Source organism: Sorghum bicolor, chromosome 5 (assembly GCF_000003195.3).
Source record: "Sorghum bicolor cultivar BTx623 chromosome 5, Sorghum_bicolor_NCBIv3, whole genome shotgun sequence".
Taxonomy (NCBI): domain Eukaryota; kingdom Viridiplantae; phylum Streptophyta; class Magnoliopsida; order Poales; family Poaceae; genus Sorghum; species Sorghum bicolor.
Window position 1 is genome coordinate 20,639,760 of NC_012874.2, and position 72,089 is coordinate 20,711,848.

At 45.3% G+C, this 72,089-nt stretch overlaps 2 protein-coding genes across 2 annotated transcripts; both read left to right on the forward strand.

The window, feature by feature from the left end:
• On the forward strand, nucleotides 41,698-42,642 carry LOC110435901 (actin cytoskeleton-regulatory complex protein PAN1-like). Its single transcript, XM_021462002.1, has 3 exons — nucleotides 41,698-41,903; nucleotides 41,992-42,068; nucleotides 42,164-42,642. Exons 1-3 carry the CDS (start codon nucleotides 41,698-41,700, stop codon nucleotides 42,640-42,642), a joined length of 762 nt encoding a protein of 253 aa, XP_021317677.1.
• On the forward strand, nucleotides 45,803-46,368 carry LOC110435902. Its single transcript, XM_021462003.1, has 2 exons — nucleotides 45,803-45,832; nucleotides 45,910-46,368. The coding sequence occupies exons 1-2, from the start codon at nucleotides 45,803-45,805 to the stop codon at nucleotides 46,366-46,368; spliced, it is 489 nt and encodes a 162-aa protein (XP_021317678.1).

Sequence of the window (72,089 nt, forward strand, 5' to 3'; positions counted from 1 at the left end):
ACGAGTACACAAGCTTAGCTTGTTGACTAGGCCAAACTCCTGAAAAATAAATATAGAGAATACGTAGTACATGATGTATAAATAAGCTCTAGATAAAAAAATCAGCACTGAGATATGTTTTTAGATTTTTATTATATCAAAATTAGCACGAGTAGTTAATTCATTCTAGAGCCTATACCAGCTTTGGTCTAGCCAACAATCAGCATGAGGTGCGGAACCTAGGTACGGGTAGGATTGTCAGCCTCACCAGAGAGCTACTGCCGACCACCCAGAACACAGAGGGCGGATCTCGTGCACGTGTAGGGAGGAGTCAGAGACAGTACCGGCTCTGGAAAACTCGTGTAGGAGAAAAAACTAGTCGACTAACCAAAGAGTTATTTTGAGGGATAATAATATTAAAATTATTATGCAAAAAATAAATAAAATATGACAAGTGCACTTATCTTTGGACAGAAGTCTGGTCGGTGGCGACAAAATTGTCTAGCCCTCGAGGATTGTGATATGTTGTCATGACGGTGGTCGCGATTGTCGTAGTGCCGTTCTTCACTGTCATTATTATTGCGATTGGTGGTCAGAGCAAGTGGGCCAAACAACTTGGTCGACAGCCTGGATAGGTCGGTGTCGTCGATCTGCCTCCCTTTGTAGCATGCGAGCAGGTGACGCGTTGTCGGCGTGGTCGTGGACGTTGCTGGAGTAGTCGGAGTCGTAGCCAGCGTGGTTGGAGCCACGGCCGACATGGATGAAGAAGTGATCAGCGTAGATCGGATCTACGCCTCCTCCGTGGTCGTGGCGATGAAGCTGTTGAAGCCGACGGTGAACGTGAAGTCGCCCGCCATGGCCGCGAAGTTCGAGATGATGGCCATCTAGTTCGTCTGGAGAGTTGTACGCACACCCTCTACCTGGTGTGCCACTGTTGATAAAAGCTAGTCGATAGTCTACCTTGGGGTATGCCCACAGAAGTAGTTTATCGGTAGACAGGTGTGCAAGCTACGGACTCGATGGTGACGCAAGACACAGACAAGGTTTTTATCCAGGTTAAGCCGCCGTGTCGGCGTAATACCTATGTCCTACATCTGATTGTATTGATCTGGGACAAGTTGAGTTGACTAAGGGGGGTCCCTTGGCTCTCCTTATATAGTCCAGAGGGCAGAGTTACAAATCTGAAAACTAATCCAAATCAGTTACAATTGCCATATATAGTATGATATCCATTCCTATTCTAACCGACTAGAATCCTGCTTGATCTCCATGTACTGTTTCCTAGCGTGAAACTCAAGGTAGTCAGATCAAGCCTCGAGCTGTCTCTTAGTGGACTAAATCTCCTGTCCCAAATCTAGCTGCAAGGGTATAGGGGCTTATACCAGGCGCGTCTTGCTACTACACAGCCTGGTTATCTCCACGGCGCCAACCCCTATGGCTCATATGGTCCCGGAGACGACCCAACAGCCTCTTGGAACCAGGCCGCCCTGGCAAATGTTCTCAACACGATGACCCTGCAGCAGCTCGATGCCAATTGGTATATGGACTCGGGTGCGTCCTCGCATCTTTCTTCGTCCTCTGGTAATATCTCCACCATCAACTCCTCTCTTCACTCCAATTCCAATATACACATTGGTAATGGCACCCGTCTACCTATTACTTGTTATGGACATACCTTACTATCCAATTCGCAGCGTCCTTTTTTCTTTCTAATGTTCTTGTGTCTCCACAACTCATTGCTAATCTTATCTCCATTCACAAATTTACAACAGATAATTCATGTTTAGTTGAATTTGATCCCTTTGGTTTATCTGTGAAGGATCTCCAAACCAAGACGGTGCTCCACCACTGTGATAGCTCCGGAGACCTTTACCCACTCCTTCCGACGTCCACTTCACATCCTCCTGTCCTGCTTGCTGCCTTGGAGTCCATTTGGCACCAGCAATAGGGACATCCCGGTGGCCAAGTCCTCTCCCACTTGCACTCCAATAAATTTATTTCTGTTATTCCTAATAAGCATGACCCCTCTTTATGTCATGCCTATCAGTTGGGTCATCACAATCGTTTGCCGTTTTATAATTCCTTGTTAATGGCTTCTAAACCCTTTGAATTAATCCATTGTGACTTGTGGACGTCTCCTATAATGAGCATATCTGGTTCAAAATATTACCTTGTGTGTTTGGATGATTTCACTCACTATCTGTGGACTTTTCCACTTAGACTCAAATGTGAAACATTCAACACTTTTTGTAATTTTCATAGCTATGTGCTCACTCATTTCAATTGCCGCATACAGTTTATTCAAAGCGACAATGGTCGTGAATTCGACAACAATGCTGCTCGCTCTTTTTTCCTTCAACAAGGTATTCACCTTCGTCTTACTTGCCCTCACGCGTCTCAACAAAATGGCAAAGCCGAACGTGTCATTCGGTCCATCAATAACATCATCCGCACCTTGTTATTTCAAGCCTCTATGCCACCAGCCTATTGGGCTGAATCTCTTCACACTGCCACTCCTTTATTCAATCTTCACCACACCAAAACCCTTCAAAACCGCACTCCTCATCAAGCGCTTTTTGGCACACCACCCACATATGATCACCTCTGTGTCTTTGGGTGTCGTTGTTACCCCAATCTTTCCGCCACCATGCCCAATAAACTAGCGCCGCATTCTACGGAGTGTGTCCTCCTTGGCTTCCCTGATAACCACAAAGGCTATCGTTGTCTTGACCTCTCCCGTCAAGTGGTCTTTGACGAGCAAGAATTTCCTTTTTCGCGTGACTCACCAGCACCTTTGAGTGTCTATGATTTTTTGGATGATACAGATGTTGATCAGGTGATACATGCAGCCTCTGGCTCTGCTGGTCCTCCTGTGGTGGTCTCGCCGGACACTGGGGCGGCTGCATCCACAGCCACGTACGGTGGCATGCCTCCCCAACTTGTTGATCCGATGGTTGTGGAGCCTGAGGAGCACTCCCCTGCCCCTGGCTACAACCACCAGTCGGGGCACGGCACCACGTCCAGTCAAGCGCAGCAAGGGCAGGGGTCAGTTGCAGCACCCCCTGTGGCCGATCTGGGCCAAGTGATGGCTCCTGTTGTGGGTCTGGGACAGCAGTCTCTTGCTGGTGGACTGCCCCAATGTCAGCCTCCCATTATGCAAGTCTACACACGGCATCAGCAACCTCCTACAGCCCCACCAGCCACCAGCCCTGGGGCACCGCCGCCGGCCTCCAAGTTACCACCAGTGCCTACAGCCTCACGAGCATCAGCTGCGCCACCACCAGCGCCTGTGGCTCCACCAAAACCATCAAGCATGCCTCAAGCTCCACCACTACTATCATCCCCGCTGCTCTGCGCTTATCAAACGCACCTATTGTGCATGTGTCCCTCCCATCACCAACCAGCACACCATGCAAACCAAGGGCAAGTCAGGCATCAGCCAACCACAACAACACTTCAACCTATCTGCTGTTTCCACTGATATCAGCCCACTTCCCGAGACATATCGCAGTGCTCTTTCCGATCCCAATTGGAAGAATGCTATGGAGGAGGAATATGGTGCACTCATTGCTAATCACACTTGGGATCTTGTGTCATCACTGCCACATGCTAACATTGTTTCAGGGAAATGGCTATATCGTCACAAGCTCAATGTTGATGGATATTTGGCCTGATATAAGGCTCGTTGGGTTGTGTGTGGTTTCTCTCAACAACATAGGCTTGATTATGATGAAACCTTAAGTCCTGTGGTCAAGCCTACCACCATTCACACGGTATTATCACTTGCTATCTCTAGTGATTGGAATATTCATCAATTGGATGTCAAAAATGCCTTCTTGCATGGTACTCTTAATGACACTGTATATTGCCAACAACCTCCTGGGTTTGTTGATCCGGCTTGCCCAAACAATGTGTGCAAGCTCAACAAGGCTCTATATGGTCTGAAACAGGCCCCGCGTGCTTGGAATAGCCATTTCCAGTTGTTCATTACCTCCATTGGATTTTGGGCTTCCCGATGTGATACTTCGCTTTTCATATATACTCATGGGACAGATGTAGCCTACCTCCTGTTATATGTGGATGACATCATATTGACGGCTTCATCTCAACAACTTCTAGAACATATTACTGGCTCCTTGCAGCAGGAATTTGGCCTGACTGATTTTGGCAATCTTTACTATTTCTTGGGAGTGTCGGCTCAATGGTCATCTACCGGCCTTTTTCTTTCTCAAGCTCAATATGCTGCTGAAATTTTGGCCAAGGCAAACATGTCATCATGCAACCCTTGCCAAACTCCACCGGAGGTTCATTCCAAACTGTCCTCTCAAGATGGACCACCTGTCGCTGATCCTACTCTATATAGTAGTCTTGCTAGTGCCTTACATTACTTAACTCTCACACGGCCGGATATTACTCATGCCGTTCAACAAGTGTCGGTGTTTTGCCCCTTGGGGGTGACACCAACGAGTGAATTTGTGTGTGTGCTTCCACTTTCCGGATGGTGATGCAAGAATAACACAGTGATTTATCCTGGTTCGGGCAAGAGAAGGCCCTATGTCTAGTGGGGGAGGAGACTTTGTATTATTTTGCACCTAAGTGCTTGTACAGGGGTGAATACAAGCGGATGTATCCGAGGATTCTAAGTCCTAGCTGATGGTGGTGTATGATCGTATTTCACGGGTTGTGTGTTGGATGTCCTCCCCCCGTATGCCACCCATAGTGTCCCCTTTTATAGTTCCAAAGGAGACCTAAGTTATAGGGTATAGGCATTAGAATAAGCCTCGATAGGGGTATGGCGCGCTGACCTACTCGAGGCCTCCGTACCGGCGTGGCCTCGAGCCGTCTTGTTATGGAGTACTTTGGTGATGATGGCACGTGCGTTCGTGAACCTAGCTCCTGTACATCGTCTTGGATTGGTCTAGGCGTGAGCACGCCTATACATCGTGGCAGTGGTCACATCCGGGGCGGTTGAAGTGCTGAATTATATCGTCTGACCCTTTCCGGGGAAGGAACGTATCTGCTCGAGGGTCGGGTAGCATGAGCGGCTTTGCTGAGTGGAGCGCTGACATTGGGCATCTCGAGGGGTGGCACGATGGGATATTACGCCTGCAGCACTATACCGAGTCATAACTTTAACAATCCTGGGGGATAAAGCTAAAAAAGGTGAGATTTGACGGGTGCTTGTTCCCCCATCACATTTCCCATGACTGTTGGGTTAGGTGGGAGCATGGCAGACGCATTAAATGCCCTGGCTTTCATACCCGCGATAGGCGGCAGGGGGCGCTTTTGTGCTCGAGGTCCATCGATTCGCTCGAGCCACTCCCATATTCGACAGTCATTAGTTATCGAGCCCCTATCGATTCGCAGGAACCTGTTTCCGTGTTCGAGGCCACGGTCGACATCGAGCCCTGGCGATTATGTATTTATGTCAGAGCGTCGAGTTAGTGTCTTGATTTGCTTATGAATCCTCTTGTTATGAATGTTGGTTGGGATACCCCTATGGGTATCCTCGACAGTAGCCCCCAAGCCTCTATTCGAGCATTTGGGCTCGAGGAGGGGCTCTTCCGATGGTTGAGTCTCTGTGGGGGTCGCGCGAGCGACCCCCGCGGGGGTAGCCTAAGAGCCTTTAGAGGAGTTTTGGACTCCTTTGAGGGCTGTTTTTTTTTCTGGTGCGACTGCTCCTGATCTTCTTTTTTACCGAAGGGTGTTTGTCCTGGAAGGGAGCCTTCGACCCTCGTTGGCTGGCCTTACCTTTTCGAGGCTAGGAGTGTGACGTACCCCCAGTGGAGCGAGCGTCATCGTCCTGGGTGAGCTCCTATCGGGTAATCCAAGCGAGAACCCATGCCCCATTTGAGGGGGTTGGCTGCAGCTCGGAGGTGTTCTCATTAAAGCTGGGCTAGCATGGTCGGGATACCAGTCTCGTTCGATAGAGTCCAGCGGCTCGACGCCTCCCTTCGTGGGGATTCTTCTCGACCTTCTTACCCCTGCCTTGGATACCCCCAGCGAGTTCTCGAGGCAGGCCTCGTTTTCAACCCCCCGCTGGGCGTCCCTGACTCTGGTACTCGAGGGCGACCGTCGAACCCGTCCGGTGGGCCGGTCCGCGCTCCCTCAAGATTGTTGTGGCGGCGCGCGCCTGCCTTACCTTGCAACGGAAGGAAGAGTCTTGGCAGTTTGTTTTCTTGCCCATTGGACGTGCCTTTTTCAGAGGGAGTCATTGTGGCATAGTGCCGTTTGCAGAATTCGTAACGTCCTATCAGGGGGAGGAAGAAGACCGTTAGGCGGCACATTTATTCAGGGAGTTACCGCGTTTGTCGGATCCGCCCGTCGGGGGGGCGTCTATAAATATCAAGGGATCGCCCGGCTGCTGTCTCTTCCATATTCCGCCATTCCTCTCGCCCTTGCTCCTCTGCATCCTCTTGCCTTCTTGAAGTGCAACGCACCCTTGAGGGAAAAGATCTGTAGAGCCGCCTTCCACCTTCCACCAAGATGCCTGCGAGACTCGTCGCCCCCGACGATTGGCACCCGTCGTCCATGATGGAGCACCGATTGAGGGACCTGGAGAATGTGGGGCTTTTGTGCCCTCGTGTTTCCTCGACGCGGCCTGAATGCATCGCGCCGTCAGGGGATCACCGGTAACCGAACCCGCCGAGGGGCTACATCGTCTCCTTCGCCAAGTTCCACCGCCATGGCCTATATCGGGTGGCTGATCTCGAAGTGTCCGGATAACTGGAACTATGGCGTCATCAAGACTCTCCAGTCCTGGCTCTGCCCCCTCCTTGACGCTCTAAAGACGCTATGCGAGGAAGGTCTGACTACCGCGCTCGTCCTCTCGGCGGTCCACCATCGATAGGTGCTCCCGTTGATGTCTCGACCGCTGAGGATGGACGAGATGGGCCCCAGTGTTTCATCGCGGGACCTTGAGGCTTGCCGGATGTCCAACGAGACGCCCTCGGATGAAGAGGTGGCTGCCAGGGTTAGGGCGGCCGTCGCTGGTGACTTCCAGCCAGAGCAAGTTAATGGCTTCCCCATGAAGCCTGAGGAGGGATACTTCGATCTGGTAAATCCCTCGAGCTATCATGACTCGATCTTTGTTGTTAGTTGCATCGTTCTCTTTCCGATTTCTTCAAGACTTATGCCTGTTGTGACAGGGGGCCATCGACGCTCGGTCCTCGAAGCCTCCGGTGAAGGAGGACGACGCCGATCGCGAGAAAAGGCATGCCTCCGTAGAGAAGCAAAAGTCCGTAAAGGACACGGAGAGGAAGAAAGAAAAGAAGAAGAACCTCGAGCGGCAAGCGCTCGAGAAGTGCCGAGCCAAGTCGAGGCGCGAGGGGGACTCTAAGGAGGACTCCCCTAACGAGGACGACGAGAATGATGATGAAGACGATGACGATGATTCCAAGGGGATGGCAGCTCGCCTTGACCGGATCCTGTAGGACCTACCGCAAACCGATGTTTCCACGTCGCGTGCAGGGGTGATAGGTTATCGATATGAATCGATACTACGGTGGCCCGATCTTCACGACAGTAGATCAAAAGAACAAGAATAACTTGCTGCGAATAGCGGGTAACTAGCTTTATACCTGACAAAGGTTGGATGCGACCAAGCGACGGGGAGAGAGGCACCGAAACCACAAAGACTTCGACTCGATCTCCGAACGACCGCAGAACCACAATCCGGAACTAATCAACACAATACGGCGCAGCCGAACGGAAGCCGTAGAGCACGAAGTAGGGGAACCCAGAGGATTCACTTCATAAGTCCAAGAAGAACAAGGAAGAACAAAGGTTGAGTAAGGCACTCAGCAGCACGGCTGCAATATCATGTAGTTTATCAAATGATCCAAGGTTGCTGATAGCTTAGAGGTAGGGGATATTTATACTAGGAACAACCCTCCAAGATAGGTATGCAAATGAAATAGAATTTCTGGGAAAGGTAATGTGAAAGGACCCCTCGGAATAGATTCCCGAACTAGCTTCGCGTGACTGTTGGAGCAGTTTCCAATAAACTGACCATAACTTCTTATTGGGAAGTCAAAATGACGAACCGTTTCTTGGATGTGAAACTAGACTCCAAGAGCTTCACAGCAATGGATGCCATGCACCATGAAACGTTATAGATTGGTACAGTTTTGCATGGCAAATTGTACCAACATTCTGTCATGATAGACTGTTGACCTTCTGAGCAGTCTGTATTAATTCTGGTCTGCAGGCAATATGGAGTATCCAAACAGGTCGCCACTAGATTCATTGGAAAATAGACTCGACAAGCTTTCCAAAAACTCCTCATGGGCTGTCATAGCTTTTGTGATTAAAAATTTATAAAGATTTCTTTGCACTGGTCCATTTTTGACTTCCACTGGTCCACTTTTGACTCTCTGGTCCGTTTTGTAGTGTCTTCTGGAACTTGCACTGGTTCATTCTTCAGGGTCCGATTCATACTTCTCTTCTTCTATATACCTGAGTACAATCAAGGTAGAACACTTAGGTAGTATATAATTCTCATTAATGTTAAAATGAATCTCACAAAGTAGCGTGTTAACCTCTTGTTGTAGCTTCTTTGCACGACTACGTGTAACCAGTCCATCGATGACTTGGGCTGGTGTCGGTGTAGGTAAAAGTTGAGTGGTTGTAGCTTGACTTGAAGCTTGTGACATCTTGCTTGCTGGCATGGTCACATCATCCTCCCCCCTTCAAAAAGAGTCGTCCTTGACTCGTCCAATCCCAGGAAATGAGATAAATCGGCGACATTGAAGCTTGTACTCACACCATATGTACTTGGGAGATCAATTTCATATGCATTGTCATTGATCATGCGAATCACTTTGAATGGACCATCAGCTCTGGTCTGCAACTTGCTCTTGTGTTGTTCAGGGAATCTATCCTTGCGTAGATGTACCCAAACGAGATCTCCAGCCTCAAATAACATTTTTTTTTCGACCCTTGTTTGCACGTTTCTCATAAATCTTGGTCATCTTCTCAATGTTGATTCGAGCTCGGTCATGAAGGCTCTTGACAAAATCAGGTCGCTTGCTTGCATCGAAGTTCAATCGTTCCTGTATAGGTAAAGGCAAAAGATCTGTGGGAGCAGTGGGTTTGAACCCATATACAAATTAAAATGGGAAAAATTTAGTAGTCGAATGCACTGCCCTATTGTATGCAAACTCAACATGTGGCAAACATTCTTTTTGAGAACAGATCGCAGTAACATTGATAGTGTTCGATTGACAACTTCAATTTGTCCATCCGTTTGCGGATGACATGTTGTGGAAAACAACAACCGTGTCCCAAGTTTTCCCCATAAAGTTTTCCAGAAATAGCTCAATAATTTTGTATCTCGATCAGAAACAATAGTATGCGGTACTCCATGCAAGCGCACAACTTCTTTGAAAATTGAATCAGCAATATGTGAAGCATGGTCACTTTTGTGGCATGGAACAAAATGCGCCATTTTGCTAAATCGATCAACCACAACAAAAATCGAATCGTTTCCCCGCTTAGTGCGTGGTAATCCAAGAACAAAATCCATAGATATGTCTTCCCATGGAGCACTAGGAATAGGAAGAGGAGTGTAAAGTCCATGAGGGTTCAAACGAGACTTAGCTTTGTGGCATGACTCGCAGCGAAGAACATGTCTCTCCACGTCTCTTCCCATTTTTGGCCAAAAGAAGTGGTCAGCCAACACCTGCTCTGTCTTCTTGGCTCCAAAATGGCCCATAAGCCATCCTGCATGAGCTTCCTGCACAAGTAAAATACGAACAGAACAATCTTGAATGCATAGTTTGTTAGCTCGAAATAAGAATCCATCAAGCATATGATATTTTTCCCATCCTTTGCCATCACAACACTTTGTATATGGTTCAACAAAGTATGAATCAGTAGTGTATATTTCCTTTATACTTTCTAATCCCAGAATTTTAGCATCAAGTTGTCTAAGCAAAGCATGACGTCGGGACAAAGCATGAGCTACCACATTTTCCTTTCCTTTCTTGTATTTAACCACATCAGGTTCCTTAAAGACCACTGCCGATTCTCAGCACGAGAGCGATTCACGCGCCTAGGAAGTCTCGGCAATGCGACGCGTGGCTTTGGCCATTTTACAAAAACACTCTGTTTGTTTAGATAATTCAACTCGCAGTCCCATGCTTGCAAACATTTCACGCATAACCCCTTAATAAAAAATTTATTTCAACGTGAAGAAGACAATTCAACATTCTTGTTGCCCCCAAATTGTATTCTAGGCCTTGGCCTTGTTTAGTTCACAAAAAAATTGGCTTTAGCTAATATAGCACTTTCGTTTGTATTTAACAATTATTATCCAATCACGAAAAAACAAGGCTCAAAAGATTCGTCTCACAAATTACAGGAAAACTGTATAATTAGTTTTTATTTTTATCTATATTTAATACTCCATACATATGTCCAAAGATACGAGGTAACGGATAATCTTAAAAAATTTTGAGAACTAACCCTTGTTTAGTTACACCCAGAACCCAAAAACTTTTCAAGATTTCCCGTCATATCAAATCTTGCGGCACATGCATGAAAATATATATATATATATAAGAATAACTAATTGCAAAGTTTACCTCTAATTTGCAAGACAGATCTTTTGAGCCTAATTAGTCCATGATTGGTTAATAATTGCCAAATAGAAATAAAAATGCTACGGTACCCAAAATCTCTTCACCTCCTTAACTAAGGCCTTGTTTAGATTCAAAAGGTTTTTAGATTTTGACATTGTAGAACTTTTATTTTTATTTGATAAACATTGTCCAATCATAGAGTAACTAGGTTTAAAAGATTCATCTCACGATTTACAGGTAAACTATGTAATTAGTAATTCTTTTTATCTATATACATTTAATGTTTCATGCATGTGCTATAAGATTCGATGTGATGGAGAATCTTGTAAAATTTTAAGTTTTTGAGTGCATCTAAACATGGCCTAAACAAGGCCTTATATTATTGCTTCACAATTTGAATGGTAGGGCGCCCGGAAGGGCGCTTCCTTTTCTAGTAAGGAAAATATTCAATGAATTCACACCATTTTGCATGTCTTCGATTCAGTTTTAGTTGACCTTTAAGATATTTCAAAGATTCATGGTCTGAGTGTATTACAAATTCTTTAGGAAAATGATAGTGTTGCCAAGTTTCCAAACTCCGAACAAGAGCATATAGTTCTTTATCATAAACTGAATAATTAAGAGTTGGACCACTTAGCTTTTCACTGAAGTATGCAATTGGCCTTCGTTCTTGCATGAGCACACCTCCAATACCAATTCCGCTTGCATCACATTCAATCTCAAAAGTCTTACCGAAATCGGGAAGTGCAAGGACTGGAGCTGTTGTTAGCTTCTTCTTCAACTCATCAAATGCCCTTTAATGTGCTTCTTCCCATTTGAAAGGCACTTCTTTCTTAGTAAGCTCGTTCATAGGGGCAGCAATGGTGCTGAAATCTCTCACAAACCGCCGGTAGAAACCAGCAAGCCCAAGGAACCTCCTCACTTGACTCACATTCTGTGGAGGCGTCCATTCTTGTACAGCCTTGATCTTCTCTTCATCGACCTCCACACCTTGCCCTGAGACAACAAATCCAAAAAAAAACTACCTTGTCGGTGCAAAAGGTGCACTTCTCAAGGTTAGCAAACAATTGTTGCTCACGTAGGACTGCAAGCACGCATTGGATATGTTTTACATGATCGTCAAGGGACTTGCTGTAAATTAAGATGTCATTAAAATGAACAACAACAAACTTTCCAATAAAAGCTCGAAGCACATGGTTCATCAATCTCATAAATGTACTAGGTGCATTTGTCAAACCGAAGGGCATCACCAACCATTCATACAGCCCAAATTTTGTTTTAAAGGCTGTTTTCCATTCATCTCCTTCTTTCATACGAATTTGGTGATAACCACACCTTAAATCAATTTTAGTGAAAATTATGGCACCACTAAGTTCACCAAGCATATCATCTAATGTTGGGATGGGATGCCTATACCTCACAGTGATGTTGTTAATTGCACGGCAGTCCACACACATTCGCCAAGATCCATCTTTCTTAGGAACTAAAAGGACTGGAACAACACAAGGTGAAAGACTTTCTTGCACATACCCTTTCTTGATCAAGTCATCCACTTGTCACTAGATTTCCTTGATTTCCTCTGGATTGGTGCGGTAGGTAGAGCGATTTGGGAGGGAAGCACCAGGAACCAAATCAATTTGATGTTCGATCCCTCTCTTGGGTGGCAGCCCTGGTGGCACTTCGTCTGGAAACACATCCTCAAAATCCTGTAAGACATCAAAAACAACACTTGGCAGGGTAGAGGGTAAGGTGTTAGAAGCAAAAAGAGTGTCCTTGTACAAGAGTACAAAGAACTTGGCATTAGGTTCACTCAACTCCTTTAGATCCCCTTTCCTAGCCATCATAACTAACCCCTGTTTTCCTAGTTTTTGGGTTCTTTGTAGCCGTGGGGTTTTATTTGGCTGTGGAAACTCTTCCTCACTATTTCTGTGGGTCACCCTTAAGTGGTTCTCGCTCTCTCTCTGTTTCTTCTTGAGATCATCTTTTAAGATTTCCTCCAGTGTCAAAGGAAGCAAAGAAATTCGCTCTCCTTTGTATACAAAAGACAGCCTGTTGGTTCTTCCAAAAATCTGAACATCACGATCATATAACCATGGTCTACCTAGCAGCAGCTGACACGCTTGCATAGGCACCACGTCACACTCCACATGATCATTATACCTCCCAATAGAGAAAGGAACTGTCACAACATGGCTCACACGCAGCGTGCCACAATCATTCAGCCACTGCATCTTGTATGTATTAGGATGACGCCTTTGTTTTAGCTCCATTCTATCAACCAATTCTTGGCTAGCAATATTGTTGCAGCTGCCATTGTCAACAATAATTCTACATAACTTCTCTTTGATGATGCCTCGAGTGTGGAAAAGATTGTGTCGCTGCCCATTCTCTTCCTTTGCAGCAGTAACACTAAGCACACGAAGAGAAATAAAGCAGTTGTTATCACCTTCATCGGGTTGGATCTCATTATCATTGTTTTCATTATCCTCATCATATCTTGGACCTTCTTCTTCTTGATCACTTTCAGATTCCCATTCACCATTCTCATTCACAATCATGGTCCTCCTACTAGGACATTGTGCAGCAATATGTCCACGACCATGGCACTTGTGGCACACAATTTCTCTACTATGTGCAGAGGATTTAGTAGCTGAGGAAGCAACAGTTGGGGCTGTTGCACTTGTAGCAGGTCGCTGCTGATATGCAGGGGATGATGTTGTAGAAACCACCATCTTTGAAGGAGCATTAGATGAAGAGGGCCTAGCTGCAGCACCTTGGGACCGTCCCCCACCGAAAGAAGTGTTGGACTGCTGCTTGCACCATGGGGCTGCAATAGAATGACTTGTATAAGATTTTCCACGTGTCTCTTGCTGATTTTTTCTTTCAGTACGCATAGCTTCATCAACAAGGTCTTGCAAAGTATTGTATGGAAACATCTCAACAAAACCAGCTATTTCCTCATTAAGACCACCCAAAAATCTTGCCATTTTTAACTCTGGATCCTCTCTAATTCCAGTCCGCACTAACAACGGTTCCATCTCCTTATAATACTCATCAACCGATCTTTTTCCTTGCTTCAACATTTGTAACCTATTGCGAAGGTCACGCTGATAGCTTGACGGTATAAATCGCCTTCTCATCACTTGCTTCATCCCTTCCCATGTGTTGATATGTTCATGGCCCAACACAAGTTGATTCTCCTGTAACTGATTCCACCAAGTCAGAGCATAACCAGAGAACTCCACTGAAGCAAGATTGACACACCTCTGATCAGAGAGATTATGCACTCTAAAAATTTGATCACACTGCTCAGCCCACTCAAGATATGCATCTACATCATCTCTTCCAGTGAATTTTGGGATACTCAACTTGACACGAGCAATGCTGTCCGGATCTTCCCTATTACGACGACCATGATGATGCTCTCTATCTCCATGATCAGCATGCCGCCGGTGATCATTACGCTGCCTATGCAGCCCATCATTTGCAAAGGGATTCTCATCAGACCCCTCTTTTTATCAAAGTTATCAAATTCTTCATCATCAAAATGAACACGATGGCCACGACCACATCCATGAGCTCGTCCTCCATCTTGGCCATGATGACCAGCTCGCCTACCACCACCACGACCATCGCTAAAACTGTCATGTCCTCCATTAGAATTTTCAGCACCAGATTCATCAGATTGATGCCGAGGAGCCCTCCACCCATCTACAGGTATGCGTGCATCAAGCATCATCTCCATAGCCTACAAGAGTGAGTCTGCCATTTGGCGCAACTCAGCCCATGCAACAGGGGGTTCTCCTTCTCCATGACGATTACCATGAATACTTGAGTTGGATCCTGCCATGTTAGCACTAAAGCAAAATACAGTGGAATGGGTAAATTTGTGGAATAAAACAACCTCACCTCTTACTTACCAATGCTCTTTCCTGTTCTCAAGGACAGTGAATTGTGCTAGTGTAGCAGCTCAACAGAAGTGATTCCGAGGTCGCAAGGATTACGAGTCGAATGTCCTGGTTTCAGTTTTAGGTGGAGCTATAGGTGGCTAAACAAGGGAGGCTACGGTACTAAAAATCAAGTGATTTAATGTGCTGAAATGATATAATGTTGCTGGTAAATAAATCACTAAGAATCTGAATTCGTAAACTGAATTCTTTCAGTAAGCAGACTGCAATACAACCCCTCTCCTCTTCTTCTACATTTTCTGTTCTTTCTCTTTTCTTTTGTCTGAATTTTTTTCACTGACTTTTTTGTGAACTCTTTTTTTTATACTAACAGGGGTGCGGATAACAAATGAAACACAACACAATATATGTAAACAGAGTGATTAGCAACTTGATGAACACATAAACACAAGATAACAATACCGTCAAAGGGCTTTAGGATTTTTTTGTGGCTTTCTAGCGGACTATAGGTGATGAACAAAACAGTAACAAACGATAGATAAACTAAAGGTAGGTATGTGGATGATTGTGAGATCTACCATGACAACAAAAGCTTTGATACCAGTTGATAGGTTATCCATATGAATCAATACTAGGGTGGCCCGATCTTCACGACAATAGATCAAAAGAACAAGAATAACTTGTTGCGAACAGCGGGTAACTAGCTTTATACCTGACAAAGGTTGGATGCGACCAAGCGACGGGGAGAGAGGCACCGAAACCACGAAGACTTCGACTCGATCTCCGAACGACCGCAGAACCACAATCCGGAACTAATCCACACAATACGGCAGAGCCGAACACAAGCCGTAGAGCACGAAGTAGGGGAACCTAGAGGATTCACTTCACAAGTCTAAGAAGAACAAGGAAGAACAAAGGTTGAGTAAGCCACTCAGCAGCACGGCTGCAATATCATGTAGTTTATCAAATGATCTAAGGTTGTTGATAGCTTAGAGGTAGGGGATATTTATACTAGGAACAACCCTCCTAGATAGAGTTTCTGGGGAAGGCAATGTGAAAGGACCCCTCGGAATAGATTCCCGAACTGGCTTCGCGTGACTGTTGGCCTCCAGAGCAGTTTCCAATAAACTGACTGTTGATATTTGGGAACGCAATAAGGAATTGATCTGCAAGCGCATAGATATCGGTGAGCACTTCACCCGGGATGTTATCCAGAGTATCGTATTTATATTTTTACCACTAGGAGAAAGAGTGCATCTGACTAACCCGGTCTATTACTAGTAGCCTTTAGGCTACAAAGAATGTTTCTTGATGTGAGCGATGTATAGAGAAGACTACAACCATAATCTCATTCTAACCTTGGTAAGGATGATCTACTGTTCCATTGGGGAGGCTCATGGAATCTAGACACCACAGAGGATGTTCAACCCGCACCTATAAACCCTAACCATCCTGCTAATGGGGTATGGGCTGCAAAGGAAACTCGGAAATGTCACGTTCCTCGCTACTACCACGGTCCAGCTAGTCAGGGGATATCTATGAGTATCCTTGCCCAAACACCACGTTTACGCTAGAGATGATTACTCTAAACTCTACGCGAAGAGATCAAAGTAAACTCATAAACGAAAGAACAATAAAACAAGAACTTACTAGTATTTAGAAGTCAAAATACTGAAGAATCCTAGGAGCAAGCTTTGGGTTAGGAGAACTTGATCCCACAGGTACAACCTCGGAGTAGATACCGACAGACCGGGCTTCCTCCGATCTACACCTCCAATCTATCTCTCTCAATCAAGTAGAACTAGTCTACTCTCACATTGGATGCTAAGCCCTAAGTCTATGTAGAGGAAAGGTTATCCTTCGAGGGCACCTCTCAACTCTATGATGAACTTGTTCTCCTCTAGGGGCCAGGGGGTCTACTTATATAGTCCTCTCAGGTGAACGTGGGCCGGTGGATCAAACCGACATTGATTGAATGGTTATCCTTGATCCTTTAGGTCGGTGGAGCATGATCTGCGAAGTTGGCTCTGATTGGTGGAGACACCAGGGTGGGCGCCCTAGGGGGGAGGGCGGGTGCCCTGGCCCCGGGCCTGATCACCTTCCCGTTCGTTCCCGTGGCTTCTGGAGTCTTCTAGATGGTAGAAAATTGCGCGGTGCGTTAATATCTCTATGTAATCCCGACATGTGAGCATTTCTTCCTTATTTCCTGATAACCCCCTACAGAAACAGATAAACAGCAAAACTCATGGAATTCTGTTAGATCAAACCTTAATTCTGGGTGTTGTTTGCATATTGGTCCTTTCTCTTGTTTATTTGATAATTAAAATTGATACTTAAGAACCGTCAACAAGTACCAGCATACTTAGGCTTTTACTCGTCCTCGAGAAAAGGATGGTTAAGAAAAATATCTAGGGTTAAAACATTATAAAACATTTTCTTCATACCTACAGGGTGTTGTAAAAATTCACTGTGTACCGTAGTCAGGGAAATATATGGTTAAGAGTAGAGGTCCTTTCTTCTTAATCCTGTCACTTGGAGTTTTTGTATATTTTGAAAAGAAATTTAGCATACCTTTATCCTCATAGGTTCTCAGATCACTCATTATCTTTTATATATCTCACTGAGGCTATTTTAATTTGCAAAAAGTTCTCAAGCATACTTACCTTGCATTAATTGCCTAATCAAAACAGGATCCGAGGAGAGGAATGCCATACTCTTAGATCAGAGACTTTAAAAACTTGTCAACTGTTACTTGCATATTGCTTATTAGAGGGACCATGGGCTATCATTTTCTTTCTTTTCTCCTTTTTTCAGGTGGATACCGAGGTACCCCTAATTCTACTGCCGGACACTTGTCCATTTTTTCTGCGAGGTTGTCGAGCACTTGCTCCTTTTTATTTCCTCGAAATATCCTTATTTTCATAGCCCATGCCTCTAACGCAATAATACTTTGGAAGAGTGAATCTTAATGAATAATTGTCTTGATCTTAGGAGTATGATAACTCTCTCAACAAGGGTCTAACTCATTTTGAACAAACTCAATACAGAATAAATAGCTTTTATAATTATCATATTAATATTTTCAGGTTTATCAGGAATAAAACACTGAGGATGGTAGCTAGAATTTTTGAATAAATTCTCCAAGCAACAATAATATCAAGAATAAGGTACTCATACTCTATCATCTCACATTCCACAATGACATTAAGTAACACAAGGTTTTAAAATGTTTTTTCAATAATTGCAGGTTTTCAGGAAATATCACAGAGTGAGATTAATCATGATTAGAAACATTTTAATCTTTTTAATTTATCATGTCGGAGACAATATTCTGCATAATCCAAGATGTATGTGTATATGTAAAGTGTGCAGAGTATGTACCTGAATCGTGGAGTGGTGTAGTCGAAGTATGTTTGGCATGTCGAGGGATCTCCCCCATACTTGTTTTCTGCTTTCTTGCATAAAAGTAAAGTAGAGACACACAAGACATAATAATAATAATAATAATAATACTCTTTATTAATCTTGAGGCATTTATTACAAATGAGTAGTAATGAACTGAAGCTAAATAGATCTAAACCGAATTTGAAGACAAATAACTAAGATGCATTGCCTCAAGATCTAATCTAGATAACTTAGCGGCGCTCTAACTCCCTATTCTTCTTATTGGCATTAGCAAGATCATGCCTGAGACCTAGTATAATGGTGTTCTGGTTAGAGAGCTGCCTAGTGATAGAGTTAACCGAGGACTGGAGCTCTATGATGACCCTGTCTAGCCTACGAACGTCCTCATCAATATCTATTATACTCTTGCGACGCTTAGGAGGTGTCTCGAGAGCGTTGAGAGCGTGCTTCGGGGCTGCCTTTGGAGGGATGAAACAGACTTTGGCTGCTCTAATCCCCTCAAAGTAAGGCCTCTCTTCCTCAGTAGTGTAGTGGATGCTGCTGATCTCGCCGCTCCGGTTGGTCTTGACTCCAACGACCCTCTCATTGGGTCTGGGTGGCAGGATCCTTGTGCCGGCTGGCACCTTGACGGTGGTCTCCTTCTTGGCTGATGGTCCCTTGAGAAGTAGGGGCTGCGATGGTGCGGTGAGAACTGGTTGAGCATGGTAGGATTGGGCGGAGCTGCATTGGCGTAATGGCATGGCTTCTAGCTGTCGCTCTGTGTTGGCCAGGACGAGAGCGCAGGCGTCGGGGTCTTCCTTGGGCTTCTTGTTGAGGTCGTAAGGGACGACTTCCCAATCGTCGTGGAACTCTTCGACCATTGGAGCAGCAAGGGACTAAGAAAGCTCCAATTGAAGAAGGAAAGAAGGCTTGTATGAATTGATGTTTGAAAACTGACGTCAGGGGTCTGTTTATATAGGGGTCAAAAAGTGTCTCTAGGGTTTGCTCGGGCTACTCCCGCCGCCGTGCGTGCGAAACTTTCTATCTGTATGATTATTTAGTTTACCATAAATGTGTTTATTGCGACGGAGGAAATCGGGACTGAGAGGGGACAGGGGCTGGGCGCCCACCCTCTTCATCAGGGTGCCCGCCCTGTGTCTGGCCCCTCTGTGGGCCCGCTTCCTCGAGCGTGTTTCTAGATGCTGACTTTATTCAGAAAATATATGTGTGGCCCAAAAACGTCAGATTAAAAAGGTTGGGCTCTAATTCTCCATGGGAAGGTAGAAATGGATTACGTCTATTTCTTCTAATTCTGTGGCAGAACCTCCTAATTGTTTGGGCCCACCGACACCTGTCATTGTCCCAAGGACCTCTGACGGTGATGCCGGGGATCCTCCCACTCTACAAGTCCGATGAGCATCTCAGGACGCTCATTCCACCGCTATCTGGGGCGTATGAAACAAGCTCATCTTGACCACCACCAGTGGTCAATCAACGAAAATTTCTTCTTCTCACCCTTACAGGATAGCAAGTGGCCACCTTAACTCCAGGATCACTCGTTGCGAAGACATTGCCGTATCACAAACGACATAAGACCAAAATAATATTTCAGAGTAAAACAGCGGAAGTATTACATAACTTATTTTACAAAAGGAGTTCTTCCAAATAGTAGAGTGTTATTACAAGTCAGGTCCAGCGGAGGAACTTAAACTTTAGTACATAGAGTACAAATTTACAGACCCTGCCCATGGGTCACTCTCACTCTTCTTCGTCGTCAACCTTGACGACGGTCACACAACAGGGTCCGAAACATGCCGGCTCCTAAGCTTCACCTGCAACAGGGGTTATAAAACCCTGAGTACGGAAGTACTCAACAAGACTTACCCGGTTGAAAAAGAGGAGAAGTTAGGGATGTAGGCTTAGGGTAAACAAGGAGTGGTTGAGCAAGGAGCCAAATTGTTTTGCCGAAAAGCTTACTAATAGTGCATCCTTACTTTCAAGTTTTACCCGCGAATTCCTCTCCTCAAGAGGCCGAGGAGTTCGAGGACAGTCTATCTAGTTGCTTCTCGCAGACAAGTCTGTAAGTTCCTAGTCCTTAATCCAAGTATTATCTATCCAACGGCCATAGGTTCATGTCACTCTGAGTTTGGGAATTGGGATCCGAACCTCATGAGACATTTCCCCCTTTCTCATTTTACCACTTAGTTGCATATTTATCTACGATGAGGGTCAGTGGATTGAGTCTCCCAATCGGGGAGCAATGACAATTCGAACCGCTTAGCAATCCAGCTGGAGTTGCTAACCACCCGACATATGTAGAACTAAATCTTGCATATGTCAACCCAAATCAAGCTCTCCCCAAATTTGACTAGGTTCGCGGCACCCGAGAGCACAGTACTCCACCATCCTACAGCCGATCTAGATGTTTTCCGGTCATCTCAGATCCGTAAGGTGTGTACACACTACTCTCGCCATCGCTCCACGCCCAGTGCATGAGTAGCTGTTCGCATCGAGGGATCACAAGACCGGGCTTACCGAGGGCAAGTGGCTAGTACTATAAATTCTCAACCCATCAGGCCACCAACGGATCGGTCCTTAACCGACACAGTTGGAGACACTACTTTAATACTCCATTCTTAAAGCAAGTCCACCGACCGATCTCAAGATGAAACATCATTGAACATAAGTGTATTCCACAACAACCCTTCAAACTTTCTTGTTTGAAAACCTATCTAGTAGCAGGGCTAAGCATCACTACGCAGTTTTAAAATAAAATAGGTGTCAAGGACAGGATAACAAATATCAAGGTAGTAAATGCAGCAAGTAGGTTAACCCAATTCTCAACTACCTAATGCAGCATTTTCAATTCATAAGTGATAAAAGATTTAAAACATTCAAGGAGGGGTTAATGCATCCATGGCTTGCCTTGGTTGCAGCTGAGAGGGACCCTCGGAGACTTCCCAAGTCTCGGATCCTACTTCCTCGAACGGAGCACCGACCTCGGGGTTCGGTTCAACGGTCGCTCCTTCGGTCACGGGCACTATACGTAAAATGATGTATGCTCATGATATGCGTATGACGAATATTTGAGAAGGACCAAGTTGAATACTACTGGCCCTCCTCGGTGTAACACAGATTAAATAAATAATAATTAAAGCTGTTTAACATCTTAGTGTTTTTACCCAAGAGGTTGCTTTTGTAAATTAAGATTTGTCTCAATTCATAATTACCCTTAATTACCTAATTATTAAGCCTTTTTACCTTAATTAATTCTTAATTAAGTATTAATGACAGTAATTAAGCATTAAGGCCAAACAATAATTAAATGCCAAAGGTCATTAAGGTTAATGACCTCAGGTCATCACACAATCCCAAAATCACTCAAATCCTAATTTTAAGAATTTAACTAATTATTATTTAATTATTCTAGAATGATTATTTAATTATTAATTAAGGGTTTAATAATATTTTATTCAAATATTACCTAAATGCCACCAAATTTTGTGTGAAGCCAGGGAATAATATTTAGAGGCATCCCACAAATTTTGCTGATTTTCGGACATAAAAATAAATTATTAAAATTCATAGAAGTTTTATTTACTAATTAAAAGAGGCAATTTTTACACACATGCCAACTACCAGAGAAGAAAATCTACTATTTTTCTTGTCTTCTACTTATTTCATGGGATGTATACAAAAATTTTCATGATTTTTGAATCAATACACAATTTAATATGCAAAATCAAATATAAAGCAAAATTTGCTCAAAAAGAAAAAGGAAAAGCCACTGCAGCGAGCGGCTTGGAAATCGGCCCACAGGCCGGCCCGCTCTCGCTCGGCCCACGCGCGTTGCGCGCTCTCGCCTCCACTCACGGCGTCGCTGACAGCGGGCCCCCGCTGTTAGCTTCGTCTTCAAGCTTCGGCCGGCCAAATCAACGGCGCGATCGAGCCATCCACGCCACCTCCGCCCCTCGCGACTCGCTGGTCGCGTTCTCCACTCCATGGCGCACCTCTGGACACTTTTTTCACCCCCTCTCTACTATCCTAGCCCCCGTGGCCACGGGCACGGCGGACGGCCGCCTCGGCCGGGCAAACGCCGGCCGCTACGAGCGAGTAGAGCGCGAATTGGATGGCGTATAAGCATCAGTGGCTCACCGCGACTTCAATGGAGCAAGAAGCCGCAGCGGAGAGGCTCAGAGCGAAGCTGGCCACGGTGGAGTGTCCACGGCGGCGTTTCGGCCGGGGTTGGAGAAGAATGGCTCGGGTTGGAGCTACGGTAGAGTAGAGCTCGCGCTCAGGGGCGCAAACGGTTGCGGGGTTCTTGGCGGAGCTGCTGGGGGTTCTCTAGTGGCTTGGAAGGGAGCAAGGAGGACGAATTCGGGGAGCACAGGGAGCTCGTCGGCTTCGGGGTTTAGGGGGAAAAGGGATTTTCCACGGCGGCTTGGGGTTTTATCCTCGCAGTGTCCTGCTTGCAGCGGATGAGGACGCCAGGGCGACGCTCCGCAGGCAAGCAGCTGCGTGGCCAGGCGCGTGGCAGCGCTGGACGCAGCGGCTCTGCTCCGGCGGCAGAGCATCCCCCCTCTGCTCGAGCACTACAGCAAGCTCTTATCCAAACAGTTTTGGGGTTTTTGCAAAATTCACCCAAATTTTTAACGGAAGAAAAAAATCCACCAAAATGAAAGTTGTGCAAAATTTTATAAGCTACAAATCATATTTTGGTGCCCAAAACTGATTCTAAGTGGAAGAGTGTGAATTTGGCAAAATAGTTTGAACTTCAGATCTCAAATTGGGGAAATTCAAATTTTTGAATTGGGGCAGATCAGAATTTCCAAAATTACTTTTGATTTTCCATAACAACTTGAAAAACTCCCAACATGAAAATTGTTCAACTTTTTGAGCTCTAAAACTTTCATGTTGGTCACTTTTCAAGATTCCAAATATATTTTGAATTGGAGATTCAAATTGGAAAAGGGGACACTTTCTTGAAATCTGTATTTTCAAAATTACTTTGAATTTTGTATTGAAACTTCAAAAACTCAAAACACCAAAGTTGTATATCTTGACAAGATCTACAACTTTGCTTTTGAACTAAACCTTAAATTTTTCTTGGTTTTTAAATTGTGCAAAAGGGGGCAATTCTAGGGTTCAAAAATCAGGGTTTCCCCCCCTAATATCTCGGAAATCTTTCACCCTAGGGTTTGAACAACCAACACAAGCATCAATACACAATGGGAGCACACTTTCATTCCCTAAGCACAACCAATCAAAACAAACTTGTTTTAAGTTGATGCATAATAAGGTGCTTGGCATGTATGCGATGCAATGCTCATGATGACATGATCAAGTTTTAGTAACCGTAACATCAGGGATGTTACAGCCCTTCCCCCTTAAAGAAATCTCGTCCCCGAGATTTAAAACCTTAGGATACGTAATGGAAAAGGAAATTTGTCAAACTATTTCATCTTCAACCTTTTCATAAGACAAGAAGCTGGGGAAGACTACTCAAATATAAACATATATGTACACTAAGTACATGGCTTTGGCTACTTTTTTCTTTCACTAGAGTACACTTCCTATTTATCAGATGTTGTCTTGAAGAGAAGCGTGGAACTCAGGAAAATTCTCCACTAGGTAATCTTCAGATTCCCATGTGGCTTCCTCTTCAGAGTGCTGGCTCCATTGCACCTTATACCACTTGGTAGTTGTTCTTCGAGTAACTCTATTTCTTTGGTCCAATACTCGGATAGGATATTCCACATAAGTTAGATCTGGTTTAAGTTCCACATCTTCAATATCTTGAACTTGGTCTGGTACTCGAAGACACTTTTTTAACTGAGACACATGGAATACATTATGTATCCCGGATAATCGTTCGGGCAATTTAAGGCGATAAGCTACCTGTCCACATCGGTCAATGATTGGAAATGGACCAATGTAACTGGGCGCTAACTTGCCTTTAACGCCAAAATGATTTACTCCTTTCATTGGGGATACTTTCAAATACACATGATCACCCTTGGCGAACCTTAATGGTCGACGTCTTTGATCGGCATAACTTTTCTGTCGGGACTGAGCAACTTTTAAGTTATTTTGGATTTGTCTAACTTTGCTCTCAGTCTCTTTCACTAAGTCAACTCCGAAGAACCACCTTTCTCCAGGTTCCGACTAATGTAACGGTGTTCGACATCGACGGCCATATAGTGCCTCAAAGGGAGCCATCTTGATACTCTCTTGGTAGCTATTGTTGTAGGAAAACTCTGCTAGAGGCGAGCAGTCATCCCACTTATCTGGAAAATTCAGGGCACAAGATCTTAATAGATCTTCTAGGGTTTGATTTACCCTCTCTGTTTGCCGACCTGTTTGAGGGTGGTAGGCTGTACTGTATAGAAGCTTGGTGCCCAAAGATTCATGTAAGCATTTCCAGAACTGGGAGACAAATTGTGTGCCTCTATCTGACACTATTGTCTTTGGCACCCCATGCAGACGTAGTATACGATCAAAATAAATCTTAGCATAGGTGGAGGTATAGTACGATTTCTTTACAGGTAAGAAGTGTGCTGTTTTGGTGAGACGATCCACAATGACCCAAATAGAATTAAAGCCTTTGGCCGTCTTGGGCAATCCTACTATGAAATCCATACTTATGTCATCCCATTTCCATGCTGGGATAGGCAAAGGTTGCAACTCTCCAGCGGATTTGAGGTGAATAGCCTTGACCTTTCGGCAGGTATCGCATTGGGCCACATAGCGGGCTATTTCTATTTTCATTTTCGTCCACCAAAACCTTTGCTTTAGGTCCTGATACATCTTATTACTTCCCGGTTGAATAGAATACCTCGTGGTATGAGCTTCATCTAGGATTTGCTGACGTATCTCAGGTACCTTTGGAACCACTAACCGGTTCTTGAACCAGATTACTCCTGCATCATCCACTTTAAAGTCTGTGGGTGCTCTTTTAGAAAATTTCTCTTTAAGATATTTCATGCCTTTGTCCTCTTTTTGTGCCTTTATGATTTGAGCTTCGAGATTGAAATCAACCGTTAGATTGGCAAGGCTTCCTTGGGAAATCATTTCTATCCCTAGGTTCTCTAGCTCTTAGCACAAGGTTATGTCTTTAGGCATCACTGTTAAGCAATTACAGTGAGCCTTACGACTGAGGGCATCAGCTACTACATTCGCCTTGCCAGGGTGATAATTCACCTCAAGGTCGTAATCCTTGATCAACTCTAGCCACCTTCGCTGGCGCATATTCAGTTCAGCTTGAGTGAAGATGTATTTCAAGCTCTTGTGATCCGTGTATAGATGACAAGTGTTCCCTAACAGATAATGGCGCCAGATCTTTAATGCATGTACTACGGCGGCTAGTTCAAGATCATGGGTCGGGTAATTCTCTTCATGTGGTTTAAGCTGTCTGGAAGCATATGCAATTACTCGACCATCTTGCATTAGCACACAGCCTATCCCAATCCCTGATGCGTCACAATACGCATCAAAGGGTTTTTCAATATCTGGCTGGGCTAAGATAGGTGCAGTTGTCAATAACCTTTTCAGAGTCTGAAACGCTTGCTCACATTGAGGTGACTAAACAAATTTTGTTTGATTCTTGAGCAAGGTCGTGATTGGTTTGGTGACTCTTGAAAAGTCTGGGATAAAGCGACGGTAATATCCCGCCATACCCAGAAAACTACGGACCTCATGTACCGTAGTTGGAGGCTTCCAATCCAACACATCTTCTACTTTACCTGGGTCTACAGCGACTCCCTCCGCTGACAATACATGACCCAGGAAATGAACTTTGTCCAGCCAGAACTCACATTTGCTGAACTTGGCATATAACTGATGCTCCCTGAGGCGGGTCAGCACAATTCTCAGATGTTCAGCATGTTCTTTCTTAGTTTTGGAATAGATCAGAATGTCATCAATGAAGACGACCACGAATTTGTCCAGCTCTGGCATGAAGACAGAGTTCATCAAGTACATGAAATGGGCCGGTGCATTGGTCAACCCAAAAGACATTACCAAGTATTCATACAGCCCGTAACGGGTTGTAAAAGCTGTCTTGGGTACATCTTCCGGCCTAATTTTAATTTGGTGGTACCCTGATCTCAAATCAATTTTTGAGAATACTTTGGCCCCAGCTAACAGGTCAAATAGTAAGTCAATACGGGGCAATGGGTACTTGTTTTTAATCGTCACCTCATTCAGGGGACGATAATCGACACACAGCCTTAATGTTTGATCTTTCTTTTTCACGAATAAGGCTGGGCAACCCCATGGAGAGGAACTGGGCTGAATAAAACCTTTTTGCATCAACTCTTGTAGTTGGGTTTTTAATTCGGCCAGTTCTTTTGGTGCCATTCTGTAGGCCCTTCGGGATATTGGGGCTGTCCCCGGTTTCAATTCTATACTGAACTGGACATCCCGGTCCGGTGGCAGACCTGGTAGGTCTTCAGGAAATACATCTGGAAAATCCCGAACTACCGGGATATTTTTGACTGCCGACACATTAGTGGCATGAACTTGCCCAATTGCCCGGTTGGGAGTAACTAATTGAATTAGAAGATAAGAATTCTTATTGGGCAATGGTATTTTAATGGTTCGATGCAAAGTGTCTAGCACAACCCCTCGTTGTGCTATCCAGTTCATGCCTAGTATGACATCAATCTCCTGATCTTTTAGGACAATCATGCTAGTGGGGAAACTATGCCCACCAAATTTGATGGGTATCTGGTGAACCATTTCTTTAGAACTCAGCCGTCCTCCCGGCGACTGTATATAAAAATGATCTTGCGTTTCCCCAATGGGTATGCCATGCTTTATCACGAAGGTGCGGTTGATAAATGTATGAGATGCACCAGAATCAAAAAGCATTAAAGCAGGATGTTTTGCAACAGGAAACGTACCCATCATTACTGGTTCTCCCTCCGGGATCGTCTCCACTTCTGTATGGAAGACTTGTCCCACTTTCTTTGCTGGCTTACCCCTTTGCACATTTTGTCCTTTTAGAGCCCCAATTTTGAATTGGCTCGGCTGGGGTTGGCCAAGGGGTGGCCTTTGGAAAGTGTGGTTGGTTTGTCGGGGGTAGGGGCACTCTTTGGAAAAATGCCCAGGCTTACCACAATTGAAACAAGGATAATTGTGGTTGGGCGGAGCAGTGGGGCGAACACCTGGGGCGTTCGGCTGGCGTGGTGCAGTGGCGATGGCAGTAGGTCGAGGATATACCCGCTGCCCTGGTCTATATTGTGGAGGGGAAAAAGGACCACGATAAGGTGGCGGCGCTGGAAAGCGTCCGTGTCCTTGCGGATGATAAATGATTCTCTGGCGCTTTTGTCCGTGACCAGAGAAGGAGGAAGAAGCAGCCTTCTTCTTGGCTTCTTTGTGCTTTCTATTCCTTTCTTCTGAGGCGATAGCAATATTTACCGCCTCGTAGAAGGTAGGATTTTGACAGGTGGTCATCATGGTCTGAAGTTTGGTATTAAGACCACGCATGAAACAGGCCTTCTTCTTTCTGTCCGTGTTCACATGGTCCGTGGCGTACTGAGAGAGGTGATTAAATTTTGCCACGTATTCCATGACACTCTTATCGCCTTGCTGCAAGGCGAGGAACTCTTCAGCCTTCATGGCCATCAGCCCTTCAGGGATGTAATGGGCGCGGAACGCGTCCTTAAACTCTGTCCAGGTGACCTGGTGCCCTGGAGCTTGGATAGCTAGAAAGTTCTCCCACCAGGCACCCGCAGCTCCCCGTAGCTGTTGAGCTGCGAACAGGGGCTTCTGAGTTTCCGAACATCAGATCAAACTGAACTTGTGCTCCATTGTTCGGAGCCAATCATCAGCTTCTAATGGCTGATCAGCCTTGGTGAATACTAGGGGTCTTGTCTCGGTAAAGTCCACGTACCGAGTTTCTTCATCCCCATTGTGCTGTGCCCCGAAGTTTGGGGCGGGGTGTGGTTGGCGTTGTGCTAACTCGCGCAACAGGCGAGCGTTGTCAGTAGTGGCACTCAAGAGAACAGCAATGGCATCAGCCAGAAAAGGTGGAGTAGGTGGAGGGTTGGGGATATCATCCCCTCCCTGAGAGGACCCGGCTCCGTCAGATCCACGGGTGCGCATCGGCATCTGCTACAAGAGTCATATGTACTTGTTACCACATGGAATCCATAACTTAAAGCATAACTTACATATTTCCATTTATTCATCAAACATCAGTTCAACACACTGGAAATAAACGAGTACAACTTTTAAAGGAAAAGACACTATGCTACAAACCGGACCCCACTACGGTCGACTAGGAATCCTACAACGACGTTGCCCGTGACTTCACCGAACTAGTCGGTGTGGCCAGAGCTGTAGCCCGGGTCGTCATTGCCATCATCCTGATTACCCCCCGGGTTGTCGTCACCGGAGTCGGACTCCTCCTCATCACTGAGGCCTTGATCCGGTTCCCCATCGTCTGCCAACTCTCCATCCGTGTCCATCTCCCCTTCCCCTGGAGGTGGATGGAGCTGATGGTATAGGTCAAATGCAATATCACGGTATTGCATTGCCAAATTGTTGACGGTGTCTAAATGGTGTGCCAGCTCAAGCTTCTCCAGCTGTAGCTAGTCCTCCCGCTGCCACGCGACATCTCTCTACGCGGTGACAGTGGCCGTCATCTTCACGTACAGATCTTTAAGGTACTTGGTTTTGTCTAGCTTTGCCTTCATCCGGATTAGCTCGTGCCTGTGTGCGCTCCTGGCCTCCTCTTCTCGGGCAATAGCGGCGTTCCTTTCTTCCACCATACGAGACAGCATCGCCTCGCAGTTCTCGGTGGCTTGTGTTTGCTTTGATAGTTGAGCTTTAAGTTCACCGATCTCCATGACGTTGTACATCCTTTCTCTCGTCACTTCGGTCAGCTCGGCGGACAACCTTTCCACCTCCTGCTGAGGCGGTGAACGGCTACTGCTTGCTTGATCGCTTCGCGGGGCCAACTGGTGTCTAGGGACCCCTTTTGGACCAGTCCTCTTGCGCGGGGTCTGCTTCCAACGAGCCATCCTGTAGAGGGTAAGTTTAGATTAGTAAGGGAGACGTTAAAGGTTAGCAAGAATGAGATTGATTCTATACAACCCAACCCGAACAAGGAGGAAGGAACTTAACCAAGTGACATATCATGATGCATGCACGTACTTACGATTCCTATTAGCAATTCATAACGATATTACTTCAATTTTTTTTACAACATACTGCAATATTTTATGTTGCTCCTCCAAACCACTTCAAAAATTCTAAGAAGGCCTACAGACAGAGGTAAGATAGGACTAAAGCACTTGGACTCAAAATAGGCAAGTTTATAGTATTGGACCCAAATGGTTTTGAAGTTTTTCAAAGGATACAGCAGTCATCTTAGCAACGAATGCTCCGATACCAACTGTGGCAGAACCTCCTAAGTGTTTGGGCCCACCGACACCTGTCATTGTCCCAAGGACCTCTAACGGTGACGCTGGGGATCCTCCCACTCTAGAAGTCCGATGAGCATTTCAGGACGCTCATTCCACCGCTACCTGGGGCGTATCAAACAAGCTCGTCTTGACCACCAGCAGTGGTCAATCAACGAAAATTTCTTGTTCTCGCCCTTACAGGATAGCAAGTGGCCACCTTAACACCAGGATCACTCGTTGCGAAGACATTGCCATATCACAAACGACATAAGACCAAAATAATATTTCAAAGTAAAACAGCGGAAGTATTACATAACTTATTTTACAAAAGGAGTTCTTCCAAATAGTAGAGTGTTATTACAAGCCAGGTCCAGCGGAGCAACTTAAACTTTAGTACACAGAGTACAAATTTACAGACCCTGCCCATGGGTCACGCTCACTCTTCTTCGTCGTCAACCTCGACGACGGTCACACAACAGGGTCCGAAACATGCCGGCTCCTGAGCTTCACCTGCAACAGGGGTTATAAAACCCTGAGTACGGAAGTACTCAACAAGACTTACCCGGTTGAAAAAGAGGAGAAGTTAGGGATGCAGGCTTAGGGTAAACAAGGAGTGGCTGAGCAAGGAGCCAAATTGTTTTGCCGAAAAGCTTACTAATAGTGCATCCTTACTTTCAAGTTTTACCCACGAATTCCTGTCCTCAAGAGGCCGAGGAGTTCGAGGACAGTCTATCTAGTTGCTTCTCACATACAAGTCTGTAAGTTCCTAGTCCTTAATCCAAGTATTATCAATCCAACGGCCATAGCTTCATGTCACTCTGAGTTCGGGAATTGGGATCCGAACCTCATGAGACATTTCCCCCTTTCTCATTTTACCACTTAGTTGCATATTTATCTACGATGAGGGTCAGTGGATTGAGTCTCCCAATCGGGGAGCAACGATGATTCGAACCGCTTAGCAATCCAGCTGGAGTTCCTAACCACCCGACATATGTAGAACTAAATCTTGCATATGTCAACCCAAATCAAGCTCTCCCCAAATTTGACTAGGTTCGCGGCACCCAAGAGCACAGTACTCCACCATCCTACAGCCGATCTAGATGTTTTCCAGTCATCTCAGATCCGTAAGGTGGGTACACACTACTCTCGCCATCGCTCCACGCCCAGTGCGCGAGTAGCTATTCGCATCGAGGGATCACAAAGACCGGGCTTACCGAGGGCAAGTGGCTAGTACTATAAATTCTCAACCCATCAGGCCACCAACGGACCGGTCCTTAACCGACACAGTTGGAGACACTACTTTAAGACTCCATTATTAAAGCAAGTCCACCGACCGGTCTCAAGTTGAAACATCATTGAACATAAGTGTATTCCACAACAACCCTTCAAACTTTGTTGTTTGAAAACCTATCTAGTATCAGGGCTAAGCATCACTATGCAGTTTTAAAATAAAATAGGTGTCAAGGACAGGATAACAAATATCAAGGTAGTAAATGCAGCAAGTAGGTTAACCCAATTCTCAACTACCTGATGCAGCATTTTCAATTCATAAGTGATAAAAGATTTAAAACATTTAAGGAGGGGTTAATGCATCCGGGGCTTGTCTTGGTTGCAGAGCTGAGAGGGACCCTCAGAGACTTCCCAAGTCTCGGATCCTACTTCCTCGAACGGAGCACCGACCTCGGGGTTCGGTTCAACGGTCGCTCCTTCGGTCACGGGCACTATACGCAAAATGATGTATGCTCATGATATGCGTATGACAAATATTTGAGAAGGACCAAGTTGAATACTACTGGCCCTCCTCGGTGTAACACAGATTAAATAAATAATAATTAAAGCTGTTTAACATCTTAGTGTTTTTACCCAAGAGGTTGCATTTTTAAATTAAGATTTCTCTCAATTTATAATTACCCTTAATTACCTAATTATTAAGCCTTTTTACCTTAATTAATTCTTAATTAAGTATTAATGACAGTAATTAAGCATTAAGGCCAAACAATAATTAAATACCAAAGGTCATTAAGGTTAATGACCTCAGGTCATCACAGAATCCCAAAATCACTCAAATCCTAATTTTGAGAATTTAACTAATTATTATTTAATTATTCTAGAATGATTATTTAATTATTAATTAAGGGTTTAATAATATTTTATTCAAATATTACCCAAATGCCACCAAATTTTGTGTGAAGCCAGGGAATAATATTCAGAGGCATCCCACAAATTATTGTGATTTTTGGACATATAAATAAATTTTTAAAATTCATAGATGTTTTATTTACTAATTAAAAGAGGCAGTTTTTATACACATGCCAACTACCAGAGAAGAAAATCTACTATTTTTCTTGTGTTCTACTTATTTCACGGGATGTATACAAAAATTTTCATGATTTTTGAATCAATACACAATTTAATATGCAAAATCAAATATAAAGCAAAATTTGCTCAAAAAGAAAAAGGAAAAGCCACTGCAGCGAGCGGCTTGGAAATCGGCCCGCAGGCCGGCCCGCTCTCGCTCGGCCCACGCGCGCTGCGCGCTCTCGCCTCCACTCACGGCGTCGCTGACAGCGGGCCCCCGCTGTCAGCTTCGTCTTCAAGCTTCGGCCGGCCAAATCAACGCCGCGACCGAGCCATCCACGCCACCTCCGCCCCTCGTGACTTGCTGGTCGCGTTATCCACTCCATGGCGCACCTCTGGACACCTTTTCACCCCCTCTCTACTATCCTAGCCCCCGTGGCCACGGGCACGGCGGACAGCCGCCTCGGCCGGGCAAACGTCGGCCGCTACGAGCGAGTAGAGCGCGAATTGGATGGCGTACAAGCATCAGTGGCTCACCGCGACTTCAATGGAGCAAGAAGCGGCAGCGGAGAGGCTCGGAGAGAAGCTGGCCACGGTGCAGTGTCCACGGCGGCGTTTCGGCCAGGGTTGGAGAAGAATGGCTCGGGTTGGATCTACGGTAGAGTAGAGCTCGCGCTCAGGGGCGCAAACGGTTGCGGGTTTCTTGGCAGAGCTGCTGGGGGTTCTCTGGTGGCTTGGAAGGGAGCGAGGAGGACGAATTCGGGGAGCACAGGGAGCTCGTCGGCGTCGGGGTTCAGGGGAAAAGGGATATTCCACGGCGGCTCGGGGTTTTATCCTCGCAGCGTCCTGCTTGCAGCGGATGAGGACGCCAGGGCGACGCTCCATAGGCAAGCAGCTGCGTGGCCAGGCGCGTGGCGGCGCTGGACGCAGCGGCTCTGCTCCGGCGGCAGAGCATCCCCCCTCTGCTCGAGCACTGTAGCAAGCTCTTGTCCAAACAGTTTTGGGGTTTTGCAAAATTTGCCCAAATTTTGAACTGAAGACAAAATTCCACCAAAATGAAAGTTGTGCAAAATTTTATAAGCTACAAATCATATTTTGATGCCCAAAACTGATTCTAAGTGGAAGAGTGTGAATTTGGCAGAACAATTTGAACTTTAGATCTCAAATTGGGGAAATTCAAATTTTTGAATTGGGGCAGATCAGAATTTCCAAAATTACTTTTGATTTTCCATAACAACTTGAAAAACTCCCAACATGAAAGTTTTTCAACTTTTTGAGCTCTAGAACTTTCATGTTGTCACTTTTCAAGATTCCAAATAGATTTTGAATTGGAGATTCAAATTGGAAAAGGGGACACTTTTTGGAAATCTGTATTTTCAAAATTACTTTGAATTTTGTATTGAAACTTCAAAAACTCAAAACACCAAAGTTGTACATCTTGACAAGATCTACAAATTTGCTTTTGAACTAAACCTCAAATTTTGCTTGTTTTTTAAATTGTGCAAAAGGGGGCAATTCTAGGGTTCAAAAATCAGGGTTTCCCCCCCCCCTAATCTCTCGGAAATCTTTCACCCTAGGGTTTGAACAACCAACACAAGCATCAATACACAATGGGAGCACACTTTCATTCCCCAAGCACAACCAATCAAAACAAACTTGTTTTAACTTGATGCATAATAAGGTGCTTGGCAGGTATGCGATGCAATGCTCATGATGACATGATCAAGTTTTAGTAACCGTAACATCGGGGATGTTACAAATTCTTTATTGGACTCTAAAAATAATTTAAGACGTTGACCATTTACCTTGAATAAAGTACCTTCGTCATTTTGAATTGTGATAGCTACATGGGATGATGAATTGATTACCTTGAATGGCCCTTCCCATTTACTCTGGAGTTTTCCATGCCCGAAAAGCTTCACCCTGGAATTCAAAAGTAATACCTTATCTCTGAGTGCGAACTCCTTCTTCTTGATCCTCTTATCATGCCACCTTTTGACTCTTTCTTTGTAGATCTTCGAATTGTTATATGCTTTCTCTCGCCATTCTTCCAATTCTGATAGTTGCATTCTTCTATGATCTCCAGCGACATCTAGGTCCATATTCCATCTCCTTATGGCCCAGTGTGCTTTGAATTCTAGTTCAACAGGTAGGTGGCAAGTCTTTCCATACACCAATTGGTATGGGGACATTCCAATTGGGGTCTTGTATGTTGTCCGGTATGCCAGAGTGCATCGGGTAACTTGTCCTTCCATGCTGTTCCCATTTCATTGACTGTATTTTGAAGAATATTCTTGATTTGCTTGTTGGAAGTCTCTGCTTGGCCACTTGTCTGAGGACGGTAGGGGTAGCGACGTTGTGACAGATTCCATGTTTTGATAGATATTGCTTGAAGCGTTTGTCGATGAAGTGTGCTCCTCCATCACTTATCACTACTCTGGGGACTCAAAATCTTGGAAATATAATTTCTTCAAACATCCTCTTTGAACTGATGTTGTCGGCATGCTTGCAAGGTAGTGCCTCTACCCACTTGGAGACGTAGTCAACTGCAACCAAGATGAACTCACACTTCTTTGATGGGGGAAATGGACTCATGTAATCTATTCCCTAGACATCAAAGTGCTCAATTTGAAGGTTGTTGGTGAGTGGCATGGCATCCCTTGTGTTTATGTTTCCATGCCTTTGACATAGCCCACATCTTGTGATATATTGCTTCGTGTCTTCATACATTGTAGGCCAGTAGAATCCACACTGCCAGATCTTTGAATGTGTACGGAATGCTCCATAATGACCTCCATATGGTGATGAATGACATCTGTCGATGATCTTCCATCCGTCCACAGTGGCCACACACCTCCTGAGTAGGCCATCAGAGCATACTCGGAAGAGGTATGGCTCATCTCATATATGTGAACGACTTTCTTGAATAAGCTTGTTCTTGTTTGCTCCTGGTGGTACATACCCTAAAACCATAAAATTAACAATATCACTACACCACAACCTTTAAGAGTTGCTGAAAGGGGTATACAGTGATAGACAGTTAGTTGCTAAAGGTTACAACAACGGACCCTGCAGTTGTTAATGAAGCCGTCGTTATATGTATATAGCGACGGACATAACCTTTGGCGACGGACAGTTCGATGTTCCAACTTTTAGCGACAGGCAGCCTGTTAGAGCTTTTAGCGACGGACAATTCATCGCAATAGAAACTTTTAGCAACAGACGGTCCATCGAGCTCAATTAAATAGGTAGAAAAAACTAAACCAGATATATTTAAAACTGTGTAAATTGAATACTCGTTCAATTGTCAAACTCAAGTACATATGTAATCATGTCACCTAAAATCAGGCTATCCTAAACTCAACATATATTGTGAACTTAGTTGGGTTCATGTCCATAAGTTTACTACATGCTTGCTTCTGACACCTCCGAGAAGATCTTGCAACACCTTGAGAAGAATTGCCTCTAAAAAGATTCTGCAACTCCTAGGAATACCATGAGAAGATATTTATTGCCTACAGCAAACCTGCATAAGGTACATGGAACTCCACTAGTAATCTTAGTGTTAGCAAAAAAAAGTTCTTGTGTAGAACTAGACTCTTTGTATGTCCAATACAACTTGGCAAAAACATTTTCAGAGAAACAAGATTAACACACAACTCATCAATTTGGCAATTGGTAGTTTTAGTTGACCCTAGTTGTTTTAGTATTTTAGACTTTTTCTCAGAGATTTCAGTGTTCCAATTCAATGACAGTCTCAAAACAGATAACAAAGATAATAACTAAACAAGACAAGCTATAAGCTATCCTCTGTGTAATCCACACATCCAGTAATTGTAAATCTATATGATCGAAAGAAGCTGAAATTTGCATTGCATATTGGCACATAAAACAGTAAATTCACAAAGGAAGACAGGAACATACTACAGATCTCATAATAAATCTTAATCTTTGAAAGAAACTGAAATGGATTTAATAAGAGATGATGAGCATCTTTTTAAGGAATTACCATATTGTAAATAAATGATACCCGACCAGGAAGAAACAACTCATTCTCTTTTATTATGCAAAGTCGCTTTATGATCCATTGGTAGACAGACTACAACCAACAAAGAATGACAATTATTAGCCATGTTAACCCTTACCATATGAAGAAAAAACGGACTAATAAACTATTAAAGAAACATACATTTGCCGTTGCAGCGCGGAAAGAGACTACCTGATCTTCTTTTGTTGCCCTACGGCCCTAGCTACCAACATGCAAGATATTTTTATGCTCACAAAGCACTAATAAGTGCATCCGGTGTAATGACATGAGGCTGATACCAAGTATTGTTAGTTGTTACATGTCAAACTGAGGACATAGGGCTTTTACAAAACATAGAATATTATGTTAAACAATTCTCTTTTTTTGATAAGTCATGATTCACATAGCTCAAATACAGATAAGCTGCTTCTTCATATACATTTTCCCAATTGAAATCTTGTGTGCATCTACCTTTTTCTCCACTCTGAAAGGGAAAACCAGAGAGAATTGGGCTTGCCCAATCACATGTTAATGTGAGCCTTTATGTTGGAAATATTTCCAATTTGCATCTAATTTCTCATTGCTACCTATTATTTTCACATCATTGCCTGTCTAAAACATATACTAAACAACTGCAAAATTTTATGGATTCTGCTCAAGACCACAATCCCTGAGCGTGGTGACCCTGCATATTTTCAGAACTACCTTGGCTGAGCACTTTAGCCATTTTATGAATGTGCTTCTTCTGCTCACAAAACTTATGCAAAACAGAATTTCCATAAAAATGGATTGTGCTTTACAGACACAAGCATAAGGGCAGCAACCTATGCTATTTCAGAAGCTTACATGAATCGAAGAATCACTACCAAAGGATGGAGTTAAATCCATGTAGTATAGCAGGCAAACCAGTAGGTGATTAAAGGGCTAGGATGAGAGAAAAAAATAAATCAACAATGATTGCTCAGTTTAGTTGCAGACACTCATGCAGTCATGTTATAATAATAGTAACCAACTGAGGATACCTTCAGAGTTGTGGTATTCTATACTAAACAAATTCTGTGCATAGACATGTATCAGAAATATAACATGAACTAGTTCTATACTCTTTCAAGTTTGGTTCCATAATCTGGGTCCATGTACAATTGTATACTCGTGAATGTATTATAAGACAAGACCCTTCCTTCATGTACCTTGTATTGTATTTTCCGATCCCCAATCACATGGCACCAGGAAATGCACAGAACAAATGAGTGTTTACTTCCGCTGCATCATCTTCTCCTTGTAGTAGCTCTTCTTGGACGACATCTTCCCTCTCCTTCCTGCATCCCTACAAGCATTTGGGGGGGACTAAATTCTCAACGACAAATTACAGAGCCAGATAACAGACTCGGAACGACCTTGCGCTGCTTCCAGAAGGAACTGGCGACCTGTGCTGCGGAGATGGGCTGCGCCCTTGCCGTGGTCGCGGGCTCGCCGGCAGCATGCTGTGGCCGTAGACTACCTTCAACTTCCGCTCTCATCCATTGCTCGCATCAAACCAAGAGGAGATTGAGGCGGCGCATCCGACACTCGAATCATCGAATCAAGTCAAGAAGTGAAGGGGATGGAGAAGAAGATGCAAATGAGGAGAGAGGGAAGGGGGTCTCGCTCGAGGAGGGAGCGAGGGGCACCTGGATCTGCCACCCGGGTGCCTAGGTGGTGGCGGCGGCCGTCCAGCTCCAGTGCCAAGATGCTGAGGTGGCGGCGGCAGATATCCACCAGCAAGGCGGCGGCGGATGTCTCGTGGGCACCGGGCGGCCGGGTAGGCGGCGGCGGTGGCTGTCGTCAGGCATACGAGCAGGGCAGCGGCGGCGGGGTGTCGAGGCGGCGTGTGGGTGGGGAGATGGAGTGAGGTGTGTGCGTGTATGGAGTACTTCGCTTGTTAGGCTGGTGCTGACTTAGGGTATAGAATATGAGTTCTGGGCCAAAATTTCACACGAACGGGCTGAAAACATTAGGCCAATATGCAGTTATATTTAGCGACCCACGGTTCGACTTAGTTAGTGCTATATAGCAACAGACCGTCCAACGTAAAAGCAAAATATTTATAGCAACGAACCATCCATCACAGTATTTGATATTAGCAACGGACGGTTCGAGGATAAGCTTTAGCGACTCACTATTCAACGGTAAAATCAACTTTTAGCAACATACGTTAGATGCTATTGTAGTGTTGTGGTGTAGTGTATCTGCATACCAGGGGTCAGACCTGTTAATCCCGTAGAGCATGTCGTCTCAGAGTGAATCATTGATGAGGGTTTCCTGTGGATTCATAAAATACATTCTAGACAAGTGATCAGCAATAGAATTTTCTACTCCCTTTTTATCTTTTATTTCTAAGTCAAACTCTTGAAGTAATAAGATCCATCTAATTAGGCGAGGTTTAGCATCTTTTTTAGTGAGCAGATATTTTAGTGCAGTATGATCAGTGTAAACAATTATTTTAGCTCCAACTAAATAAGATCTAAATTTATCAATGACAAAGACAACAGCCAGAAGCTCTTTTTGAGTGGTTGCATAATTAAGTTGAGCTCCTGTAAAAGTTTGTCGGTGTTTTACCCCTAGGTGGTCACACCAACGAGTAAAATTTGTGTGCATGTTCCCTTTCCCAGATGGTGATGCAAGAAAGACACAAAGATTTATCCGGGTTCGGGCAAGAGAAGGCCCTACGTCCAGCGGGGGGAGTTTCTATTATCTTGCACCTAAGTGCTTGTGCAGGGGCGTATACAAGTCAGTATTGTTGTGGATTCTAATTCCTAGACGGGGGTGATGTATGGTTGTTCTTCTACGTATCTCGTGTCCTCTATCCTTTCCTGTGCCTCCCCTTTTATAGTTCCAAGGGGAGACCTAGGTTACATGGTGTAGGTGATAGCGTAGGGGTCGATAGGGGCGTGGCGCGCTGACCTACTCGAGGCTTCCATACTGGTGTGGCCTCGAGCCATCTTGTTACTCACTACTTGGGTGATGATTACGCGTGCTTCTAAATTCGGCCCCTGTGCGCCGCCCTAGATTGGCTTAACCATAGGCACGCCTGTACGTCGTGGTTGTAGTCGTGTCAGAGTGGTTGAGGTGCTATCTTTGACCGCCTAACTCTTCTCTGGCAAGGAACATGTTCGCTCGAGGGTCCGACACGGCGCATGGCCTTGCTGATAGATGCGCTGACTTTGTATGTCTCGAGTGGGGTCGTGAAGCGACGTCACGACTGTCTCACTGTGCTCGGCCGTACTCTGACTCTTCTAAAGGGATAAAGCTGCAAAAAGGGGCGATTGGATGGGTGCTTGCTCCCTATCACATTTCCCATGACTGTCGGGTTAGGTGAGAACACGACAGGCGCATTAATGCCCTGGTTCCCTTACCCGTATCAGGCGACGGATGGTGTCTTTGCGCTCAAGACCTTTCGATTCATATGACCCAGTTCCGCATTCGACGGTCGCTGTTCAGTCGAGCCCCGGTCGACTCGCACGACCCCTTTTCCGTGTTCGAGGTTATAGTTGGCATTGCGTTTTGGTAGTCGCACGTGCAAGCGGGGGCGTTGAGTCAGGGGCCTCGATTTGTGTACGGGTCCTCTCGTTATGAGCAAGGGTTGAGGTACCCCTTGTGGATACCCTCGACAGTAGCCCCCGAGTCTCTACTTGAGCGCTTGCGTTCGAGTAGAGGCTCTCTCGTCGGTTGAGTTTTCGTGGGGTCGCGCGGGCGACCCTCGCGGGGGTAGCCCCCGAGCCCTTGGAGGAGTCTTTGACTCCTTCGAGGGTATGTTGCCTTTTCTAATGGAAGCGCTCTTGATCTCCCCCTTCTCGGAAAGTCGTTCGCCATGAAAGAGGGGCTTTGAGCCTCAATCGGCTGGTTTCGTATCGGAGTCGTGACGTACTCCCGGCGGAGCGAGCGTCACCTACCCCAAGTTGAGCTTCTATCGGGTAATCCAAGTGAGAACCTGTTCCCCATTCGAGGGGGTCAGCTGTAGCCCAGAGGTGTTCTCATAAAGCGGGGTCAACGCGGTCTGGGTTACTGGTCTCGTTCGATAGAGTCTAGCGGCTCGCTGCCTCCCTCTGTGGGGATTCCTCTCGACCCTCTTGCCCTTGCCTTAGACATCCCCAGCGAGTTCTCGAGGCAGGCCTCGTTTTCGACCCCTCGTTGGGCATCCCTGACTCTGGTAATCGAGGTCGACCGTCGAACCCGTTCAGCGGGCCGGTCTATGATCCTTCAAGATTTTTATCATGACAGATGCGTACCTTATCATACAGGGGAAGGAAGGGCCGTGGTGGTTCATTTTCCTGCCCGTTGGGCGCACCTTTTTAGGTGGGAGCCGTTGCGGTACTGTGCCGTCGTGGAATTCGTAGCGCCCTGTCAGCGAGAGCGGTTAGGACCGTTAGGCGGCGCATTTACTAGGGAGGTTACCGTATTCGCCGGATCTGCCCGTTGGTGGTTGGCCGTCTATAAATACTGTTGGGTCTCCCGGCCATTACTCCTTCCGTCTTTTGCCATCGTTCTTGCCTTTGCTTCCTTTGCCATCTCCACACGCGCGTGCACCCTCGAGCACATAGCAGTGGAGCCGCTTTCCTTCATCCCTCAAAATGCCGGTGAGACTTATCGCCACTGATGACTGGCGTCCGTCATCGATGACGGAGCGTCGGATGCTGGAGCTCGAGAAGGAGGGACTCCTGCACCCTCGCGTTTCCTCATCGCGGCCGAAGTGGATCGCGCCGGCGGCGGACCATCGGGAGCCAAGACCGCCCAAGGGGTACGTGGTCTCCTTTGCCAAGTTTCACTGCCACGGCCTCGGTTCCCCTCCGAGCCATTTCATGCAGGCGCTCTATCACCATTACGGTGTGGAGCTCCAGCATTTCTCGCCGAACGCCATCACCGCCGTGGTGATTTTTGCCGCGGTGTGTGAAGGCTACCTGGGGATGATGCCGCACTGGGATCTGTGGCTCCACCTGTACTGGGGCAAGCTCTTCCATGCCCCCGGTGGGGCTACGGGGGTGAGGAAACCTGTGCGGGCCAGTTGCCTCAACCTAGTGCAAAAGACTGGCAAGGCGGAGGAGCCTCGAGAATACATTCCGGTGGGGCTTACGTCGAACCATGTCGGGTGGGACTCCTAGTGGTTCTATCTGCGAAATGACGACAACCTCTTCCCCGACTACACCGGGCGCTTGATCTCAGAGCGTCCGGACCACTGGAACTACGGCGTCGTCAAGACCCTCCAATCGCGGCTCTGTCCCATTCTCGACGCCCTGAAGAAGCTACGCGAGGAAGGTCTGACCGCTGCACTCGTCCTTTCAGCTGTCCACCATCGATGGGTACTCCCGTTGATGTCTCGGCCGCTGAGGATGGACGAGATGGGTCCTGGTGTTTCGTCCCGGGACCTCGAGGCGTGCCGGATGTCCAACGAGGCGCCTGCGGACGACGATGTCGCCGCTAGGGTCAGGGCGGCCATTGTAGGCGATTTCTAGCCCGAGCGCATTAACGGCTTCCCCATGAGACCGGACGAGGGGTCGATCGACCTGGTAAGTCCTTCCCCTTGCCATCGCTCAATTCTCGATTTTTTTGATCCTCCTTAGGACTTACTCTTGCCCACACAAGGATCAATCGATGCTCAGTCCTCGAGGCCTCCGGTAAAGGAGGACGACGTCGATCACGATAGGAGGCGTGAGTCCGCGGAGAAGCAAAAGTCCACAAAGGACTTAGAAAAGAAGAAGGAAAAGAAAAAGAATCTCGAGCGACAAGCACTGGATACACGTCGAGCGAAATCAAGGCAGAGGGGGTAGCCCTAGGAGGACTCTCCCGACGAGGATGATGGCAATGAGGGCGATGACGGTAGCGACGATTCTAAGGGGATGGTGGCTTGTCTTGACAGAATCCTCGAGGGCTCGCCACAAGCCGACGTCAACGTCCCATGGACGGGAGCCCCTAAGAGGGCGTCGGGTGGGTCCCACGATGGTCAACAGAGGGAGTCATCACCGCGCCGTTCTCGTGCCGACACCCCTCCTGTGCCCATGCAGGGTTGGGCCATTTCTCGGCCCCAACCTCCTCCCGCTTCTGGGGCGGGCCACCGAGTTTAGACTATGGTGATGGGGCCACTGACCCGTGGCCGCGCCGCCGTGGCAGCCTCGAGTCAGGGGGATGTAGGTCGTGGGAGTTCTAGCCCCAGCGCTTGCCAGACGGGAGACGTTGAGCTGAGGCCCGTGCCTGCCCATGAGAGGCCCGGGATCTCGATGCGGGACGGCTCGAGGCCAGTTGGTCGAGGTACTGGCAGGCGGGTCGTTCTTCCTGTGGGGTAAGATTTTAACGTCGTGATTATTGTTTTCTGATATCTTGTGCATTCTCGGGTTACGGCTTTTCTTATGTTATACCCGTTTTCCTAGGCTGAAGCGGCCGCTAGAACAGGCCCAACCCTCGATGGCCAAGAAGCTAAAGGTGGGGGCAGTTCCCAATGGCTCGGGTGAGTGGTTTATTCTCCTTTCAGTAGTATATGAGCTTGGTGATTCTTGCATCGAGCTTCTTCGTGACTGACGTATCGTCTTTGGGCGGACACAGGTTCCTCCGATCCTCGGCCATCGACAGGTGTTGAGAGAACCCCGCCTCGTCCATCGGAGGGGGGTTCCATTTCTGATACCACCCCGCCGTCGCCAAGGCGGGTCGAGACGCCTCGTGTTCAAGAGCAGGAGGGAGCCCCCGAGCCTCCTCGATCTAGGGGCATGGGGGATCCCAACACCATCAGCGACGGATCCGACGGTGACCGGCTCTCGAAGGATGCCCGCACCGTGGACGAAGAGGTCGAGGCCTCTTCTATCGTGAAACGGACGCCTTGGCCCATCGGGCTTCACTCCGTCGAAGAGAGGAGGAAGAAAGAAGAAAAGTGCAAGGGTGGGGAAGAAGAAGAGGAAGAAGAGAGGCGGCGGCAGCAGGGAGAGCGGCTCCAGGAGCTGTTGGAGCAACACCGTCAACAAGAACTACTGAAGCTTCAGAGGAAGCAGCAGCTGTGGAGTCGGCAGCTGGAAGAACTACTGGAATAGCCACCACGAAGCCCGCCCCAGCCTGTACTACCATCATCGCAAAGGCCTAAGACCGGAGAGGAGGGACTGCAGGTCTATGGTCCGCTGACCCCTGCATGGCTCCGTCCAGGAGGGCCAGCCTCCATCCCGGGTGAACCTAGGCAGGAGGACGGCGCCGTGGCTGAACCTAGGCAGGAGGACGGTGCCGTGGGGTCACGCGAGCGACCCTGCGGGGGTTGCCCCTGAGACCTTGGAGGAGTTTTTGACTCCTTCGAGGGTTATGTTGCCCAATCTATGGAAGCGCTCTTGATGTTCGTTGTCGGTGTTTTCCCCCCGGGGGGTCACACCAATGAGTAAAACTTGTATGTGTGCTCCCTTTTCCTGATGGTGATGCAAAAAGACACAAAGGTTTATCCTGGTTTGGGCAAGAGAAGGCCCTACGTCCAGCGAGGGGGGAGAGTTTGTATTATTCTACACCTAAGTGCTTGTAGAGGGGTGAATACAAGCGTGGTATGAATGGAGACAGAGTGGGTTTGCTCTACTACGTATGGCTTGTGTGTTGTGTTGTATCGCATGTCCCGGGCCTCCCCTTTTAATGATCCAAGCAGAGGCCTAGGGTACATGTATAGGAGATAGATTAGAGGTCGATAGAGGTATGGCGCACTGACCTACTCGAGGTTTCCGTACCGGCGTGGCCTCGAGCCGTCCTGTCTGGGTACTTTGGTGATGATTACGCGTGCCCCTGAATCCTGCTGCTGTGCACCGTCCTGGACTGGTTCATATGTCACATGCTTGTACGTCGTGGTAGCAGCTACGTCGGAGTGGTTGAAGTGCGGTCAGTCGACGCTCGACCCTTCCTCAGGAAGGAAATATGCTTACTCGAGGGTCAGATGTCGTATAATGCCTTGCTAGCTAGAGCGCTGACCCTGGGCATCTCAAGGGGGGTCTTGATTAGACATCCCGACCCATTCCCTGTGACCTGCCATGCTCTGGCTTATTTGGTGGGGAAGGCTGCAAAAAGAACGACGGGACGGATGCCTGTTCCATATCACGCTTCCCGTGACTGACGGGTTAGGTGAGAATGCGCCAGGCGCATTAAATGCCCTGGTCCCCGTGCCCGCGTCAGGCGGCGGGCGGCGTCCTTGCGCTTGACGCCTTCTGATTCGCTCGAGCCTGTTTCCGTATTCGACGGTAGCCGGCGCTCGAGCCCTGGTCGATTCGCAGGAAACTCTTTCCGTGTTCGAGGCTATGGTCGTCGAGGACCGTGCGTATAGCTGGTTAGAGCGCCGAGTTGAAGGCCTTGATTTGCGTACAGATACCCTCGATATGCACATCTGTTTGGGTACCCCCTCACTGGTATCCTCGACAGTAGCCCCCGAGTCTCTATTCGAGTGCTGGCGCTCGAGTGGAGACTCTTTCAGGTGGTCGAGTTTCCGTGGGGGCACGCGAGCGACCCCGCGGGTGTAGCCCCCGAGCCCTTGGAGGAGTTTTTTTGACTCCTTCGAGGGTTATATTGCCTAATTTGCGGAAACATTCTCGATATCCATGGCGGAAGGCCTTGATTGGCCTGATTTGCGCAGCGGTCTCGACGTACTCCTGATAGAGCGAGCATCATCTACCCCGGATTGAGTTCCTAACGGGTAATCCAAGTGAGGACCCGTGCCCTTTAAGAGGGGGTCGGCTGTAGCCCTGAGGTGTCCTCATAAAGCAGGGTCGACGTGGTCGGGGTTACTGGTCTCGTTCGATAGAGTTCAGCGGCTCGATGCCTCCCTTCGGTGGGATTCCTCTGGACCGTCTCAACCCTACCTTGGACATCCCCAGCGAGTTCTTGAGGCGGGCCTCGATCTTCGACCACTCACTGGGCATCACTAACTTTGGCACTCGAGATCTGCTGTCAAACCCATTCGTCGGGTCAGCCCGTGACCTCTCGAGATTTTAGCTGTGATGAACGCGTACCTTGGCTTACGAGGGAAGGAATAGGCAGCGGCGGTTCGCCTTTTTGGCCCGTTGGGCGCCCCTTTTTAGGCAGGAGCCGTTGCTGTACTGAACCGGCATGGAATTCATAGCGTCCCATCTGTGAGAGAGGTGAGGACCGTTAGACGACGCATTTATGGGAGGAGTTACCGTATCTGTCGGATCTGTCCGTTGGTGGGCTGCCGTCTATAAATGCCCTGTGGTCTCGTTGTCGTCGCTCCTTCCGCCTTCTGCATTAGTCTTTGCTTCAACTTCCTTGCCATCTCTCACACGCGCGCACCCTCGAGTAGCAGCGAGTTTGCCTTTCTCTCGCCCAAAAATGCCTGTGAGACTCATCACCGCCGACGATTGGCGCCCGTCGTCGATGATGGAGCGCCGGCTGTTGGAGCTTGAGAGGGAGGGACTCCTACGTCCCCACACGTTGTTGCCGTGGCTGGAGTGGATCACGCCGTCAGCGGACCACCGGGAGCCAAGGCCGCCCAAGGCCTATGTGCTCTCCTTCGCCAAGTTCCATCACCACGGCCTGGGCTCTCCTCCGAGCCGCTTCATGCGGGCGCTCTGCCACCACTACGGGGTGGAGCTCCAGCACTTCTCGCCAAACGCCGTCACTGCCGCGGTGTGTGAGGGCTACCTGGGGATGATGCCCCACTAGGATCTGTGGCTCCATCTGTTCCGGGGCGAACTCTTCAACGCCCCCACCGGAACCACAGGTGTGAGGAAGCCGGTACAGGCCGGATGCCTCAACCTGGTGCTGAAGACTGGCAAAACGGAGAGGCCGCACGAGTACATCCTGGTGGGATTGACGTCGAACCATGCTGGGTGGGACTCCCAGTGGTTCTACTTACGGAATGACGATGACCTCCTCCCTGCCTACACCGGTCGCTTGATCTCGGAGCGCCCGAAGAACTGGACGTACGGCGTCGTCCAAGTCCACCCATCGCGGCTCGAACCCCTCCTCGACGCCTTGAAGAAATTATGCATGGAAGGCCTGACCGCCGCTCTCGTCCTCTCGGCCGTCCATCATCGAAGGGTTCTCCCGTTGATGTCTTGGTCGCTGAGGATGGACGAGATGGGTCTCGGCGTTTCATCCCGGGATCTCGAGGCATGCCGGATGTCCAACGAGGCTCCAGCGGACGATGAGGTCGCGGCCCGGGTCAGGGCGGCTGTCGCTGGTGACTTCCAGCCGGAGCATGTCAATGGCTTCCCTATGAGGCCCGATGCAGGGTCCATTGACCTGGTAAGTCTTTTTTCTACTTATGACTTTGATTCTCGATTTTCTTTGATCTTTCTTAAGACTTGTCCTTGTCTGCGCAGGGATCGATCAACGTTCGATCCTCGAGGCCTCCAGTGAAGGAGGACGAGGTCGATCGTAACAAGCGGCGAGAGTCAACAGAAAAGCAGAAGAACGCATTGGACTTAAAAAAGAAAAATGAGAAGAAGAAGAACCTCGAGCGCCAAGCGCTGGAGATGCGCCGAGCGAAATCCAGGCAGAGGGGGGAGCCTAAGGAAGAGTCCCCTAATGAGGACGATGGCGGTGTTGGTGACGACGACAGCGACGACTCCGAGGGGATGGCGTCCCGTCTTGACAAGATCCTCGAGGATCCACCTCGAGCCGACGCTGACGCCCCGCGGACGGGAGCACCAAAGGAGGGGCCAAGCAGGTCTCTTGAGAGGCAACAGAGGGAGTCTTCCCCTCGCCACTCCCGTGCTGATACCCCTCCCACGCCTGCGCAAAGTCGGTCCGTCCCGCGCCCCCAACCACCCCTGCGCTAAAGGCGGGCGACCGGGCTAAGCCCCAGGCGACGGGGCCGTTGACCCATGGTCGTGCTGCGACCTCCGTCAAGGGGGAACAAGCCACAGGAGTGCTAGCCCTGGCGCTCGCCAGGTGAGAGATGCCGAGCCGAGGCCTACGCCCGTTTGTGAGGGGCCGGGAGCCTTGACGCGGGGCGGTTCGAGGCCTGCCGGTCGAGGTACCGGCAGACAGGCCGTTCTCCCCGTGGGGTAAGGTCTTCGACGCTATGATTCTCATCTTCCTATGTCTTTGCATTCTTTTGTGTAACGGCCTCTCTCATACCTGTTCTTCTATCTTCAGGTTGAAGCGGACGATCGAGCAAGCCTAGCCCTCGATGGCCAAAAGGCTTAAAGTAGGAGCAGCCCCCAAAGATTCAGGTCAGCGGCTTGTTCCCGTCGTTATGGGAGTTATGTTGCTCTTACATCAATCATCGTGATGGCTGACCTTTGCTTTTGTGTGTTTTATAGGCTCCTCCGACCCTCGATCGCCGACTGGTGCCGAGAGCGCCCCGCCCCGTCCCCTGGTGGGTGAGTCCGCCCCACCGTCGCCGAAGCGGGTCGAGGCACCTCACCCCCAAGAGCAGGAGCGAGCCCCCGAGCCTCCCCGATCTGGGGTCGAGGGGGATCCCATCACTATAAGTGATGGGTCCGGCAGCGACCGGTCTTCGAAGGACGCCCGTCCTATGGACGAGGAGGCCCAGACCTCTCCCGTCGCGAAGCGGACGCCCTAGCCTGCCGGGCTTCGCTCCGTCAAGGAGCAAAGGAAGGAGGGAGAGAAGCGCGAGTAGGAGACGCGGCAGCAGCCGCAGGGGGAGCAGCGGCTACAGCAGAAAGAAGGAGAGGAAGGGCAGCCGCCAGCGGGTCCCCAGCTCGAGGAGCTGCTGGAGCAGGACCGTCAACAGGAGCTGCAGGAGCTCCAGGAGCAGTAGCAGCAGAGGGGCCAGCAATTAGAGGAACTGCTCGAGCCTCCCTCTCACAGTTCGCCCCAACCAGTGCCACCAGCGCCGCAAGAGCGTGGAAACAGGGAGGAGGGTCTGCCAGTTTACGGTCCTCCGACCCCGGCGTGGCTCCGTCCAGAGGCGCCCGCCTCGATCCCAGCAGAGTCGGGGCGGGCAGATGGCGTGGTGGCGCTCGCCTGTATGATGCGCACCCCCATTGACCCTCAGTCAGAGATCAAGGGTACGATCTACGACATGGACGAGATTGCTCCGGGATTCCTTCGAGAGCGTTGGTCGTGGGAGGACCGCATTCCTACTGAGGAGGACGAGGCTGGAACGTCAGGCGGCGGTGGTGGCAGCAAGACCGGGACCTGGAAGACGGTGGATGACGACGGGCGGTTCCCCTCCCTCGTTGACCTGTTCCTGTGCTGTAACACCCCAGTGTTATGGTTGTATAAATCACATGCATAACATAAGCATCATCATCTACTCAAGCATATCATGATCATCATTTACCTTGAGTCATACCTTTCTATGCAAAAATGTGATTTAAATTGTTTAAATAGTCTTCCTATGCTTAGGTGTGTGTGAACCATGCTTGTGTTTATGTGCTATGCCTTGTTAAATAGTTTATCTATCCTTAACTCAACCTTCGGAACAATGTTCATGTTGATCACTTCTCCAAAATAATCACTTAAGTCATACTTACACAAATAGGCCCTAGAAACCTCTTTTGCTTAGGCTTTTAAAAAGTGTTTCATAAAATGTTTGCCAAAACTTTCTACAGCAAAGTTGTAGAAAATTTTTTAAGGAACAAAAGTTGTTTTATGGCCATCTCATGAAAATGATCACATCTAGCTCAAAAGTGACCCACAAGGCAGATTTGGGGCTGTTTTCAACACTTAGAAAATTTTTCTAAGTCTTGAATCGCAGCAGTTTGCTCAAGGGTGTGTTGTTCATCTTCCAATTTGTATTCTAACCCAAATTAGACTCTGATCTTGTAAGCAATGTTGGAGTACTCATGTAGCTCTCCAGCATAGAGCAATTAGCCAGCAAAATCATCGAGTAGATTAGGAGTTAATCATCGTGCAAAATCGGGTTTCAGTCGGTGATCGCGTCGCCTGAATCAGAGCCAAGCTCGCCGTCGTGGACGCCCGGAGTGACACCTGTCCGCCAGATGGCGCCCGTACACCGGTGATGGCCCTGCTCGTCATGTCGTCGGCATTGGCATGGACGCCACGGCGCCCCACACTCGCTCAGCGCCCGTCCATTCTCCTCCTTCCTCTCTCTCGCACTCTGTCTGGTGGAAACGCCGTCGCTGTTGGGTATTCTTAACATCATTACCAAAAGTAGACTAAGTTCTAAATCTAGCAACGGTGCCAAAAATGCCAAACCTATCCCTCACACCACTTAAGCCAAGTTGTCATCCCCAGCATGACATGAGAGACGCGGTATTGAAATATGCAATTGCTCTTCCAAATAAATAATGAATGGGATCTGCAAGCGCACAGATTAATACCGATGCAGCATTTTAACCGGGAAGTATTCCAGGTATCGTTATTTATATTTTTACCACTGGGAAGGGATTAGTCAATCATCACTATTGATTACAGAATAGAATATGAGATTGAGCATCTATCATTGCATTTTTAATTGAGAACATTATATCTAACTCATCATACAGGGATAAGTGTCACATAAAAGATATATGAAATGATAATAGTGACAAGGATAACTAATCTGATCTAGCCACATAATAAATATGATAAGCACCTCAATTAGATACTCTAGAAAGTCATTAGCATGGTATTAGAACGAACTACAAGAATATTCCCTAAGTTATTCTCAACTATATAGTCTAGCATTATCATAGTTAGTGCAAGCATACTTAGCAATCATTGCTAGACAAGACTACGCCCATGCATAGTGATATTAGCAAGGAATATGAGAAACATAGCAATCACTCCCCTGTAATAATGTTGCTCTGCCAGCCCAATACACGAGAGGAGGACTATATAAGAATCAATGAAGCTGTCACTATCACGAACTACCCCACGATCTGGCATATTGGGTACAATCGCAGATAAATACGGTATAAGCACCACGCCTACACAATATCTATCATTTACCCATGGATCCGATGGATAAACGCTATACGATCCTAAGCATGTATATAGATCGTATCTAACTAAGCCAAGTACATAACTATGATAAACTAAGAACAATATAATCTTGAATATAAGCAAGTAGAGCAAAGTCATAAGCAATATATTGAAGTAGAACAAAGTCATATTCATAATATTGAAGAACAAAGATAATTAGAAAGCAATTAGAAGCACAATTAGAGAATTACCAAGAATCCTCCTGACAGATCCGGAAACCAATCGAAGATTGACTCCTTCTAGTTCTAATCCTATGTAGCTATGCTAATCTAGATATCTAATTGATGTGGTGGCTCTAATCTTGATCAGAGGCTTCTTCTCCCTTGATGGAACAATGAATTAGGGTTGAGAGGCTCTCTCCTCCAGGGGCCAGGGGGTCTGGTTTTATAGTCCCTTCAAGTGAATATGGGCCCTTGGATCAAACCGACATATATTGTATGGTTTAGATTCATCCTTTAGGTCGGTGGAGACTTCCCGCAAAGCAGAGTCCTGATTGGATTCCAGAGGTGGGCGGGCGCCCTGACCAACTGGGCGGCCGCCCAGGGTCTGGCCCCGTTTCGCCTCCGCTTCGGTCTCGTGGCTTCTGGAGTCTTCTAGATGTAAGATAATTGCGCAGCACGTTAATATCTTTACGTAATCCTGACATGTGGGCCTTTCTTCCATATTTCCTGATAACTCCCTGCAGAAATAGACAAACACCAAAACTCGTGGAATTCTGTCAGATAAAACCCTAAGTCTAGATCTTTATTTCATTTGGATCCTTTTCTTTATTTATTTGATAATTAAATTTGATACTTAAGGACCGTCAACAAACTCCCCCAAGCTTACCTCTTGTGCGTCCCTGAGCAAGGATAGACTCAGCTATGGATCATAAGTTGTTGCAATATCTTTTAAAAATTTGACGGTACACATGCTTTTAAATAAGATCTCATCTCTGGGTAAGAGTAAACTGTCAAGACTTAAAACTTACTTACTTTACCTACACCATGGGACTTGTAACTGTCACTTCTGTCTTGAGTGGTTAAAAGATAGAACAATCTAGCCAAGTGCCATGTCTCTTATTCTTGATCAGCTATAGCTCTGGGGTTTTTGCAGATTTTCAAATAAAACTCAGAGATTCCTTGTATGATTCTCTCAGGTCTCTCTTTTGTGGTATTTTTGGATCCTTACCAAGGCATTGATGGTATATGCCTTCTCTCAAGATATGTGGTATTTGTGGTATGAGGCATAGTGACATTGCCTTCTCTCTCATCCTACTCTAATAAGGCTTTAATATCTGGAGCTCATAGGTGGGAGATAAAGTATACATACTTACAAGACATGTATTGCATAGTCAAACCATGGATCCAAAGTAACAAGTCAATAAGTTTAATCAAGATGTGTATGTGTGGCGAATGAATGGTATATGGTGATGATGGTGATAACAATGGTGAAAACAATGGTGAAAACAATTGTGGTGAAAGTCTAATTCTACTTTGCTCTTTGAGGGAATACATACCTTCCTTGCTTTTGAAACTTTATGAGGAGAATGAGATGCTCTTCTTTTTCTTTTCTCTCAGGTGGGTATCTTGCACCCCTAATTCTACTGTCGGACACTTGTCCATTTTTACCTCTCGTCTCACTTTTTCTTTTCTTTCGAGGTTCCGAGCACTTGCTCCTTTTTATTTTCTCGCATTATTTTCTTCTTCTTTTTTTTAGAGCACTCATCTCTTGAGATAATATAGCAAGTGGTAGTAACAAGATAACTTGAGCATTTATTTCACAAGGGGAATACAGAAATATTTTTGGTTATTCTCTCCCGGATTAGGAGTAGAATATTTTTAGGTGGTTCTGGAGATGGAAATTAGTGGATGTATGTGGATGGTACTTCCGGAGTAGAAGTAGCATATATGAGTGAACGTGCAAGTGAAATCTTGATTTAACCACATGACAAGCTCCTAAGGGTCTACACAGCTTGACCACACTCAATGCTCATAAGCAGTAAATAGTAAATGCGTGGCTCAAAGTCTAGCAAGCATGTATATATGGCTGTGGTAGGAATTTAAGCTCTCATCATACAGGAACTCATCATGCAACATTTTAAAGATTTTCAAAGATAAATTCTCCAGAATTCTAGCATCTCTAGGAACAGATAAACAGCAGCTCAACCTTCTTATATCGTATCCGTTAACAACTTAGACTTCAGATCAAGTTTTCATCCCACAAGTTTAGGTCTAGAGCAAGCTTTAAATTATAACAGTTATGTCTAAACTTGAGAGAGAACTTAAAATGTGCAAATTAGGCAGAGCAACTATTCATCACATCCATGCTTAAGTTTTATTAGATACAGATTAGCATAGCCACTTTATTTATTTATTAAACACACTAAGTAATATATATATATAAGCATAAAATCTTTATTTGGTTTTCCCATAGTTTATGTGTATTAATATTCTAAAATAATATAAGTATAAAGATAGATAGATAGAAATACTTATCGATATAAATGGGGGTGCTCTCCCCCAAGCTGAATTTTGACGTAATTTCTCATGATGTAGCTAGCAGGTGGCAGAGGTGTATTTGAAAGTCAGCAGCCTTCTGACAGCGATTAGAATGTCCTCCTCCTGCTAGTCTTCTTGATTCTTAAATTCTGTGGAGCTCAAATAGACAACAAAGCTTGTGGAACTGATTAAGTGTTAGCATAAATATATAGCCTTCATTATCTTGAGACTCCTTAATAATTGTTACTCCCTGTTTTTATATTTTTGTCTTTATAAAGCAGAAAAATATTTATTTTATTTTTATGCCACCACAGTGAATATACTTATGGGTTTTATGCCACTCGTCTACTCACATGGGGCTTACAGTTTCTTCACATTTTTATTTTCTTTTTTTAAGATAGTATGAACATGATTAACTAAGTAAACTATTTTAAATAATTGAAAAGGAAAGGATAACTACCAATTTTACCTCTTGGCAAGGCGTTCGGTGTTTTTAAGTCCTCCGAACGGGACTCTCCAGTTTCTTAATCGTCCTGAGGTTCGTTGGGTGGCGTAGTCGGTACTTCCGGCAGCGCCTCCTCTTCTTGTATAGTTATCTTCATTTTCCATACCTGACTCGGTGCTTCAATCTCCTCTGGATAATTCTGTTTAAACTCTACGTCTTCTGACCTTACAACTTCTCCTTCATAGTCTGCCCATCCGTCCCCGATGATCTGCCTCCTCTGGTTGCGGTTGCGTCGTTTTCTTATCTGCTTAGATTCTTCAACGATATAGTTAGGGTCAGTAAAATAACGGCGTACCTTCTCTGAGGGGAAGTGCATATGGACTTCTCCAGTTCCAATGTAGATAATGGCTTTAACGGTGCTGAGGAATGGTCTTCCAAGGATGATGGGTGGATCATACTCGTCTTCTCCCATGTCAACAACTTGAAAGTCTGTGTAGACAAAGTGATCGTCTATTTTGACTGGGACATCAGATACTATTCCTTGAACTTCTCGAAATGTCTGATCTGCCATCTGGAGCTGAATGTATGTTGGTCTTAGTGGCATGGTCCCGAACAAGAGCCGATAGGTGACTGCGGCCATTATGTTGACGCCTGATCCGGTGTCGCAAATCGTCTTGTAGAAGTTGTATCCATTTATAGAGCAGTAAATGCTTGGCATTCCTGGGTCGTCCTTCTTGGTCAAAAACGGTGACTTCAGTTGGTGATCTTGGCCTCCATGGACTACAGTGACCATCTTAGCTGACTCGGTCCACACTTGCTTGTTCCTGTTCCTCCTGTTGGTCCTCTTCCTTGATTCACGTCTGGATTGATTTGAAATTTGTGTAGTCTTGTTCTTGAAGAAAAATGTCTCCTTCTTCCCTTTGACATAGAAACTGATCTTAGCAGCACTGGCGTAGATGATAGCTCCCGTGGTGTTCAAGAATGGCCTCCCTAGAATGATAGGTGCTCTCTCATCATTTCCGGTCTCTACTACTACGAAGTCTGCTGGGGCATATAAGGTACCAACTCGAACACAAAGGTTCCTCACTATTCCTTTTGGAAAAGTTATCGTCTGATCTGCAAACTGCAAACACATGGTTGTTTCTAATAAAGGATATGTAAAGAATTTTTCATAGAGTACCCTGGGTATAATGTTGACACTGGAGCCAAAGTCACAGAGTGCTTCTGGGACATCCACCATGCCGATGGAGATCGGGATGACGGGGCGTCCTGGATCGCCTCTCTTGACCGGCAGACGGTCAGTAGAAAATTCATTGACGAGGTTACTCCAATTACCTGCATCAAACATGTCTACAAGATTTGCAGATTCTAATCCTTCCGGTTGTGATGGTATACCGGGGTTAGTAGTAGGAACAGCAGCAGCTATTTGATTTAACTGAGATTCAATCATTTTATTAAAGCTAATTTGATTCTTGATGGCAGTAGAAAAATTATCCATTCTATTATTTATATTTTCTAGCATTTTATCATTAGATGCCAATTTCTTAGACAGGTTATCCATTAGCTTTTTGATTAGACACTAACTCTCTCAAAGGTGGAAAATTATTATTATTGTTGTAAGAATTGTTACCTTGATAATTACCTGAGTAGTTAGGCCTCTGTTGATTCCAACCTTGATTTTGTTGAGGACGGTTGTAGTAGTAGTTGTTGTTGTTGTTGATGTAGTTCACATCCTCAAGTATCTCAGGGCAGTGGTTGCCTGAGTGTCTAGTGTCTCCATACTCCTCACAAGTCATGTGAGAGTCGTAGATGTGCATAACTTCTTTCTTGTCTCCAGCTTTATCATCGAGCTTCTTCATGAGCAGGTCTAGCTTTGCAGACAGCATGTCTACCTCCTTCAGCTGATGCATACCTCCACCTCTCTTGCGTGTCTGGGTCCTCTCTTCATTCCAGCTTTGATTGGACGCCATCTTCTCCACAAGAGCTGTGGCTTGTGGTATAGTAAGTGATAAGAATGCTCCTCCAGCTGCAGCATCCATGGTCTCTCGGGCACTGTTGCTGAGCCCATGATAAAACGTCTGCATCAATAGCCAACTCTCCATTCCATGATGGGGACATTCTAGGATGTAGTCTTGAAAGCGCTCCCATGCTTCTGGAACAGATTCATCATTTTGTTGCTGAAAACTTGTAATCTTCCCACGGAGAGCATTGGTCTTGCCCATGGGAAAGAACTTAGCCAGGAAGTTTGTTGAGCAGAGTGCCCTCGTAGTATTCTTCTCCTTTGTAGCGTAGAACCACTGCTTCGCTCTTCCTAACAGTGAGAATGGGAAGAGGCGAAGTAGTATAGCGTCTTTGGAAACTCCTGCTATGGTGAATGTGTTGCAAATCTCCAGGAAGTGTTGTAAATGAGCACTAGCATCTTCGTGTGCCTTCCCACAGAACTGGTTGGATTGCACCATGTTGATAAGTCCAGGCTTGAGCTCAAAGTTGCCATCGATCTCTGCAGCAGGTCCAGTGCGGATGTTGTCCGTAGTGGGAGCTGAGAACTCGCGGATCGATTTGTTCGCCATGGCTTCGAACTCTGAAGACAAGTTCTGGTGATCTTCTTGATTGGATGAAGCTTCTTCGTGAAGTGTTGATGATTTCTTTAGCTTGGCTCTCGTCTTCTTGAATAATGCTTCGGGATCGTCAACAAAATTCCCTGGAAGATGTCTTCTATTCATACATTCCCCTGCATAAGATAAAATAGAAAAATATCGGGGTAAAACTGTATGAGAGAATAGATAAGCTCAATCATATTAGTGATGCGAATGATGACTCAAAATCTTTTATTCCATTCCTGATTGGTAATCAACCTTCCCCGGCAACGGCGCCAAAAATGCTTGTTGGGTATTCTTAACATCATTACCAAAAGTAGACTAAGTTCTAAATCTAGCAACGGTGCCAAAAATGCCAAACCTATCCCTCACACCACTTAAGCCAAGTTGTCATCCCCAGCATGACATGAGAGACGCGATATTGAAATATGCAATTGCTCTTCTAAATAAATAATGAATGGGATCTGCAAGCGCACAGATTAATACCGATGCAGCATTTTAACCGGGAAGTATTCCAGGTATCGTTATTTATATTTTTACCACTGGGAAGGGATTAGTCAATCATCACTATTGATTACAGAATAGAATATGAGATTGAGCATCTATCATTGCATGTATAATTGAGAACATTATATCTAACTCATCATACAGGGATAAGTGTCACATAAAAGATATATGAAATGATAATAGTGACAAGGATAACTAATCTTATCTAGCCACGTAATAAATATGATAAGCACCTCAATTAGATACTCTAGAAAGTCATTAGCATGGTATTAGAACGAACTACAAGAATATTCCCTAAGTTATTCCCAACTATATAGTCTAGCATTATCATAGTTAGTGCAAGCATACTTAGCAATCATTGCTAGACAAGACTACGCCCATGCATAGTGATATTAGCAAGGAATATGAGAAACATAGCAATCACTTCCCTGTAATAATGTTGCTCTGCCAGCCCAATACACGAGAGGGGGACTATATAAGAATCAATGAAGCTGTCACTATCACGAACTACACCACGATCTGGCATATTGGGTACAATCGCAGATAAATACGGAATAAGCACCACGCCTACACAATATCTATCATTTACCCATGGATCCGATGGATAAACGCTATACGATCCTAAGCATGTATATAGAACGTATCTAACTAAGCCAAGTACATAACTATGATAAACTAAGAACAATATAATCTTGAATATAAGCAAGTAGAGCAAAGTCATAAGCAATATATTGAAGTAGAACAAAGTCATATTCATAATATTGAAGAACAAAGATAATTAGAAAGCAATTAGAAGCACAATTAGAGACTTCCCGCAAAGCAGAGTCCTGATTGGATTCCAGAGGTGGGCGGGCGCCCTGACCAACTGGGCGGCCGCCCAGGGTCTGGCCCCGTTTCGCCTCCGCTTCGGTCTCGTGGCTTCTGGAGTCTTCTAGATGTAAGATAATTGCGCAGCACGTTAATATCTTTACGTAATCCTGATATGTGGGCCTTTCTTCCATATTTCCTGATAACTCCCTGCAGAAATAGACAAACACCAAAACTCGTGGAATTCTGTCAGATAAAACCCTAAGTCTAGATCTTTATTTCATTTGGATCCTTTTCTTTATTTATTTGATAATTAAATTTGATACTTAAGGACCGTCAATAGTCGCCATTGCTGCTGAGAGCTTCGCAAGCTCCTCGCGCCCTCGCCTCTGCGTCTGGCCGCGCCTCCGAGCCTCTCCAAGTCCGCCTCGAGCTCCTCCATCTTCTCCAACCTTCAGTTGGACGAGATCTCCCCGAGGTGAGCGGCATTTCGCGAGTTCATCGTCGTCGGGTTCGCGGCCGTCGCGACACTAATTCCGGCGAACCTCGCCGCTGCTCCACCCTTGCTTCCTTTCTTCTCTTTGGATAGCGTTAGGGTCTGCTTAGGTCTTGACGTCGGTGCACGCCACGCCATTGCGGCTGAGACACCGCCGTCGCATGGGAACACGGCCGCCGCACCGCCGTGCTCACCGCTGACGAGCACCTCGCACGTGAGCAGGCTCACCGGAGCCGTTAGGGTTAGGCGTTTCTACCTAGAAAGCTCCGCGCTGACTCACTGATGCTTAAGCCGCCCTTACCCAACGCTCCACCGGTCGGAGATGGCCGGCGTAAGCCGGGGTAGCTCCGCCGTGCCGCCATGGCCGACGGCGACCCGTCTCCGTAGTCGAAACCCTAGCGCCACCTACCTCCATCGGTGCGGAATCTCTCCAGGAGCACGTTGGTGCCCTTGGATCCACCGGAGAAGCTCACCATCGGCAAGCATTTGCTGGCGAAGGGGGTCCTCTGTTCTCTGTGTCGCTGACGCGAGGGTCCCGCTGTCAGTGACTCAACGGTTTTCCCCTTCCTTTTATTCAAATCCTGATTTTTGGCTTTCTTGCAAAACTCATATCTCTGGTTCTGGTGATCCAAAAATTGTGAAACCAATTTTGTGGTGTTCTTTGAGATGGCTAGTTTTTAATAAAAATATAAAATGAACCATGTTTTCTAGGAAAAATATTTATTAGGATTTAATCTTGTTATTCATGAGTAAATTCACATCTCTTGTTATACTGCTTATTTTGCTATGAAAGTTTTATGGTAGTCTTTGTGTGATTCTGGAGTGCTATGATAAATATTTATCTGTGGTATGTATTTTATGATTGGGATTTGGCTTGTTTCCTTAAGAAAATCATAAGAAATAATTGGTGCTTATGCTGGTGTTCTACTTTGGGGTCACACTTCTTTATGATAATAGTAGTATGTAAATAATCTGAAATCTGTTGTTTGACACTATATAACCCATGTTTCTGAATTTATGAAATAAGCACCTTGTCACATGTTAAATGCATATCTTTAATTTGGCATGTGCAATTGCTCTGAAATTTTTATGGTGATGTCACAATGCCATACTTGTGCTTCTGTAATTTTTGTAGATTTTTCTGAGCAAGTTTACTAGCATCTTGTGATTATGCTCCTTTATAGAATTAAATTAATAAATGCCTTATGATATTCTTGTGCTTATAAGTCAGGTGGTTGGCACTGTTTATGTTTTGGCTATGTCATTAAATAATTAATTAAAGGGTTAAAAGCTGTTTTTGACAGCAAGGGAGTAATTCAACTTTTGCTTAATGATAACTTGGTTTTCTGGGAGGCTTGTCTAAATCAAAGTTGTTGTAAACTTTATGAACTAGCTGTGGTTTAATTTTGGGGTCACTTGGCCCAGTAGTTTAAAAGTTCTAACTCTTCCAAGTTGGGTTCCAGAAATAGGTGCTCTCTGTTTTTCTGGGACAGAACCTGGAACTTTGTTTAAATGACCAGGTTAACCTACAAATCTTGCTCTGATGTTCAAATATGATTTGTAGATAATTTCATGAGCTTTCCAGAATGTCCTCACTTAAGTTTTTTGGATCTTTGTAGCAATACTTATGGTCTGTTTACTGAGCTGTTCTGTTTTGTGTTGCTTGCTGTTTATAAGTTGACTTGTCTAGTTCGATTAATTCTTGTGGTTTTCTTGTAAGTTAACTTAGGAGTTACTCCGTAAATGAGTGTCCAGTGAGTTTATTTATGTGTCAAGCATTCATCCTTTATTATGCACATCTTCTTATTCGTTGAGCATGCAATAGGTGCATCGGACGCGACCGCTTCCTACGAGCTCCAAGTGAACCCCGAAGGCCAGGAGGGCAACCCGGAGGTGGAGGTCCAGCAAGTCGGACTCGAGGAGCCCAAGAGGAAGTTGAGTGCCCAAACCATGAGCCAGCTTCGTTCGTGAAAGGCAAGCCCCGGAGCATTCTAAGTCTCCCTTACTTTTGAAAGTTTACTTAATATGTTATTCTATTGATGCATTAAGTATAGGAGTTGTGATGAAACCTTTGCTGCATTTTACTCAATCCTTGTCTAGATATATTACCCCTACCTGGCTATAGAGTTAGGATCGAGTAGCAGCTTAGCCAAGCTCTAATCGGTAGAAGTCGGGTGATCTCCTGTCACCTGCGCGATATAGGGTTGTGTCGGATCACGATGGTTTATATGTGCTATCGTGGATGGAACCTGATTAAATTGACTTAAGCCGGGCGGAGTTTTGCAAGGTTGTAGTAACTCCGTCTGTGGCAGCTAAGGACCGACCGTTGTACGTCCTCTTGTCATGTTGAACGCATGCGTAACACTTAGTTGGCCGGATAACTTGTTCCGACCGCAAAGCCGAGTAATATGACTCAGGCCGGAAGGTCGATAAGTATAAAGTGCGCACTACCGGAGTAAGTGCGGTGTGCGGGGGACCATTGGCGTAGGTCCAAAGGCAGGTGAGTTAAAATTCCAGACCTCCCTGGCAGAGTGGTAGCAATGGGAGTGCGGCGCTTATCGGAACCACGATTCCGGAGTCGTATCAAAGGTGACCAGTTGGCTCTCCGACGGGGGAAGCTTGGGTGAGTGATAGGAATACCCCTCCAGCTGGATAGGAATTCGATTCGAATCGCCGTCTCTCCCGGTTAGTGAGAACTTGACAGAGCAGCGGCAAACGTAGCATTCACTAAGGAACTTTGGTTCACGTTAATGATGATAGCTGTCACGGAACCGTCCAAATTATAAGAGCACAAGTACAAAAACAATCACCGAAGCGATCAATTTATCATACTTGAGCCCATATAACTCCGGTAGTCCAACAAAATCACGAGGGATTTCAAACCAACCAACATACAAGCCAAGATCGTAGTGATTCAACATAACAAGTCACACGTTACATGCATTTCACAAGTAGTTCAAGTATATCGGAGTTCGATAAGATTATTACAACTCAAGTTTACAAAGAGCGGAAGCAAAGTAATTTGAAACTAATATCACTTTTCTTTCAAATACATGCCAGTACCATGGTCCATTCCAACAAAAGCATCATAGATAAGGTAAGTAGGAAGGATCATGCCCATGATCTTACTCCTTCCCTATAGCAGGAGTCATCCAAATCTTGCAATAGCTATGATACATCACAACCTGCAACAAGTGGGAATAACCCCTGAGTACGAGAATGTACTCAGCAAGACTTACCCGTCATAAACCAGAAATAAATGACACCAAGGAGTATGCAAGGATGTTATATAAGTGGAGCTTGTTGGACAACATTTTGCATAAAAAGCTTAAGTATAATTAGTTAAACCTTTCTTATTTAGCATCCATTTAATTCTCATTAACCTATCAACTAGATAAGCACCTGTACTATAGCAATCACTTGATTAATATCAATCAATAATAACCATATCAGGTTTATCAAGGCCGTGATCATCATCATCATCATAGAACCATTAAGTTATTTAGTGAATGCTACGTTTGCCGCTGCTCTGTCAAGTTCTCACTATCCGGGAGAGATGGCGATTCGAATCGATTCCTATCCAGCTGGAGGGGTATTCCTAGCACTCACCCAAGCATCCCCCGTCGGAGAGCCAACGGGTCACCTTTGGTACAACTCAGGAATCGCGGCTCCGATCAGCGCCGCACTCCCAGGGCTACCACTCTACCAGGGAGGTCAGGAATTTTAACTCACCTGCCTTTGGGCTTACGCCAATGGTCCCCCGCACACCGCACTTCCTCCGGTAGTGCGCACTTTATACTTGCTGGTCTTCCGGCCTGAGTCATACTACTCGGCTTCGCGGTCGGAACGAGTTATCCGGCCAACTAAGTGTTAGGCATGCGTTCAACATGACAAGAGGACGTACAACGGTCGGTCCTTAATCAACACAGACGGGGATAGATCCACACCCAAGACCTCCATGCCTTGTTGCTTCACTATCATCATCCCGCCTGGTCTCCTTTCATATTATTAACACATGGTTCTTTTCCATGATAGCAAATATAGCCAGCCGTGATCTGGAATCCACCTGGCTTCTACCGAGCTAAGCATGGCTAAGCATAGACGTGATCCTAACTAATTAGGATTCAGGTTATATATATACTGGACAAGGAAGGGTGTATATATGCAGTAAGGTTTTCATCCAACTCCTATACTTAATGCAACAATACATATATAACATATATATACTCATTCACTTTTAGAAAGTAGGAGGCTTATAATGCTCCGGAGCTTGCCTGGAATGTGACACCGAGTCAGATTAGTTAGCTTGCTCCGTCTTGGTGACATCTAAGATCATAACACTTGCTTAATCATTCCATCTTCGGGATGATCCACCATCACGTCCTTCACGTGGTTCATCTAGCGTACCTAGATGACATGCAAGATGCAAGTGCATGAACACATGGAAGTGCAATAGACAAAGCATTACACACAAGAAGCATGGCAAGAGCATGGTTACACTAACCACACTTAAGCACATCTCATTGTTCAACTTAATGATTACACAACGAACATGCTAAGCCAACAAGGAATGTAACACTAAGCATCTTAGACATGGCATACATGTTTCACTAGGTCTCAGGTATATTAACTTGGCCATTACTAAAGACATGAGTCATACATAGCAGTATACCAAGCAACAGCAATACAAGGAATCTGCCATTTTTAGGACTGTTAATAGCAGCTGAGAAAATAAATCATAACTGGAGTTACACAACTCCAAAAGACATGCAAGAAGACATTCTAGAAAGCTTAAGAAATTATCTACATTTCACATTTAGTCATCCAAGCATGATTCGCAACTTAAGCTGGTCGAAATTATAAATTTCCAGAATCTGTCCCTGACAAACAAAGAGCAGCCATTTCTGGAATCCAATTTAAACAGACATAACTCACAAACCACAAGGCCAAATACTACCAAATTTTAACAGAAGCTAGATAAATGAATTATCTACAACTTTTCTATAAACAAGATTCCCAGAAAACATCATTTACATATTGTAAATCAAACAGTTCCAGAAATAACAATTGCAAACAATTAATTATTAACTTATGTTTCAAACATGCATTTGAGCAAAACCATTGTTACCAACAGTTTGCACATATCTAAAGAACACCAGAAAACATAGTGGTCATTACCAAATAAATTTATTTAATGCATTTCTTAATTTATTTGCATAATAAAGTGAATTAAAGAACATATAACAAAAGTGCTCAATAAATTCCCCCAAAATTACAGTAGCTCCTAAACACTATCCATAGCCCACTGTATAAATGTCACCGCATTTGAATAAATATATCAACATCTATGAAAAAGACAAATTGCTATTGCAATTAACCATGTGAGAATAAGATAAATGCACAAATCATATTTTCTTCAAACACAAGACCATATTATATGTCAACATGATACAGCAATATCATATAATTGTACAGGACCAATATTTTCCATTTTCACATTTTTATTTATAATTATAAACCGTTTATCAATTCCCATGAAGACATCTCTGTTCAAAACATGGACAGAATATGTCATGCCACATTAAACAGCTATACCTTGAGGTTCACATGTCCATAAATTATGGTTATGTACTTTCTAGAAAGCTTACAAAATTGTGAACAACTTTGTTATAAACATATAGAGCTAAATCTACAAGTAACAAGGTCTTACATAACAAACAATGCATCCCTCTCTGGTTTTAGACAGAAACTGAAACAGTACTTTAAACCACTATAACTAAACATGTGCTTAACCAAAAATTGTGCTATTTATCTTTTTGGAAAGCTTATGAAAAGTACTAAAACTTATATATTTTCATCCAGGAAAGATTCACAACTTAACTGAGCCAAATAATACAAACATGCAGATCTACTCAGAATAGGAGCAAAGCAACACAGGGCATTTGTTATTTTCATAACTCCCAATCTATCATGCATAAATTCATGAAACTTTTACCAGACATCAAACATTATATTTAAAACATGTCACAATATTTTAACAATTATTGGAGCAATAATACAGTGGTTATGAAAAAGACAACTTTAACAAGCAATTAAAACCGAACTGCACAAATCTATTTTTACCATTAAAACTTCAAACTAAAACATGCAATAATATAGATCTACTGCATAGAGAATTTCATAAGGATTCCAAAAAGTCCATATTTGCTATTTTAAGACTTTTCTACGCATTTCTATGCATTTCCAAAGTTCATCCAAGAAATCTGCAAAAACAAAAGAAAAGGAAAACAGATCTTGCACCGGAAACCCTAGCTTTTCCAAGAATCACGCCACAGTCCAGTAACACTATGAAGTCTTAGCTTCGCATCTGGAACCCTGAGTTGTTTCTTATTCTAACCCGAGGTCCTTTCTCTTTCACAGAACCGACCAGGAACGCTGCAGGCTGGTTAGCTCAGGTGGATGTGGACACTAGCAGCAGCGAAGGAAGGGCTCTGGGGCTTGCCAGCGGGCAGGTCACGGCTGTGTCTGGCATTGGCTTAGCCCGAGCTGGAGGCGGAGCAGCAGCACCATGGCAGCGACCACGCATGACACCGTCGCCGACACTGCAGGGGAAGGGAAGGTATAGGGGTCGGTGCGGCTAGGGTTTCGACGTGGACGCGCGTAGGACGTGGAACCAAGTGCTGTAGAGCTATGCAGGGAAGAAGGAGAGGGAGCAGCGGTGGCAGGGAGGAGCTCTGCTGCTCAGCAATGGTGGCCATGGCCATGGCGAGGAACTGGACAAGCAAGGGCGAGGAGAGCGAGAGATGACACCAGAGAGAGTGGAGAGTGAGCGCCTGGGGATGGGGAAGCATCTGGTGAGGCATGGCGTCCACTTTAGACGAGCAGGGGCGCATGGCAGTGGAGCTCTGCTATGGTGGGGGCGCGCAATGGTGCATGGCGGCCACACAGGCAATTCATCGAACACGTGGTGTGCAGCGAAGTAGCGAAGGCGGGATGCCTGTTTGGGACATTTCTGTGCCGAATTGCACCTTGGGCCAAAAATGAAGTTTGCTCTACTCTTGACACTCTCCAACTTTTGTTAAGGTGCGATGGTCATTAGAGTTGCAGATTAGTAGATAATTTGATGCCAACCTATGAGTGTCAATGAATTGATAGTGATTAGCAAAACTCGAAATTGATGACCAAAACTAAGTCAAACTGGTGTCATCTTTTGGCATGCTCTAGCCCACAATATATACTCCAACTTTTATTTTGGGACCCAAGTAAGTTGTTCATAAGAATTAGGAGAACGCGGGATGCCAACATGACGAACTGAAATTCCAGACTTAGAATTTGAAATGCTGGAATTTACAGCAGATTCGATATTGTGACTATTGTTTGGTAGGATTAGAAGATGATTAAGACTTGGGAACTTTAATGACATTTGTAGCATACAAACTATACTAGAACTTTTATTAAAGGACCTTATACTTTTTCTGCATGGTTAGTAAGATACAAGTCTCCCAACTAGGATACCCGAAACTGAGCACCTTGAGGACTTAGCCAAATTTCTGGGGTTCCAAAACAGCACTGCATTGAATCTTGTGAGCTTAATTTGACTAGGATAGCTACCAAACTGGCTCTTGACCATTAAATAAAGTTTATTCTACAGAAGAGAAAATACAACTTTTATTTAAGGTCAATCCTCATAACTGGTACCAAAGTCAATCTTTCACTTTGGTCAAAGTATCAACTTGATAAAGCTCAAACTAGGATTTTAGAGCAAATAAAGTATTTTCTTGCCACAAGCTCAACATGAACCCTTCATGACTTTTGTTGTAGAGTTCATCTAGTGTCATTTGGTCAAGATTGCAAGGTTAGGTTAGTAACCTAAGGTTCCGTTCACTTGATAAGGTCACTCCAACAAACATGTAACTTATCCTTTCATTTGAGCTTTTGAATCCAACTTCATGAAACTTTTTGAGTGATCAACCTAGGTAGAGATGGAGGTCATACATGTGAAAGAAGCACCATCAACACCCACAAGCTCTATTATGCAGGATCATCAAGCATTCACTTGTCACAACATCAAAGTATGTTTCATACTATCATATATGAACAAATGATGCTTATGCTCATGAAATGTAAGTGCCAAAACGCAAGACAAACACCTGGGGTGTTACAGCCCTCCCCCCTTAAAAAGAATCTCGTCCCGAGATTCGGTGCGAAAGACTTTCAAGGGAAGAGAAACAATGTCATGCATTTCCCAACCTCAACGATCGCATTCGAACATTAGAGAAGCTAAGTTGGACCAAAAGAATTCTGATACTTACTTTTCCTAGTAAGCTTTGGTCCGAAGATGAAGCATTGTTACTTTGGGAGGAATCCAAGAAAGCACTATTTTGTGCACTTTGTTCTCAAAGTATGAAGGGGGGTTCAGAGCATAAGCGGAGCTACGTGTATCATTAGTCTCTTTAGTGAAACTAATGCAAGCCATAAGAACCTTGCACCAAGTCACAAGCTTCTAATGGTTGCTCATTATAGAGGTTCCAGGCTCATTCACAACATTTGAAAAGTAGTCTTCTACCAAAATGATTGGAGTACAACTTTCCAAGCATGCAGTTCTCTTTCTTTGATGACAAAATTGTACTTACCAACCTGGTTAAGAGAACGATGAATGTGATAGCTGCCTTTGTGGTTTCAACACATTCCATGATCACTTACTTCAAGGGAATCCTTGTATGCAAACAACAAAAGTTATTTGGGTTGAAATAGGTGCAACTTCTTGGGTAACACATAGAAGGTATCCAAGGCATGTAGGAATTGGATAACCACTACTGAAGAAGGATGATTGTGTGACGTAGAGATCTCCAACAGTTGCAAGTATTCAACCAATTACCACTCAATTCTGCATGAAACTTGATAAAAATTTTGATCCATGAGTCTTCTAACCTCTGACCAAAATTCAGCTCAAACAGGCAACATTTGCATAAGTAGAAAGTGTACATACTAAACTTGTTCGGTGCTGCAATGGCAGTGTTCTGGACTGACAAGACATCTCTCAACTCCATGTTTAATTCACTAATTGATAAAACATAATTCTCGTGGCTGTCACTCCATCATTACTTTCCTTGAGATTAGCCTTGCTACTAGCAACCATACAATTGCCTCTCAGCCCAATATTTTCCAAAGCTTCACACTTAACCACAACAATTACGGCTGATGCTCAACAATTGGTAACCTCCAAAGCTAGGAGATAAGGATTTATGCCAAAGATGGTTGACTTTAGCTGTATGACCATGATGCACATAAAGATCAAGACTTAGGAAAACTAGGTCATGAGCACAATGGTGATGATCGATGCTTGTTCAACAGATAACTTGTCCAACATTAAGTGGTGGGTGTCCTTTTGGTTTGATGAGGATGACCCATGGTGTTCACTAAATGCTCACTGCCACTTGTCTACCATCTCTTGCAGTCTGTTAGTTTTTATGTTAGTGGCTTGTTCTTCAAAGGTTAACCTCTAGTTGACTTCAGAAGAATGGCCTATGACATCTGGTTGGATATAGGGAAATTTCAATATGATATGGTGAGGTTATCAAGGAAAGGTCACAAGAAAACATTTCATTAGTATAATTCCACAATGGATCATGACTAGAAACCTCGATACCAGCACATGCCGAGCAGCACATCCTTGTGTCAGCCGCCCACAAGAGGCTCTCGGTTTTGTCGCGGCACCGTTAGCTACTGCTCATGGCACCATTATTGATCATACGCTCAATGAAAAATTTCATGTGGCACAAAAGTTGGTTGTATGAACAAGCATTGCGCTAAGGAGGGATAGCAAAGCAAAGGTAGTCACAAGGTTGGGAGTCAACATGGAAGTGACCTGAAGATCCAAAACACAACACAGGAGAACATATCTTACTTGTCGAAGACAACTGATCATGGATCTTGCTTTAATTTCCACAAAAACTCTGTGTTAACCAAGATAGTTACCAGATAAATGATTAACATGAGATCATGACTGATAACATTTAATATTAGGGAGAATTGGAGGTTCAATAAACGAGATTCAAGAGACCAAGCTGATACTTAGATTAGGGCTTCATCAACATAACAGCAACGTGATCTGTTATGAAAAGATTATGAGGCTCATGCAACAACAGATAAGCATTGCACTAGATCAACTGTAGGACAAGGAACCAAGTGGTCTGAGAGGATTCTTGGGGTAAGGTTTTCGCACACAGAAGCAAGACACCCAAGACTTAAGCAAGCATGTGAGAACATCATTGAAATTATCTCCAGCAACCATTACTATAAGCAAAGGTGGTAGATAGTAAACAGAACATGATGGTAATGTGTTGTTATCCTTTACTGAGTAGGTGCATACTCTTCTTCAGTCGAGAAGATAATCTCACTTATGTCCAAAAAGGCCAGCCATCTCAAACATGTGCACCATGTTGACGGATGGCACAAGTTGACCAAAACATAAGCAAGCCATCGAGATAGATCAAAGGGTAACCCAGTTAATTGGGCAGCAAGCACCAGAGCAGAAGAATGATCTTTAGAAAGATACTCACTAAGATGATTGCAGTTAGGATACAACATGAATATGGTGTACCCCACTACTGTGAGCATACCTCCTTCTACATGCACGTGTGCATGTGGTTCAAGGATTTAGGGAATAATGACATTGATGCATAACCAATGCAGTAGGTTGCATGATTAAGAATGATTGGCATCATGATATGAGATTCATGATTTGATAGATAACCATTACACAACCCAACATCTGGTTCTTAGGACAAGGATCATGATATGAGATTGTACCCCGAAGTAGGTAGATATGATCAGGTCTTTAGGAACAGGATGATTTTTTTTAGATAGGTAGCAAACGGTCCTAAAGAATTTGGGCAAAGCTCAAACCAGGAGATATTATGGGCAAAAGTTGATATTCAAGAGAACCCAACGAGGTTTGGTTAGGTACACACGCATAAGCTCATGTGTTCTAAGTGAGAAGGTGTACTTGAGGCAACTTATGAGATAAGCACAATGATAAGGCTTGATGACAACTCATGGTCTCACCGAGGACAAGAGGTTAGACAAGTTGTGCTACAACCACACCTAGAAAGCAAGGCAACCACACATAAAAAGAACTACTGTGTAGGTAACTAGAAAGAAAGAACCTAACATCAAGCATAGCTACTCAGGCAACATAGAGCAAGGCATTTTATCTAACTTTACACAAGCAAAGTGACATCATATTAATTCACAAGTTACTTATTGTTAGAACAAGGGTGACAAGAGCAAATTTATGCATAGGGCAATCAATCATGATGATGCATGCTTCGTCCTATTCGTCCTCACAAAATTACCAGCCTAAGGTGGTAATCACGTTCTATATCGGTGGCATAATACGCACACTCTCGACATATAGCTAGTCGTTAGCTACAAACAATCTACGCATTCGTGGTTAGCGTACCTGCAGAAAATTTCATTTCAGCCCAACCCAGCAATGATATAAGTGCATGAAATGAAATACTGGACTAAAGGTTGAAAGCTAGATGCTTCCATATATATATCCCAATATATATATTTCAGCATCAAACTACCCAAAATGAAATATGCCTATACATACATAGAGACATGTATATACGGTCGTACCACTAACCCACAATTAAGTACCTTCATATATACATGTGTGTAACATGTAAATATTCCAGTAACCAAAACCAGCTCTCCCCTAGACCGACGGTTGGACGATCATGCTCTCACAACTCACACTTACCTGAGCGTAGGTGCGATGTTGCAAAATTTGAATCTATCAACATATATGGCTAATTCATATATGAGGGCTACCTCTACCATTTAACCACAGGGTAGCATAGTGCGGTCATCATACATACATACCTTGGCCTGGGCGTAGATGTAAATTGATCCATACATTACCACTCAAGTGAATGGCATCCATACAATAGCATGCCGTATGGACGACGAAATAAAAATTGTAGTAAGTAAATCCCCCCATAGTTAGTACTTAACTAAGCCACCTAAAGGTCCTTAGTTGGGCATAGAGGAATGACCACTGGCATACTTAGATTAAAAGTTTAGATTTGAACACACCTATATATAGCTATAAGTTGTCAAAACTGATTTTTATAAAGAAAAGCTTTGTTTCAAATACACATGTGACATGTTTACTGTTGAACCTTGCTCCGATGCTAGCTGTCATGGAACCGTCCAAATTATAAGAGCACAAGTACAAAAACAATCACCGAAGCGATCAATTTATCATACTTGAGCCCATATAACTCCGGTAGTCCAACAAAATCACGAGGGATTTCAAACCAACCAACATACAAGCCAAGATCGTAGTGATTCAACATAACAAGTCACACGTTACATGCATTTCACAAGTAGTTCAAGTATATCGGAGTTCGATAAGATTATTACAACTCAAGTTTACAAATAGCGGAAGCAAAGTAATTTGAAACTAATATCACTTTTCTTTCAAATACATGCCAGTACCATGGTCCATTCCAACAAAAGCATCATAGATGAGGTAAGTAGGAAGGATCATGCCCATGATCTTACTCCTTCCCTATAGCAGGAGTCATCCAAATCTTGCAGTAGCTATGATACATCACAACCTGCAACAAGTGGGAATAAACCCTGAGTACGAGAATGTACTCAGCTAGACTTACCCGTCATAAACCAGAAATAAATGACACCAAGGAGTATGCAAGGATGTTATATAAGTGGAGCTTGTTGGACAACATTTTGCATAAAAAGCTTAAGTATAATTAGTTAAACCTTTCTTATTTAGCATCCATTTAATTCTCATTAACCTATCAACTAGATAAGCACCTATACTATAGCAATCACTTGATTAATATCAATCAATAATAACCATATCAGGTTTATCAAGGCCGTGATCATCATCATCATCATAGAACCATTAAGTTATTTAGTGAATGCTAAGTTTGCCGCTGCTCTGTCAAGTTCTCACTATCCGGGAGAGACGGCGATTCGAATCGATTCCTATCCAGCTGGAGGGGTATTCCTAGCACTCACCCAAGCATCCCCCGTCGGAGAGCCAACGGGTCACCTTTGGTACAACTCAGGAATCACGGCTCCGATCAGCGCCACACTCCCAGGGCTACCACTCTGCCAGGGAGGTCAGGAATTTTAACTCATCTGCCTTTGGGCTTACGCCAATGGTCCTCCGCACACCGCACTTCCTCCGGTAGTGCGCACTTTATACTTGCCGGTCTTCCGGCCTGAGTCATACTACTCGGCTTCGCGGTCGGAACGAGTTATCCGGTGTAACACCCCAGTGTTATGGTTGCATTGATCATGTGCATAGCATAAGCATCATCATATACTCAAAGCATATCATGACCATCATCTATCTTGAGCCATGTCATTCTTGGCAAAATTGTGTTTTATATTGCTTAATTAGGCTTCCTATGCTTATGTTTGAGTGAACCATGCTTGTGTTTGTGCTTAATGCCTTGGTAATAAGTTTATCTATGCTTAACTTGACTTTGGGAACAATGTTCATGTTGGTCACTTCTCCAAAATATGCCTTTAAGTCATACTTGTGTAACTAGGCCCTAGAAACCTCTTTTCCTTAGGCTTTTAAAAAGTGTTTCATAAAATGTTTGCATGTCAAAACTTCCTACAGCAAAGTTGTAGAAAATTTTATAAGGAACAAAAGTTGTTTTATGGCGATCTCATGAAAATGATCACAAATAGCTCAAAAGGGGCCCACAAGGCAGATTTGGGGCTGTTTCCAACACTTAGAAAATTTTCTAAGTCCTGGAACGAAACTAGTTTGCTCGATCGATTTTGAAAACTCTATATCTCTCAATCCCGGCCGATCTGGCTTTTGCTCTAGTTGACAAAGTTGTAGAACTTGATTGGAACTCCAACTTTGTCAGCTGCATCATCTTCTAACTCGGGCTGGTTTGAGAGATAATCATCGGTGAAGTTGCTCTGTCACACTGTCATCGTTTCTTCTGAATCGAAGCCGAGCTCGTCGACGTGGCCAACCGGCGGCAGAGCTCCGTCGACATTTGGCGCCCGTGCGCCGTTCCTGGCCCCGCTTGTCAGCTCTCTTCGCGTGCATGACCTCCACGGCGTCGCCCCGGACGCAGTGGACGCGTCCACTCTCGCCTTTCATGCCTCCACTCGCCAGAAGAGCGTCCGGAGCGAGCTCACCGTTGAAAGGTCCAAATGGCTAGAGGGGGGTGAATAGCCTATTTAAAATTTCTACAAACTTCACTAAACAAGTGAGTTAGTAAAACAAGAGGCGAAGCAAATCTAGCACTAGCTCAACTAAGCTATGCAAGCCACCTATACAAATCTAGCAAGATGGCTAAACACTAAAACACAACAACTAAAGAAGGCTACACAACAACTCTATACTAACAAGAACTAAGCTACACAAGCTAAACTAACAAGGTAGGCAAGTATGTAAAGAGAGAAGAGTGATTGTTATACCGACGTTGTAGAGAAGAGATATATCCAATCAATCACGTACACAATCACAAGAGAGACCTCGGCAAGAGATGACACAAGATTTTTTACCGAGGTTCACTTGCTTCCCGGCAAGCTACTCCTCGTTGTGGCAATACACCCACTTGATGGATCGCGAGCTAATTGGCAATCCAAAGCCATACCCTCAGCGGGTGCCGCACATCCACTCACAAGATGGGGATCCTCCAAGCCACGAGCAATCCACTAGAATTGCCAATTGCGATCTCCCGCGGGGAAGGCTCACGAACCCCTCACAAGTCACTTGGTGAGGCTCGAAACAATCTCCAATCACGAGCTCAACACCACCACTGCTCCAAGCCGTCTAGGGAGTCGGGAAACACCCAAGAGTAACAAGAAATCTGCAGCAAACTCAAGAATCAAGTGCCACTAAATGCAACTCTCAAAGCAATGCACTTGAATCTCACTCAATCTCACTAGGATTAGCAATCAAGCAAAGAGATGAGTGGAGGGTGTGTTCTCTAGCTCAAAGTATGCCTCAAGTATTCAAAAGTGCAAGAGAACACCCCCCAAAGCCAGCCACCAACTATTTATAAGCCCCTCAAAGAAACTAGCCGTTGGCTGTTTTCACTATGCTGAAATCGGGGGCACCGGACGCAACTAAGTGATCACCGGACGCTCGACCACCAGCGTCCGGTGCTTAGGGATAGGCCATGTGTCCTCTTTGAATCTCGCACGTCAGTTTCTAATGGCTACCTGCAACACACCGGACGCTCTGCAAGTCCACACC

Excerpts from the sequence above, each read along its gene's own strand:
- LOC110435901 (XM_021462002.1), top strand. The coding sequence starts at position 41,698 with ATGGGGCCACTGACCCGTGGCCGCGCCGCCGTGGCAGCCTCGAGTCAG. Across the intron at positions 41,904-41,991 it reads CGGGTCGTTCTTCCTGTGGG|GCTGAAGCGGCCGCTAGAAC; the intron begins GTAAGATTTTAA and ends CCGTTTTCCTAG. Across the intron at positions 42,069-42,163 it reads GGCAGTTCCCAATGGCTCGG|GTTCCTCCGATCCTCGGCCA; the intron begins GTGAGTGGTTTA and ends GGGCGGACACAG.
- LOC110435902 (XM_021462003.1), top strand. The coding sequence starts at position 45,803 with ATGAGGCCCGATGCAGGGTCCATTGACCTG. Across the intron at positions 45,833-45,909 it reads ATGCAGGGTCCATTGACCTG|GGATCGATCAACGTTCGATC; the intron begins GTAAGTCTTTTT and ends TTGTCTGCGCAG.